The following is a 69,855-nucleotide window of genomic DNA, read 5'->3' on the forward strand; positions in this document are numbered from 1 at the left end:
TGAGATAATAAAATCATGTGACTAACAAGTGAAAAAATTATTAATGGATAAAGATCTTGGATGTTGACATAAAATGTTTGATTAGAATGAGAACAAACCAAAATCTTAATGTTTTATTAGGGTCACCATTATTACTTTGTCATAGTTGAACCGTAAAAAATTGGATTAAAAAGAGTTTGTCTTGGGTCAACTATTCAAAAGTTGAAATCAAAAGATGAAAGGCTAGAACAACAATAAGCATTGCCAAACCAGCGATAAAAAGTTACAAAAGAATTTAAGTTTCTCAGATAAAAATGACATACTAGTTTACTTGTCGCATTTTAGTTATTTATTTCTTTGTTTAATAGGAGAACAATGATCCCCACATTGCATTTATGTTGGGCATGTTATCATAGATGTTAAACCTATACTTAAAACAATGTCTTTAAAGTGGCTAATGAAGCAGAAAATATTTAAACAAAAATTACGCTGTTTATGCATGATTGAAATATTTGATTTTTTTTTTCTATTATTGGTGCTTGGTAGTAAAAACTTAGGGAAATTTTCAGTTGCATACTTGAAAGGCTTCAAAAAATAATAATCGAAAAGGGGATCATGCCATGTTAAGATAAAATGTTCTATGATCAGTTTGATAGACAATTGATACATCAAACACTAGATTGTGAATTAAGCCAATTTGCATCATAAATTATATGAAAACTATTTAGATATGCGTTAATCATTTTTCATGCATAAAAAATTTGGTAAAATATGTGTAATGACATGTGATTTTGAATGATACATGATTGTAGGTTTGTTGCCTACTACTTTTCTAGATTCTTAGGCATGCTTATGTATTTATTTTCTATCTTATGTATATTTAAGTGATATTACTAATGGGAGATTCACAAGCTAAATATAATGTATGGAGAATTGAAGAGAGCAACAAATTGTTAAAACTCATGTTTGAGGCTGCCACGCATGGATGACGTGATAGAAATTGAGTCTTTAGCAAAAAAATCTTAGAAACAAAAGTACAGTCAGTTCTAAATAAAAAAACTTGCAATCAAAAGACTTTCACAAAATATTAAAGTCATTTAAAGTGGTTCAAACAGAGGTACAACAACTATTATTAGCATATGCGTTATAACTCTGATTTTAGATGGTATCCCTAGACAAAGAAATTCACAGCTCTTCAAGAAATTTGGAAGGATTATTTTAAGGTTAGTATTTTCTATTTAAAATAATAAAATTTACATTTATGATTGGAATTATAACTAGTTTTAACACTTGATATTTTTCATTCTTTGCAGTCTCACCCGAAACATGAACATTATCGAACATATACTTTTGAGGATTATGAAGATCTGAGAATTACAGTTGGAAATGGAACTACTACATGAAAATACTCAATGGGACAAGGAGATGACATTGATGCAAGAACATTAGAGGTGGAAGGAAATCGAAGTACTAATTTGTTAGATGCTTACATGTTCGATCACAATACTGGTGATTTCGTACAAAGTGATAGACAAGAATCTTCATATGAGTCTTCATTTTCCGAGGAGTCTGCTCCACCATTACCATCTCAACCCATAAGTTCAGAAGTTTCTCCAACTACTAGAAAATGAGATATGACCAAGTTTGAAAGAAAAACAAGTATATTTAAGAATACTGATACAGATGTTATGTATATATTCTCTCACACTCTTGAGAAGGTGGCTTTTAAAATAGAATCAATAGGGAATGCAAGTGAAGGTTGTTGGAATGCTATCAAGGAAGTTCCAAACTTGGATCATCGTACTCGATACAAAGTACTTGATTTGCTTAATACCTAATCAAAGAAGATCAATTTCTTAAAAATGACCATTGAAGAGCGTTCATGATGGATAGACTATAAATTGAATGAATGCGTGAATTTTTAGGGCAAGATTAATAATGCTTTTTATTATGTTAAAATTCTATCATATTATTTTGAATTATTTTCTGGTGATTGAACTAGCAACGATTACTTGGTTCAGATTATTTATAAATTTATAAGTTTCAAGTTGATTATCAATTATATCTTGTTTTGGTTATAAGTGGAATGATTTTCATAAATTATTAGAGTTTTTTTTATTTTAATTTCTTGTTTGATATCAGGCGATTCATTTAAATGTCAAACATGAACATGCATGAAGTAGAAGAATAAATGGAAGAAACAATATTGGAAGAAGAATATAACTTTAGGTGTTTGTTGGTGAAATTTTATAGGATCCTATGTGTGTTGAGTGAGCATATAAATTATATGCATAGTGAACATGCCCATCCTCCCTTAAGTAGGCAACCAATAACTTTCAAAGGATACGATTATATTAATAGAATATTAAAAGACGATCCAATACACTTTTAAGAAATTTATTGAATGCACCCTAATGTATTTTTAAAATTATGCAACATCCTTAGAGAAAAAAATACCATTGCAAGATACAATATACATTTGTATTGAAGAAATGGTTGTAATGTTTTTACTCGTTGTTAGCCACAATGCTTGATACTCTTTGATTCGTAAAACATTTGATCGATGTTACTACAATACTAGCTAAAACTTCAATAAGGTATTGAAAGCATTAAATAGTATTGTAGCAAATATGATGGTCAAACTTGGATCTATAGTGCCTAAGAGAATAAGGGAGAGTACAAGATTTTTCCTTACTTTAAAGTAAGTAATGAAATTCTTCTATTATTTTTATTACTATTATTATTATTGTTATTATTTTGTCATTGTTATAGGATTGCATTGGAACTATTGAGGTCAGTCATTTTCCAGCAATGGTGTCTGGACATGATACTAATAACTATCGTAATCATCATGGAATGATTTCTCAAAATATTTTGACAGCTTGTAACTTTGATTTAGAATTCATATATGTGCTTAGTGGGTAGGAGGGATCTGTCCATGATTCAAATATTTTGACAGATGCTTTATCAAGAAATAATGAGCTTAAAGTTCCACGAGGTATATATATTTTGTTCTATATGTTACTTGCTTATTTTATTTTATTTTTTTTAAATTGCAGATGTTATTTATATTTGGTCATTTGATTCCATGAACATGGTTTGATAGGTAAATATTTTTTTGTAGATGGTGGATATCTGAATCGGTGTCAATTTTTGACTTCATTTCAAGGTGTGTGTTATCATCTTCAGGAATTCATTGGCCAAGGTCATCACCAAAAAAATGAAAAGAAGTTGTACAATCTTCATCATGCCTCCTTGAGGAACGTCATTGAGAGGGTGTTTGGAATATTTAAATTTTATCAGTTACTTATAGTTTGATTAATGGTTAAATTTGTTTGGATGTTTTGAATATATATTTATCTCAATGTTAATTGAATGGTACTTTTTAATTAGAAATTAACTATTTTATTTTTTTAATTTATTTGAAATGTGTGATTATTTATTGTAAAATATTATGTAGAAGAGAAATATAAAAATAGCATATAATAAAAATTTAGTGATAAATTTAAAGACTAAATTATATACGAATTTATAAATAGAAATGTATACGGATTTATAAACCTATTAAAATTATATTTGAATATTTAAAATTAATTTAATTTGGTCAATTTAATATCAGATATATAAATGGATATTAAATCTGTTTATAAAATTAGAGACGGAATATTTCTGTCTCAAAATTAGCCACGGGGCTTTCACTAAGAGATTTTTGAGACAAAATATTTCGTCTCAAATTTTCTTTAGAGACGGAAAAATGACTTTTAGAGACGGATTTTTTTTGTTTCTGAAGCCATGTTTTCTTATAGTGATTTTTAGAGAAAAAATATCATTGCAAGATACAAGATACATTGAAGAAATGGTTGTCATGTTTTTACTCGTTGTTGGTCACAATGCTTTATACTCTTTGATTCGTAAAACATTTGATCGATCACACTACAATACTAGTCAAAACTTCAATAAGGTATTGAAAGCATTAAATAGTATTGTAGCAAATATGATAGTCAAACTTGGATCTATAGTGCCTAAGAGAATACTACAAGATTTTTTCCTTACTTTAAAGTAAGTAATGAAATTCTTCTATTATTTTTATTACTACTCTTATTATTGTTATTATTTTGTCATTGTTATAGGATTGCATTGGAACTATTGAGGTCAGTCATTTTCCAGCAATGGTGTCTGGACATGATATTAATAACTATCGTAATCCTCATGGAATAATTTCTCAAAATGTTTTGACATCTTGTAACTTTGATTTAGAATTCATATATGTATTTAGTGGGTAGGAGAGATCTATCCATGATTCAAATATTTTGACAAATGCTTTATCAAGAAATAATGACCTTAAGTTCCACGAGGTATATATATTTTGTTCTATATGTTACTTTCTTATTTTATTTTATTTTTTTTAAATTGCAGATGTTATTTATATTTGGTCATTTGATTCCACGAACATGGTTTGATAGGTAAATATTTTTTTGTAGATGGTGGATATCTGAATCGGTGTCAATTTTTGGCTTCATTTCAAGGTGTGTTATCATCTTCAGGAATTCATTGGCCAAGGTCATCACCAAACAAATGAAAAGAAGTTATACAATCTTCATCATGCCTCCTTGAGGAACGTCATTGAGAGGGTATTTGGAATATTTAAATTGTGGCTTAAAATATTCAAAGCAACTCCTCCATTTTCATAAACAACACAAGTCGAGCTTATTTTAGCTTGTGCCAGATTGTATAATTTTCTTCACAAGGAATGTTATTATGATAAATTTCAAGTTGAACTAGATAATGAAGTTTCATCATCCTTTCCCAAATAAATTCATGATGTTGATTACTTTGATCAATTATTTGATACTTAAGAACAAGAGACACAATAATAAATCGAATATGGAGCGATTTTTATCATATTGACAATAACAAACCTTAGATTTTTTCTTTCCTATAAATCTATAAGTTTCCATGAAAAAATAATTTTTTTCACAACCATGTGAGATTTTATAAAAGTTAATAAAAATTTATCAACTCCATGAAAATTTATCATTTAAAAAAAATCAATAAAAATCATTAAATCTCTTAATTAAATATAATTCATCAGGTATTTTAGATTGATAAACTATTATATACAATTAATCAAGGCAATTTTATGGTGTAGCTACTTTATCCCATATGATATTTAAGTACATACTTCTGATTATAAAAAAATTGTCAGGTATTTTCAATAAACATAAATTGAGTTGGGAAGTACTCCACTAGATTGGTATAACTTCTAAAACTTTATAATAGATCAATTTAAAATCTATGGATATTTATTTAAAATAATTATTATTTAAACCTTTTATCAACTGACAACTTCAACGAAAAATAAATAAGTCTAAAACAAAAAGACAAGAAGGTCGGAGCTAAGTTATGAATCAATTCAAACTCATTAACATGTTCTTTTAATAATCAAACAATTTTTAGCTCAATTGACTGAACGAAGTGCTAAAGATAGGAATTTGTAAGAAACAAATCTATGTTGTATTTCCCTTTCCCTCCAATGTATGAGCTAAAATAGAAGGAGACCCGCACCAAATTAAAGGCGGAGGCGGGAGACCGCCTCCACGTGGGACGAACCGCCGCCGTCGAGCTTCCGACTATTGCTCGATCCAGGGAGGTGTTCAAGGTTGCGTAATGTGCCAGAAACCTATAAAAAGCTCGCATTGCCCCGGTGCTCGATCGCTCTTCTTGTTGTCCTCGATCCTCATCCCGCCACTTCGCCGTGAGACGAATAAGAGAAAGAGGGCAGGACATCGATGGGATGCCTGCTCTTCTTACTCATGTCCTCGATTTTTATTGGGTAGACAATCGTTGGTTGTAGTTTTCTGCACCGCCCGATGCCTTGCTAATTTCTTGCCTGGATCATTAGACGCCTTCTCCTCCGGCCCAAGTTAATTACGCCTTCAAGGTATGCTCCCAAACAACGCTGTGTTAGATCAAAAGTTCGTCTTTTTTGTTCCCCCATTGTATAACTATAACTTCTGGTTCTTTTCTGATAGTGTATTATTCTTCCTTGTATCCTGGGACAATGCTTTGGTGCTTTTTGAGTTTTTCTTCCTTATATTCCTATTCAACAACTTTCTGAACTACTCTTTTCAATATAATTATCTGGACTTTGATTCTATCTTGTCCCTCTTGTGAATTCGTGGCACGTTGCCATGTCGATGCACCGTGGCAATGATATTTATTAGTAGGAGGAAGGTGGAATTGAGAAGAAAGAGAGGAGGAGGAGGAGGCTAATCTCATCAAATTGAGTTTCATCTATATAAAACTATGAACATGGTTTGTATTTATCAATGTGATGCCAATTTTTGGACTTGAGCTTCATCGATATTCTTCTCTATTTGTTTACAATGCAAATTAGTTAATAATAAACTTGTTCACTATCTATTTATCTTCATTCATGCACAGTAATACAAATACTAATTGTGTTTAAGTTCATAACTCTGGTTAAGTGTTCATCCTTTTTGTGGCTTTTTAAGAAATATCAAAATGGGCGCGTGCACATCAAGGCCAAACAGCAGACCCCGGTCTCACAAGTATTCTCGCCGTTCGAGGAAACACCATGGAAAGCCTGTATGTCCGCTACCTGAATTTTCCATGAGCAAGTTTGTTCAGGTTGAATCTGCTGGGAAAACAAGGCGAAAAACAGACATTTCGAATATGAAATTCCATCTAACTCAGTTGCAGTGGCACCACACTCAAGTGGATGTTCATGGTACTAGTATTTCAACTATCATCTCTTCGTATATTTATCAATTAATTTGCTTGGGATTTGATCGTGTTTCATTGTTATTCCTTCTCTCTGTTCATAAGTGTAATTTCAACTCTCATCTCTCTGCATTTTGCGCAATCATTTGCTTCTCCTAGTTGCTTCACACTTTTACCTTTACTTTCTAACTACATCTTTTCCCTGGTTATTCATTCTCTTTTATAGTTTTTTATACAAGAAATTTATGTGCTGATTGAATTTGTTTCTGGCCCAATTAACCCAATTGGGAGAAATTCCGGACTTTGAGTATCTGCAGATTCTTTTGCTCTTCTAAAATTTACAAATATTTTCCCCCAATATATGAATTTGCCTTTTTTTTCTTGATACAAAACTAATATGATATGTTTTAGGAATATGTCAAGACACATGGTTTGATTCTGTCAGCATAGCTGAGTCTGATACTGATGATGATTTTATCAGTGTAGATGGAGGTAAACATTTTATGCTGAATGAATGAAAGCATCACATGACATTTCAAAAGAGTACTGACAATGGCTTCTTTTGTTACTTTAGATAGTACGCCATCGGAAAAAGAGGAGACTCAAATGTTGGATTATGAAAATGCTTCACGTGTTGTTGATGCACTGTGTAAGTTGGATGATTGTGGTAGTACTCCAGTGGCATTGGCTGTTGAACAATATCTGAAAAGAGAAGGTAAATTGGAGAAGTTCTCCAGCAAGGATGAAGAGGAAGATGCAGAATTTTATGCTGGAAGGGCCAACAAGACCCAAGGCACAGAAAAAGTTTCTAGAAAGAAGAAACAACTTGAAAAAACATATGGTAGCTTTAAGGATTTGAAAGAAAGACATGATACAGAAGAACAATCCCTTGTGAACAAGATGCAGTGTCGTTTAAGTAGATTAGTTTCTTCTTTGAGTTTCAATGATAAGATCTATGGAATGAGCACTCTTAGTCCATCAGGTCAAAAGAAAAAGTCAGCTGTTGTCAGGCTTTCTTACAAAAGGCAGTCCTGTGATGGTGAAGAAACTACTGATTTTTGTAAGTTTATAATTTGGCATCTGATTTCTTAAATACATACACTTGCGCACACACATATATGCCATTGCTGTATTTGTTACTAAAACTGGGTTTCACCTTTGCCACTTGTATTTGTTACTAAAACTGTTACTGGTGCTATGAACAGATTGAATCTATTATGATAATATAACTTAATCTTATAGAAAACCTGGATCATTGGGGATGGGGATATCAATTTTTCATGTTGCTCATCTATAATATGTCCTGGTTAATTCATTTGTGGGAAATCCCGGGAGCATCATATGTTAGTAAGTTTTATGAATAGAAAGAGAGAATAAAACAATAATTTGTAGCTGGACTGTTTTAATGTTCCCATTGTCAGACGAAACAAAGTCAGGAGGCATTTTTACTTGTCTGTAATGTTGTCATGAGGATCACAAAGAAACTTTTACTATCTGAATGTTTTCTACACTAAATATGTATTTCAAATAATGCAGTATGGTGGATGGTTGATACATTGCTTCACTTTGTTATGTGCAGGTTATTCAGAGGCCTGAATTTTTTGTTTTATCGAACTTTTACATGTTTTGTCAAGTTCGGGATTTATATTACATGGAGGATTATACCAAAAAGTCATTAAGGTTGTTACTAGCTAGTTTAGAGTACTTACAATAAAAGTTTCTAAGTATGTATAGATACCAAATTGGGTTGTTTGTTGGAGTGATTATGATACTAGTATTCCAGGCAGTATAATGGTTTGTGCATTTTGGTTTGAACATAACTAAAATATGACTGTTATTTAAGCCTTTACTACATGGATTCATAAGAATCCTTGGTGTATATAGCAGTCAGTATATGCTTGGTCCAGGTTTTGTAGCTTGTTTTGTCATAGTTCTCACTGCATTGAGTTTGGATACTAGATTTACCATATAGGCAATATAACTACAAAAAGTTCATAGAGTGAGTAATAGTTGTTTTCTTTACGAATGATTTTGATGTCTAAATGACAAAATTGGTCAATTTTATCTTGCATATCCTTGAAGCTGATTTTTGTATCCTTCTTAACATATAGGTGAAACAAAAAAATTCTTACTTCGCCCAAAAGGAGGGTTAGTAATCCCAAAATCCCCAGGGGAAAAGCCAACTGCAGGATGCTGGTCCTTTCTTGATCCATCAACTTTTGAACTTCGCGGAGAAAGCTATTTCAAGTATGATTTTTTTTTTCAGATCCGAAAACCTATACTTTGTTTGCATGTTAATAAAAAAGTTTGTGCTTGCATAATCTCTCGTATGTATTTGCTGTGAAGGGATAAGAAGAAATATCCTGCTCCAAACTATGCACCATATTACCCAATTGGTGTGGACCTGTTCATATGCCCATGCAAAGTAAATCATATTGCTCAACACCTTGAACTTCCTCAAGTAAAGACATATGGGAAACTTCCTTCACTTCTTGTTGTTAATATCCAGGCATGGAATGTTTCATAACTTTTTATGGTTGGAGTAGTCAATTATATGTAAAAATTAATTTCACATTTTCTTACAGATGCCTACTTATCCTGCCGCAATGTTTCTTGGTGATACTGATGGGGAAGGAATGAGCTTAGTCTTATATTTTAAATTATCTGAATGTTATGACAAAGAGGTTTCTGATAATTTCCAACACTTAATAACGGTATGTTTCTTTCCCTCCTAATTGTTGTTTGTTGAACTACTTTTGGTTGAAAATATTACAGGGAATTATGATGCACAATTGGATATTTTGCAGAAATTTATTGATGATGAAATGGAAAGGAATAAAGGATTCGCAATGGAAACGATCACCCCCTTTAGAGAGAGGTTGAAAATCCTTGGTGGGTTGGTTAACCCAGAGGATCTTAATTTGAGTTCTGCAGAAAGAAAGCTAATACAAGGATACAACTTTAAGCCTGTTCTTTCACGTCCTCAACACAGTTTTTATGAGGTATTTAAACTAGAAGTAGTTAAGAACTAACTATTTTTCAAGTTAAGATTTGAGGGGATACTAATATTCTGAAAAACTAGTTCAGTGAGGAAAAGGTTCAAATTATACATTCCTGTTCTCTCAAATCAGAACTACATTCAAACATTCTCGAGTCAATGAACAAGAGAGCTAATTTTCAAAAGATGACCTTTTCAACATTAGTATAATGTTAGGTGTTTGGCATTACGTAGTTGATCTATATTTTGTGTATCTACAGGGAATTATGAGTTGGATGGATCGACAACACTAGTATTTTGATTTCTAATGTCGACTGACTGCATATGCTTCTGTACTGCATTTGTGATATGCAGTGTGTCATGTCATCACCTGCCGTCTGAAAAATTCCTCTTGCCTCTTGCTAACATTTGTGCTTCTTGACATATATTAGAAGTGTAAACTGAAACTTTTCGTTGGTTACATAATGAATTGCGAGTAGATCTCATAAGTTGTTTCACTACAGGGTGAAAATTACTTTGAGATTGATCTTGATATACATCGCTTCAGCTACATATCAAGAAAGGGTCTAGAAGCATTTAGAGAACGTTTGAAAGATGGGATCCTTGATTTGGGTTTAACAATTCAGGTAAGTCTAATTCATATTCTACACATATTTCCTTTCAATTTGAGTAGCACAATCGTATTCTCTTGTCTTTACTTCTTTGCTACCTACTTAGATTGGAAACCCTTACAAATTGTATATTTATTGTATTATGTCTGAATTTGCATTTTTCTAATGCTTATTTTTGTAATCTTTCCAAAATTGAATCAGCCCCAGAAGGCAGAGGAACTCCCAGAGCAAGTCCTATGCTGCGTGAGGCTGAATAAGATCGACTTTATTAATCGTGGGCAAATTCCGAGCATTGTCGCTCTATAATTGATATGTTAAAAAGACAGAGCAAAGTAGCAATGTCTAATGTGATTACCTCAAATCTCAATAATCTTTTTTTTTCCAGTAATGTATATCCTGTGTGTGTACTCTTGATGTATTCAGTCGTCGTAATTAATGTCTTTAATATGTGTATATATAAATACAATATAAATTCTTTTGAGATTTGGATTGATTTTAATATTCTTTTAGAGAGTAAAACTTGAGTATAGAATATAATTCGATAATTTAATATGATAATTTGCTGATTTCATTAATACTTCTCTGGCGGGTTCATCGTCCATGCATGATGACTTGTGCCTTAGGAAGGACACGAGAGAAGAAAGGGCTCACAGGAGAGTAGTGTGGGCAGGAGGAGTTTAGATGCCCTGATCAAGACCAGAAGCAGCAGCAGTAGCTCTAGCTAGGATCAGTTGTTATGTTAGCACAAAGAGAAGTGCAGAAGGCTACTGCAGGAACAAGCCGAGTGAGAATTTGCAGAAACCTGCTTCTGATCATCAAGGACAAGTAGTAACTCGCGGGGTTAAATATGATGCAAAAGAAGCATCGTCTTTAATGTGTACCAGAGAGTCGATGGCGAGAAGAGATCATAAAGAAGAGTGCTTGGTGATGGTGAAGGAGTTAGAGGAAGATGGTGAAGGGAGTGAGTCTAGCTTCGATTTGTTTGAACTAGAGAGTTGTCATTTGCGAGGTGATTTTTCATTTGATCTTCCTGTTTATGGGAGCCCAAACTTGCATGCATGGTGTTTACAGAGTTGATGCTTCTAATATTACTAATTAATTTGCATATTAGTTGACAAAAAACGGTATGGATATTGATACGGTGCATAAGGGTAGGGTCCGATAAAGTCGGGCAGTCAGAAGTCAAGGGGATATGATAGTCAGAAGTCAAGGGGACGTGATAGTTAGAAGTCAAGAGGACGTGGCAGTCATAAGTCAAGGGGACGTGACAATCAGAAGTCAAGGGGAGGTGACAGTCAGAAGTCAAGAAAACATGGTAGTCAGAAGTCAAAGGTGACATGACAGTTAACAAACATGGAAGATGGTAGGACCGCCTGGTATCGTTAGATGTATAATGCTAGGTCGGGTGCTTACAGATCAGGAGCCCAGGTCTAAATCGTGGTACGCAATCGAGGTAATGTTTGACCTGCTCTCACTGGTCGGGTTCTCACATACTAGGACCCTAGATCTGAGACACCCGGGTCTGAGACATGGTGGGCAGTCGAGGTGATGCCTAATCTGCTCCGACTAGTTGGGTTTCCACAGCTCGGCTATATCTAGGCCTGATCCTCCCAGTATGCCAACTACATACCGACCATCTCGAGCTTCTCCTATTCATACTCGGTCAGAACAGAGGATGCTACACGACAACAAAGTCAGGGAATCGTAACCGCTTGTTAGAAAATAATTGTTGTATGTCAGGGAATATTCCAATGGTCCACAGTCATCTACGAATAGAACTTTCTTCCAGTCCACAAAAGGGTGGCATACGTCCTCCATCACCAGACAGGTCCTGACACCCGACATTCCCTGACATTAGTCAGACTCCAGAGATACGCACTGCCATATAAGAAGGGAGGTCCTCTCCCTTGCGCAGGTATGCTCTCTCGCACATTTGAACTTGTCTTCTATTTTTCTTTGTCCTTCGTACACTGTTTTTATGGGGAAAAAGTACCTAACTTGAGCGTCGGAGGGCCTACTCCGGGGACTTTTTCCCTTGTTTCTGGCCTCTAACGTTCCGTGTGCTTGTCTAAGTGTGTGCAGAGCTCAAGTACCGCCGGCTCAATCATCGTCGTCCGTCAGCGCCACGTGTGGGTCCGTTCTTGTGGGCGCATACAAGAAGGGTGTCCCAGTCGCCTCTCTGTCAACACTAGCAACAGTTCATCCTTCCTTCGTCTGACTCAGATTCTGGATAGGATCAATTTGGCGCCGTCTGTGGGAATCTCCTTCACCTATTCTGGAGCGTGAAGATGGAGGGCACCGGACGAATCAACATGACCATGACGACATGGGAATACGAACCGTTCAAGGAGGCCAAGAGGCAAGCAGCTTCCAAAAAACAGACCACTGCTTCATGACCATACAAGATGCTTGCAGTTTCCAAGGACCCGACTCACGTTTCTGATAGAGGATCTAAGAGGAAACAGCCCGAGGAGTTTCCCCCGGCCTTCTATCGGGAACCGGGCCCGAACTATTACTATAAGGGCTCGGACTGCTATAATAAGAAAGAGCAACCACATATCTCTATGGCGGAAAGCTCCGCACCCAGGGACTCAAAGAAAGGGAAAGGTATAGTCCTCAGGGACGAGTCCCGGGGGGAGCCTAATGAGCAAGTGTCATTCTCTCTAAAGGTACTTGAGGAAAAGCTACCGAAGGGGTACAAGCCCCCAGCTATCGGGGAATATGATGGTAGCAAAGATCCGGAGGATCATCTCTGTAAGTTTAGGAATGCTGCGCTGTTGCACCAATACAACAATGCCATCAAGTGTCGAGTGTTCTTGAACACTCTGTCCGGTTCAACACAAAAATGGTTTGATGGACAGTCGAGCGGGTCCATCACCTGTTTCCATGACTTCAAGACTGTTTTCCTGCGTCATTTCGCCAGCAGCAGGAAGTATTAGAAGACAGACCACTATCTCTTTGTCCTCAAGCAAGGGTTTGCCGAGCCCTTGAGGATCTATATCAAATGCTTCAACCAAGTGGCGCAGGACACCCCATCCGCTACCTATGAAATATTGATGAGCGCCTTCTCTCATGGATTGGTAGAAAGGGAGTTCTTCCGAGATCTCATTTGAGAGTCTGTGAAGAACTTTGATGAGATGCTAGGGAAGGCTGCCGGTTATATCAACGTAGAAGAAGCTCAGGCGGCTCGGTGGGAAGCGGACAAGACACCTGCTCCCGCCAACAAACCAGAGAAGAGGCCACCCCAATTGCCAGCTCAGCCTCTTCCACGCGCTCGGGATGCTTGACTGCAATTCCCTCTTGGTCAGGATTCGAGGCCGGCCCAACGTGTAGTAACTGTCCAAGCCCCAAGTCCCGGTCAGTGGGGGTCACGTTATTGCACTTACCATAGGTCCCACACCCATGCCACAAGTGATTGCTTCCAGTTCGTCCGTGACTCCTGGCGCGTAATTGAGCTGGGCCTGCCCCCACCTGAGATCGCGCCTAAGATTTAGAGGTTGTTGGCTAGCTAACAGCTCATGGCAGGCTAGTCTAGTAGACTCATGCTCGACAATGCAGGACAAGGAAGTGAGTAGCCCGGTCGTAACTAGGAGCCAGGAGAAGCCCGGGAAGAGGAGAATAGGGGAAACACGGTCATCCGCGAGATTGGTATGATCTCCGGAGGACCCACAGATGGAGATTCCGCTAGGGCTCAGAAATCTCATGAGCGCCGCCTAGAGATACATGCTGTAGGATGCAGTCGGGAGCAAGCTGTAGGGTCCATCATCAGCTTTGGGTTGCAAGACCTGGAGGGGCTGGAGCTTTCTCACGATAATGCCCTAATAATCAAAGCAGTCATCGCCAACAGTTGCGTGGCTAGAGTTTTTGTTGATAACGGAAGCTCTTTCAATGTGCTGTTCAAGAGTGCATTCGAGGGCATGCAAATCGATACCAGTGAACTCCAGCCCGTGGCTACTTCATATACGGTTTCACTGGCAATGAAGTACGACCCATGGGCCAGATCAAGCTAGCCATATCTTTGGGTAGCGAGCCCCTGGTGAGGACGAGGAGAAGCACCTTCATAGTGGTGGATTCGTTGTCCTTGTACAACGTCATCTTTGGGAGACCGACACTGCATGAGTTTTGAACGGTAGTATCCACTTTTTATCAGAAGATCAAATTCCCTCTGGGAGACCAAATCGGGGAAGTTCTGGGTGGCAATATCCACTCTAGGGCGCCTTCCAAGCGCTCAGAGGCGCCTCCGCGCAGCTCTAAGGCACCTCCAACGCACTCCAAGATGCCTCCTCGTCGCGAGAACTTTATCCTTAAAGTTCATCCACATGAGAGCGCCTCCTCTAGATCCAGGGTGCCTCTGCACAGCTCCAAGGTGCTTTCTTGACCCTCCGAGGCACCTGAGACACTGTTCATCCGAGGCTTTACTTTGTTTTTGCTCCAGCAAAAACTTATTAGTTTAATAGAAAAATATTTAACCTATAAAACAAAGTTATCACAATTTAATAAGATTATTAATTAGATCTTGTCTTCTTGAGACTAAGGTCTAGTCATGGTTTAAACTTAGAATTTCAAAATGGATCTAAGCTGGACCAGCGCCTAAAGTCCCTAACTGGGACTCGTCTTCACTTGATCACTTTCCTCCAGTGACTTTACCTCACTTACCATGCAGAATCGCTTGACTCTCCTTTAACCGACTAGGTATTTCTACCAGTTGTTAGGTCTGCAGACCCAACTACACAACGACCAACTGTTAGGTCTCGCAGACTCAGTTGAACTTCTTGCCAGATATCTAGTCCTCCAGATCTATTTGGGCTTCCCATCAGTTATCAGGTCCAACAGATCTAGCGGGATTTCAGCCTGATATCAGGTCCTCCAGACCCATCAAGTCATGCACACTTGGTAAGAACATTAAATCACATAGAACCTAACTTTAACCATTTGTTATTCATCAAAACTTAAGTTTGATCATTGATGTTTACTGCACTAACAAAAATGACATTTATGATGGACAAGACAACCAAATTATTTCGTCGATACGCTCTCACACGCATCATCGTCGCCTTACCTTGAATATCAAATGCTTGCCAAACATTTTTTTGAGAAAGATAAATGATGACATCGAGGGATGATGAGTAGAGTCAATAGCCATTCAGATGATCGAACGATAATAGGACTCAGGTCTAGTCAGTCGATCATGAACCTCCTTCGACTAGACTTGAAGTGGAGGTTTGTGATACAACGTATTGTGAGTGACCCCCAAAGTAATGTGAGGTCAATAATCAAGATGATATGACAGTCAAAATCAAGGTGAGATGACAATCAAAGTTAAGGAGACATTCAGGGTGTACGTAGTGGAACAGACCACTCACCTTTGGGGCTCAGCCACCTACTCCTCCCAAGCATGACTCTAGCATATAGTCGGTCGGTGCTAAAGCCGATCAGACCTTGGGAGCTTAGCTCTCCACTTCTCATGTGCAAGTCTCTCAGCATATAGCTGGTCAGTCCTAGCATCGGTTGAACCTTCAGGGCTCAATTCTCCACTTCATGGGCTTAGCTCCCTGAACACAGTTAGTTAGCCCCAGAGCCGGTCGAACCTTTGGAACCCAACTCCTCACTTCTTATGTGCAAGTCTCGTAGTATATAGCCGATCGACCACATAGCCAGTTGGATCTTCGGAGCTCAGTTGCCCACTTCATGGGCTTAGATCCCAATACACAGCCGATCGACCTCAGAGTTGGTCGGACCTTCAGGGCCTAGCTCCCTGCTTCTCATGTGCACCTCAGCATATAGCTGGTTGGCCTTAGCACTGGTCGAACCTTCGGGGATCAGTTCTCTACTTCATGGACTCAGCTCCCAGTACACAATCGGTCGGTCTAGAGTCTGTTGGGCTTCCAGGACTTAGCTCTCCACTCTTAAAGGGTAAGGCTCCCAGCATATAGTCGGTCGACACAGAGCCAATCAAACTTACTGGGCTCATGCCCCCACTTTCCATTTACAAGTCTCCCAGCATATGGCCAGTTGGTCCTAGAGTCGGTTGGATTTTCTCTAAGAGATAACAGTGTCAAAGAATCATAACAACTTATCAGAGAATAACGATTACTCATCAAGAAATATTTCGCTACCTAAGTATATACACGCAATGGAACTTTCCTCTGAGGGTGGTCATACCCTTTCCTTTATTTGACATATTCTGACACTAGACATTTATTGACGTCTCATTATTGCGGAGGTTATGAGGGTTAGTATAAAAAGGGGTCCTCTCGGTTGTCTAGGTATATTATATTACGCGTGCACACACATATCCACATTTACTGTTATATTGTCCATCTTTTTCTCCATTTTGGACACGGTTCTAACTTGAGCTTCGAAGTGCTTGCGTCAGGGACCTCCTCCCTAGTTCTCGCTCTAACATTTTCGTTCGCTCTCTCTGTGGTGTGCGCAAAAAGGATCGTTCAACGTCATCTTCTCCAGCTCAGAATCTTTTCATGGTCAGCAATAGAACCACATATCTAACGTGTCATCTTCTACTATTTCAAACAGGATTAAGTGGGATTTGTTAATGAATAATTATAAACAAAGGATATGAAATTGTTGTCGAGTACATCCCTTGTGTGGATGTACTATAGTTTTCAAGTCTCTCTTTTTTAATGTATTCCTAGATAACATTTTTTTTGTTGTCTGTGGTAGTGCATGGCAAGTACTTGAGGCGCCTAGAATTGATCCAAGCACTTTGAGCATTTTTTTTCTTATTGACGCAATATTTTTTTTTAAATCAATATTTCCTTAAATCTTAAATCTCAAATATATATAATATACCTGTGTGCATTTAAAATTTTTTAATGTTAAATTTTTTTAGCAACCCCAAAATCCTAGACGTAAATTAAATTGGCTTAACCCCGAAGCTAAAAAAAAAAATACCATTAGGTGCCAAATATATATACCCCGTGAACATCTAAAATTTTTTAGTGTTATAAAAATGATGATACTTGGGTTACAAAATTGTTTCATTGGATAAAGGTCAATTCCCACATGGTTCATTCCCCTTAGAATTAACACTACTAAAAAAATATATTTTTAGAAGCGGTTTTAACACCGCTTTAGAAAATCTAACAACGTATTCTATTTGAACAAAATTATTTCTATTGCCTTACTTTTTCAAAATGATTTTGTAACTACTCTGGTTAAATAGCTTTAACAACGATTTAATACACTATTGCTATAAACCGCTCTAATGAAACAATTATTAGAAGCAATCATGAAGCTGTTGATATTGGATTTTTTTAGTAGCAGTTCTATATTAAATGCTCCTACTTGCTCTAATTTCTAAGAACAGTTACCAAATCATTAATATGGAATACTTTTAACATCATTTTATTTAAAGTATTGTCGTACACTGTTTCTATTACTCTAATGTTGTATAATTGACTTTCAAACTGTACCTATTGCATAATTTAACGTCGATTTGAATACATTGCTATTGTAAAACACTCTTAAGGATACAACTATTAAAAGTAATCTTAAAACTGATAATACTGGATACTTTTAGCAATGGTTCTATGTCAAATAATGTTACTAACTGTTTCTATTACATTGTTATAACTTTTAGAAGCAGTTTTCAAATGGCTCATATTAAATACTTTCATCAATGTATTATCGAAATTGCCGCTATAAATTATTTCTATTGCTCTATTGTTTTAGGATTGATTTTGAAATTGCATCTATTACATAGTTTTAATGTCGATTTGTATACACGCTCCTATTAATATAATTATTAGGAACAATTTGAAACTACTCATATTAGATAATTTTAGCAATGTTTTTATGTAAAATGCTACTATAAAATATTTTTATTGCTCTAACTTCTAGAGCAGTTTTTATACAAATCACTATAAAATATTTTTAATAGTGATTTGTATAAATTGATGCCATAAACATATTCTATTACTCTATTTTTTTAAGATTGGTTTTGAAACTACATATATGTAGTTTTAATGCCGATTTGTATAAATCAGGGCTATTAGTTGTTCCTCTTAATATAACTATTAAGATTAATCCTGAGACTACTCATATTGAATATTTGTAGTAGAGACTTTGTGTAAAATGTTACTATAAACCAGTTTTATATATATACTCCCATGCCCATCCAATTTTTTTCTGATTTAATTTTTTTTTGTACTTAATAGTATAACACAACCTCTAAATCCTAAAAGTAAAATCTTATTAACACAACTGAGCAATTAAAAAAATAAACAAAAAAAAATATCGAAGCACCTCGGATCATCCGAACCTCTGATGATGTGAGGCGCCTTAACTTGTGTGTATATATATAGGATATATGAAAATGACTCATCTCGGGCTATGGTACTATGGTAAGATATCCAAGTTTTCACTCAGGTATCCATGATTCGATTCCTAATTATGGTATATTTGTAGAAATTTTTCCTCCAAATAGGGGAGCGCAATTAAATGATGCTAGGCTTCTGGACTGACTAACGCGTGCGCTTCTCGATTTACCCTGATGATCGATAGAAAATTTCTATGGGATTAAATTGATCCTCCAAAAATAATCAATGAGACTAGTTAGGATTATTAATTTTTTTTGAAAAATTAAAATGACTCATTCTCCTTTACTTAGCTTCGCCTTAATTGACTTGTCAAATTCTCAGATCATAATTAGTAACATAAAAGAGCAGTTTCATAAAATATCCTTTACTTAGCTTCACCTTAATTGACTTGTCAAATTCTCAGATCATAATTAGTAGCATAAAAGAGAAGTTTCATAAAGTTATTTTATGTAATCATTCTTCTTTGAATCCTAGCATCCCATGCCTTTTTAGGCCAACCTTTATACTTTATTTTCTCGGTCCTTAACAATTGTCTGAGATTTAAGAAAATATATGTATAAAAAGATAGTCAAAATATGTTTACAAGAGTGATATTTGGATAAGTATTAATAAAAATTGAAGAATTCTCTTAGAAGCAGCGAAATTAAAAAAATGAATAAAGATCGTTAAAAGTTATTTAAAGGTTAAAGATTTAAGTGAGCAGCTAAAGGATATCTTAAAAATTTGAGCATGTATAGGGTTTTTTATGAAATTTTGAATCATTAGATTTGAAAATTTTGATGTTTTAGAGAATGTTTAAATTTGGTTTGGTGGAAAAATTTGGAGTCGATTTCAATTTATGGAATAGTTGGAAATTTAAATTAAAGTCCTTTAAACTTAGGTAGGCATATGTTTACTATTTTATTTTATTTTCAAACAGACATTTAAAAAGCAGACATGTTGTGGGGTCGTACGAGAAAAGGGCAAAAAAACGCAGGAAATTTAAAAAATCAGACGTCTTGGGGGTCGTACAGGAAGAAAAGGGCAAAAAAAAAAAAACGAATTAATTTGATATGCGCGCGCCAGGTAGGGGTCGAACCTACGACTTTCTGCTTAGGAAACAGACGCTCTATCCACTGAGCTACAGGCGCTGTTGTGTTTAAAGTAAAATTGTTTAAATTAGTGTCTTAATTAATAAGAGTTTGTTTATAAATAAATTTAATAACTTATTAGACGAAATAATAAACTTCAAAATATACGAGTTCAGTTATAGTTAATGCTGCCCCGAGTTGGCCTAGTTAATACCTACATGGATAGTTATTTTAATAAATTTAGTATTAATTATCAGCGAGTATAATATTTGGTTAGGTACTTGATCTCCTTCTCTATGTAAGGGGCCATTACGTTAGAGCAAGTATTATTTTTGGTGTTTTACCTTTTTTATAGAGTGTGGGGTGCCCTAAAAGGGCCACTAAGGTGACGGCATCCGATTTTATTCTAATAAATAATATTTATAATCCAAATGGATTAGCATAGTTATTATCTGCATAAGTATTTGCTCCCATAGATTTTATTGATCAACAGATACAAAGGATTATTGTATTAGGACAAAATGCTCCTTGTGATTACCTATATGTATCTTATTTTGGGACTGACAATATTAGGTTGGGATGAGCGATATCATATTTTGCTCTAATAATAAATAATATCTATAATACTATAAGCTGACACAGTTGATCCTTATATGTGATATTATTATAATAAGTCATGAGATTAATTTAGCGGGTCATCTGACCCATATAAAGGGTCACTTTATTGGATGAACCTTTTTATAATTTACCTCCCTTTTGAATCATGTGAGACAATCTTATAGGACCCCGAAGAAGACGAGGATTATTAAGTTTTATGGAATAAACAATATCCATAAATACAACTTATAAATAAATTTCTTATCAAATTTATAAGTAAATAATAAAAATATTATTATGACAACCTCACTAATCAATCAAATAAGATTTAAAATATAAAATTTTAAATAATCAAGTAAGTTTAAATAAACCAACCTTTAGTTATTACCAAATAAAACTTGAATAACCATGACTTATTCATTTTTAGGTTTGTCTAACTTGGTTATCTTAGCCCTTGATAAAATTAAACAATATAAAGCTTAAATGAATTTATTTATATAAAATATTCCGACACAAAAGACAACATCAAGGTCCCATGGTCTAGTGGTGAGGACATTGGACTCTGAATCCAGTAACCCGAGTTCAAATCTCGGTGGGACCTTAAAATTTTTAAATTAGAATCCTACCTATCTTTTTTCTGTCGATTGGCTTTTGAAGACTTGACCTGATTGGGATTTTTAAGAGAAAATTACATATATTTTTTTACATTTCATTTCGTTTTCAACTGTTCACAGACTTAAGTATTTTAGTTTATTTAAAATCATTTCATAAAATTGTATTCCGATTATCCTCAACTACCACATGAAGAAATTTAAATTAAAGACGATTTCATAAAATTGTATTCTGTTTATTTAAAATTGTATTTCGTTTTTTTTTTTTTTTTACTTTGGAGTCGATTTCGATTTATGGAATAGTTGGAAATTTAAATTAAAGTCCTTTAAACTTAGATAGGCATATGTTTACTATTTTATTTTCAAACCTTAGCCACTTGGAGGAAGAAATTAAAAAATAAGACATGTTGTGGGGTCGTACAGGAAGAAAAAGGCAAAAAAAACGCATGAAGAAATTTAAAAAATCAGACGTCTTGGGGGTCGTACAGGAAGAAAAGGGCAAAAAAAAAAAAAAAAAACACAAATTGATATGCGCGCCAGGTAGGGGTCGAACCTACGACTTTCTGCTTAGGAAACAGACGCTCTATCCACTGAGCTACAGGCGCTGTTGGGTTTAAAGTAAAATTGTTTAAATTAGTGTCTTAATTAATAAGAGTTTGTTTACAAATAAAATTTAATAACTTATTAGACGAAATAATAAACTTGAAAATATACGAGTTCAGCTATAGTTAATGTTGCCCCGAGTTGACATAGTTAATGGCTATATGGATTGTTATTTTAATAGATTTTTGGATTAATTATTAGTGAGTGTAATATTTGATTAGGTGCTTGGCTTTTTTCCTTTGTATAAAGGGTCATTATTCTAGAGCAAATATCATTTTCGGTCTTTTATCTCCTTCTATAGAGCGAGGGTGCCCTAAAAGAGCCATTATGATGATGACTTTAGATTTTATTCTAATAAACAATATCTATAGTCTAAATGGGTTAACATAGTAATTACCTGTACAAGTATTGACCAGCAGATACAAAGGATCATTATGCTACAACAAAATACTCCTCGTGATTTATCTACATGTATCTTATCTTGGAACTAACAATACTAGATTGGGATGACCGATGTCACATTTTGCTATAATAAACAATATATATAACACTATGAGTTAAAATAGTTGTATGCGGTGTTGTTATATAGGTCATGAGATCGATTTAGCGGGTCATCTGATCCTTTCATAATTTACCCCTCTTCCAAATTACATAAGACAATCTTATAGGACCCCAAAGATGAGGATTACTAAGTTTTCTAGAATAAACAATATCCATAAATACAACTGATAAATAAATTTCTTATCAAATTTATAAATAAAAAAAATATTATTATGACAACCTCACTAATCAATCAAATAAGATTTAAAATGTACAATTTTAAATAATCAAGTAAGTTTAAATTAACCATCCTTTAGTTATTACCAAATAAAACTGGAATAACCATGACTTATTCATTTTTCGGTTTGTCTAACTTGGTTATCTTAGCCCTTGATAAGATTGAATAATATAAAACTAAATTAATTTATTTATATAAAATATTCTAACTCCGAAATCTACATCAAGGCCTCATGGTCTAGTGGTGAGGACATTGGACTCTGAATCCAGTAACCCGAGTTCAAATCTCGGTGGGACCTTATATTTGTTAAAATAGAATCCTATCTTTTTGCTGTCGATTGGCTTTTGAAGACTTGACCTGATTAGGATTTTTAAGAGAAAATTACATATATTTTTTAGTTTATTTAAAATCATTTCATAAAATTGTATTCCGTTCATCCTCAACTCTAACAGCGTTTCGGCATCCAGGAATGAAATTACGAAACGGGCTTTTAAAATAATAGACCTGTTATAATAAATACTAATTTTGTTTAGGTGAACATAAATACAAAATTTCGTCGAACATTGAATATCCAAATATTATCATAAAAACGTGGGTTTATCCGTAAAAGATAAATAAATTTAAAGCACGGCAGATAGGCATCCGAGACGAGAGCACAAGAGCGTGGAGGACCAACCCTCTTTTCACAACAAAGACATGCTCTTCTTCGTAGGTTGCCACATCCTCCTCCTCTCCCTCCTCTTCCCGCCGTCCAAGGTGGTCGCCGGAGGCGACTACGGGAAGGACCATAGCGTTCTACTTTCCATCAAAATCGACCTCGCCGATTCCGGAGCAGTCGCGCTCGCTGCTTGGGACAACGCCACCGATCACTGCTCCTGGCCTGCCGTCACCTGCGATAGCAGAGGCGCCGTCGTCGCTCTCGACCTCTCCGGGAGAAACCTCTCCGGTCTGCTCCCCTCTTCCGTCAGCGGCCTCCGCTTCCTCTTCCACCTTTCCGTCGCCGCCAACTCCCTCTCCGGTCCCATCCCCCCGGAGCTCTCCCTCCTTGCCTCCCTTCGCTACCTCAACCTCTCCAACAACATTTTCAATGGATCCTTCGCCTCGTCCCTCGGCCGCCTTGGGCGGCTCCGCGTCCTCGACCTCTACAACAACAACCTCACCGGGCCACTTCCCAACGCGGTGGCGGCAATGTCCCAGCTCCGCCACCTCCATCTTGGGGGCAACTATTTCTCGGGTTCGATTCCGCAGGAGTACGGCAACTGGAAGTCCCTCGAGTACCTTGCGCTCTCCGGCAACGAGCTCACTGGCCCTATTCCCCCGGAGATCGGCAACCTTTCTGCGCTACGCGAGCTCTACATCGGCTACTACAATAGCTACGAGGGCAGCCTCCCGGCGGAGATCGGCAACCTCTCTTCACTCGTTCGCCTCGATGCCGCAAACTGCGCCCTCTCCGGCCGCATCCCGCCCGAGATTGGCAACCTCCGGAGCCTGGATAGCCTCTTTCTCCAAGTGAATGGCCTTTCCGGCGAGATACCACCGACGTTTGGTCGACTCAAGAGCCTCAAGTCCTTGGACCTCTCTAACAATGCCCTCACGGGAGAGATTCCTCCGAGCTTCGCCGAACTCAGCAACCTCACCCTCCTTAACCTCTTCCGGAACAAGCTCTTCGGTGCCATCCCGGAGTTTGTTGGCGACCTCCCCCAACTTCAGGTGCTCCAGGTGTGGGAAAACAACTTTACTGGGAGCATCCCTCGACGTCTCGGTACGAACGGACGCCTTCAGCTTCTCGACTTTTCCTCGAACAAGCTTACTGGTTCGCTACCCCAGGACCTCTGCTACGGCAACAAGCTCGAAACGTTGATTGCCCTCAGCAATTTCCTCTTTGGCCCGATTCCAGACTCCCTTGGCCGCTGCGAATCCTTGAGCCGCATCAGAATGGGGGAGAACTACCTCAATGGAACCATTCCACAGGGCCTACTTAGCTTGCCGAAACTGTCCCAGGTGGAGCTCCAGGACAATCTCCTCACTGGCGGGTTTCCCAGTACCGGCAATTCTTCGATCTCTCCTAGTCTTGGACAAATTTGCCTCTCGAACAACCGTCTGACTGATCCTTTGCCTCCGTCCATCGGGAACTTCTCCGGCCTTCAGAAGTTGCTACTGAACCAGAACTCGTTCATCGGTAGCATCCCTCCAGAGATCGGGAGGCTGCAGCAGCTCTCGAAACTGGATCTCAGCGGGAACCGGTTCTCCGGCTCGATTGCTCCTCAAATTACCAAGTGTAAGCTTCTGACATTTGTGGATCTCAGTAGAAACGAACTCTCCGGCAATGTTCCGGCCGAGATTGCTGCGATGCGGATATTGAACTATCTCAACCTGTCGAGAAATCATCTTGATGGCCAAATTCCAGCCTCCATCTCAACAATGCAGAGCCTGACGGCGGTGGATTTCTCCTACAACAACCTCTCCGGTGACGTCCCGAGCACTGGCCAGTTTAGCTACTTCAATGCCACTTCCTTCGTTGGTAATCCAGACCTATGTGGCCCTTATCTTAGCCCATGCCAGCCAGGGACATTGCACCCGGTTCGTACCAAAGGCGCACTCTCGGCGTCCTTCAAGCTTTTGCTCGTCATCGGTCTCCTCATTTGTTCTATTCTCTTCGCCATTGCGGCCATTGTAAAGGCCCGATCTTTGAAGAAAGCTAGCGAGGCTCGTGCATGGAAGCTCACTGCATTCCAGCGGCTCGATTTTTCAATCGACGATGTGTTGAACTGCTTGAAGGAGGAAAACATCATAGGCAAAGGAGGGGCTGGTATAGTTTACAAGGGTGTCATGCCTGATGGCGAACAAGTGGCGGTCAAGAGGCTTCCGGTGATGAGCCGGGGATCATCACATGACCATGGGTTCAATGCAGAGATTCAGACACTTGGAAGGATTCGCCACCGACATATTGTCAGGTTGTTGGGATTTTGCTCCAACCATGAGACCAATCTTTTGGTATATGAGTACATGCCTAATGGCAGCCTTGGGGAGGTTCTCCATGGGACGAAGGGTGGACATTTGCACTGGGATACAAGGTATAAGGTTGCCTTGGAGGCAGCAAAGGGTCTCTGCTATCTCCACCATGATTGCTCCCCATTGATCCTCCATCGAGATGTCAAGTCCAACAACATCCTCTTGGATTCCAATTTCGAAGCTCATGTGGCTGATTTTGGACTTGCCAAGTTCTTGCAGGACACGGGCACCTCAGAGTGCATGTCTGCCATTGCTGGCTCTTATGGTTACATTGCTCCAGGTTTTCTTCCTTACTCTGAGATTCAATCCATGTTTTGTTCCCATGGCTATGACGTTGACCGATAAACTTCATGCTTACTTTATTGTCTAGTTTCATGATGGTTCAAATTCTTTGCATCATTAGTCTCTTTGTGTACCTATGATTGTTGAATTAGCTGAAACCAACTAAAAGGCTTATTGTTCCTACTCATAGTTAGTTTTAATTATATATTTTGCACTACAATTATTCCCATATGAATTACCTTGGAGGCTAGAGAAAAGTTAACTTTACTAGACATGAATAATTTGCCTGAGATATTTGTGATTCATCTCTACTTGATTGATGAAGAATCCAAAACCAACTCAAAAAACTTTAGATCCCGTCTTTTAATTTTTTGCATTATGCCTTTTGATTTGTTTTTATGTTAATTGGAGTACTGTTTTAAAATAGGCAAAGATTTTTGCTGTTATTGTTTAATTTGTGTCTTATTGCCTTTTAATAGAACAAAGTTAATGTGGCATTCCCACAGTCGTTTGATCAACATATTTATGATTAATCTCCGTAGGAGATTTTCAATATTGTTCTCATCATGGGAATTTGCTGCACAGAGTATGCCTACACCCTTAAGGTGGACGAGAAGAGCGATGTTTATAGCTTTGGAGTGGTTCTTTTGGAACTGGTTACTGGAAGAAAGCCTGTTGGTGAATTTGGGGATGGAGTGGACATTGTGCAATGGGTTAAGAAGATCACAGGCTCTAACAAGGAAGAAGTGGTCAAAATCTTGGATCCAAGGCTTCCGTCTGTTCCCATCCATGAGGTGATGCACATGTTCTACGTAGCAATGCTTTGCGTGGAGGAGCAGAGTATCCAGCGACCCACGATGAGGGAAGTTGTCCAGATTATCAACGAGCTCCCAAAACCTCCACTGAAGCAGGGAGAAGACTCATCTAGCGGCAATGTTCCTGCATCACCACCAGTTGCAGCCTCCTTGCAGTCGTCGCTGACCAATGAAACTAAAGAGCAGCAGCAACAACTACCAGCTTCAACCTCACCGCCATCAGATCTTCTTAGCATCTAGTGCTCCAAAATTAAATGTTTCCTTCAGTAGTATTTTACTTTCCTGGCTTCTAGTTGCATGATCCAGAGCCTTTAAATTAGATGTTATTATTGCTACAACTGGTGTACAGTTGGAATGCCCTGTTACTATGCCTGTGTGCCATATTGGTGGGGTTTTCTTCCCCTCTGCTGCCATTACTACACTGCTTCTTCTGCTCACTTGCCAGTTTGATGCCACTAGCGTAAACACTGAGAAACGACAGGCACAGCCTTTAGGTTTCTGTAAATGTTAGCAGATATAACTGGTTTGGTATTGTATTACTGCAAAGTGGTGGGAGAATGCAATGCCCGCTCTGTTCCATGGATTTTAGCTCAGTCACTAGATGATAGGGATTCCAGGGTTCCACTACCACATGAAAATTTGAATTAAATGTCCTCTATCATGACCTTGCTCATAAAAGCACAGTTGACTGACATCTTCAGCTCTGGATACTTGTGCTTAGCTTTGTTTTTGTAGGTTGCCCTCTAATATCAAAATAGGAATCCTCGCATTTGAGAACTCAATATTATGAGATGGTTATCCACTTATCTTGTTTATGATTTATGAATAGACTCAACCTGCAGCATTAAATCATTGGAAGACTAAATTAGCATCCTCACAATGATTGGATGATAGACACTGCTATATCTACCCAATTATCAATCATACTGAAGACTAAACTTGACACATAATCTAGATCGGTTCCTTCCAAATAATCATTGATGCTGAATATTTTTACTGGATCATTAAAACTGATTTTTTTTTTCTTTTTTTGTTTTTTTGTTGGAGCAGATGGTCCCAAAAGGTTGGCTCGAGGTTGACGCCGTGCTACATGGCTAACAATCGCAGGACACTACAACGGTGCATCGTCTCTATAGATGGTCAATTTGGCAGCATCCTCTTCGAATGCGTGGTCCCGGTGCCTGCTCTGCTCTCTGCTTCCCCTCTCTACGACGACTACGAGACACTATTAAACGTTTCTGTCAATAATAAAAGGAAAACAACATCTTGAGTTCGCTGCACGCCTACGGACCATGATATGATGCACCTTCAGTGGCTTACAGCGCACTCTTCTGCATGCCCTGCTCTTGGCTCCAGACGCAGCAGCAGACTGCAGACTGCAGACTCGATCGATAAATGTGTCTAATTACTGATCGAATTCGAGTTTAAAATATTGATCGACAATAAAGTTAAAAGTTGAATTGTGAAGGGGAGGCACGTGACTGGGCTCGTTTCTCATGTCACAAATCTTGATCGAGTCGCGTCGGTGCTGGTCCAACTTCTCTGCCATTTGCATCTCGAAGCAAGGAGTGGATATTTTAGATTCGCCCCTCTGAAGTTTGAGATATTTTAATCTCTCACTTGTGTTAAATACGTTTCAATATTCATTAAATGTATTTGGAGTGAATTCAAGAGACTGATACTAAGATAATTATATAAAAAAAATATTTTTCTAATTTTATCTCACAATAAACAAATATATATTTTTTATAGAAGAGGAGAGAGATAAAAATAAAATAATATATAAAAAAAGAACGTCTATGAACAGAGGAAATAATCATAAGAGTCATATTTGGATTTAATAATTTAAGTAGTAAATTTCTACATAAATTTAATTAATCTTTTACTCAATAATATATGGACATTTTTAAACATATTATTTTCTTACTTTTATCCATCTTAAAATCCAGTAAAACTTTAACAGTTACCATTTATTTAAAAATATGTATCTTTCAATGAACTGAATATAACAAAATTGAGACTTCTAGATAGTATATAAGCATGGCAGTAAATAAGTAGAACATTTATGAATAAATTTAATATTCAATTTGATAAGAAATTATTTTTATTCCTTCACTATATATAAGATTAAATAAATAAATAAATTTAAATAATTCATTAAATTAAATAAACAAACTTAAATATATGTGTCTAGCTTGTTAATGTTCGTAAATAGCATTCATAAACAATACTCATGAATAATGTTAATAAATAACGTTCATGAATCGTATTCATTAATAAATTGTTATCAACATACTAAATAAATAAAGAAACTATTAAAATGAACATACTACATTGAACTATCAAACTTAATATCTAAATAAACAATTAAAAAAACTTGAACTGAAAACTTAATACATCTAAATAAATCAAGCTCGAAACTCACAAAAAATAAACCAAGTTAAACTTAAACAAACATTTCAATGATTTAATTTATTTTAAGCTCAATATAATTTGACTTGATTATCTTATCAAATAACCATCTCTCCAAAACTTAGTTCTAGTTGTTTACAACCTTATATATAAGTAATCCTATGAAAAAATATAACATAGTTAAAGAAAAGGTTAAATCTAAATAATGATTAAAATTTTAATAAAATATGAGTTCTAAGTAGGGATGATAATTTCATCCGAACTCCATGGAGGATTCAACATCCGATCCGAATGAAGGAGAGTATGGAGGGACTATCAATACTCGATACCCGCCCCGAATATTCGATTAAATAATATATATACATATAATAAAGAAAATTTTATTTTTTCAAAATCAATTTACTATTTTTGTTGATATTAGGAGGAGACTATATAGATGTTTAATTTATTTTTTTTAATTATATATATATTTTTAAGAGGTTGTTAATTTTAATATATTTTTATGGAATGATAATAGTTGGATAGAAAGAAAAAGAATTATAACTATAGAAGATATCCGATCATTTAATAGGTATGAATATACCCATTGGAGATCCTATATCCGATGGATATGAAGATGGAGGATATAAAATCTGATCTAAATCCGAACCATTATCATCCCTAGTTTTAAGGTGTTTTTTTTTTCTTTTTGGTTGTTAATATTCTGAAAATTTCTTCGAACAAACCTTTTTAATTTTGAAAAACTTTAACAGAGAATAGTGAACATGAACTTTCATTATAACAATTGCTTCTGAATCTCGTCACGTTGCCAGTTGCCATCAACGAAAGTAAATTGGTACAAAGTTGTTGCACCTTTTTTTAATTTTTTTTTTGTACCTTTCTCATCTCTCAAAAGCTTAAATATAAACTCAAACACAAAGCATGATTATGTACCTGTAAGCAAACACTATGATGCCCGGATTGCTAAATTCATGTTTGAATGAAACATCAATATTCCTCCCGTGTTCACAACAGTTCTTCATGCCTTAAAACCTTTTTATTCAGCACTTCCAGCATCGTAAACATCATAAATGATTATGTTTACAAGACTAAACTAGGTGGGGTAAGTAAACAACCACATTCTTTATATGCAAAAAAGAACCCTTGTCTGGAGTTATCAAACCAAGGTTTAAAGCAACATTGAAAAACATTTTCTAGGTACAGAGAACTGTTAACTCGGATACTTGATTTGCCTTGTCATACAGCAATATAGTTCAGAGGTGCCTTGCAGCATTTCTTAAAACATTTATCCAGGTCTTGAAACACATATAAAACCATGCAGGCAGGGTCATTTGACTAAGAGAGACAGTGTGCGTTGTCTACTTAAATTAAATGACAGTCCAGTAGAATTGAATATGAACTACCATGAAACTGCCCTGAAGACTGGACCACAAGTTTGGACCGCAAGTTCTCATCAGATTTCAATATGGAGTGTTATCAACGACAACAGCAAAAGGCCATGTGAATGTCAACTTCTCTGTCCCACTAACAGGCAACATTTGTATGAATTACTATTGGTACTATCAAAGTTATATTTCCTGCCTAGTTATGCCCTCTAAAGCAGGGGAGAGTAGGATTGAGAAAGCTATCGAGATCTACTCTAACTCCGTAGTGCATTCTTGGTTCTAGGTCAGCCTGGATTTACAGCACTGAACTACTGTAAATAATTTGATCAACCCGTCAAGTATAATTACATCATAATGGTGATCTGAAGGGGTATATATACAAGATTCTCACTGTGGGCACATCACCAATAATAGAAGAGCTAAATCGGCATTAATGCTTACGAAACAAGGTGGTAATAACCAAGCAAAAAAAAAAAAAAAAAAAAAAAAAGAAGAAGGCATGTGAAAAGACTAATCATTTCTGCAACAAAGGTGGTCCTTGATGGATTCTCAGCCTCAGTCATTTTTATGCCAACTCATAGGAAAGTTATGTCAATTTGAAACAGACTGCTAAAGTGCACGAGTCTTCCAGATCAATAAAATGTAAAAGGCGGCCATAATTTTGAGATATGATAATGCAGTCCCCCTAGATAATCTCTGGGACAAAGGTGTAAAATAAAATTATAGGAAATGAAAGAACATTGGTAGACTGAAGTATTTATGAACAGCATAATCCCAACCACAAGTTCCATTTGATGTGAGAAAACCCACAAAATACTACTACTGAGCAAAAGATACCATTTGAGATTTATCCAGAATTATGATTCTTTTCCAAGCCATTTCTGAACCTACTGGTACCGTAGTGCTAGACCAAACTTAAAAACTTGAGAATGCAAGCCACTTAGTATGAACTAAATCCCTTGGTCTGTTCGTGCAAAATAAGCTTAAAAAATGGAATCTAGTTGACAATGCAAGGTTAGATTAGTGCGCTTCCATATTGAATCTTGATGTGAATGAGCACAGGTGCAATGTTCTTTTGGGTTCATAGTATCTACAGTCATTTAGAAACTTCCATCAAATATATTGCATGTAGAATTTCAAAATCTTAAAGTAAAAAGTGTATAAAAAACAAGAACTTGAGAAAATTCCCTTAGAAAAGCAGACAACTTCACTGTTTTGTAACTTAACAAAGTTGGCTTATTCTTTCCATAGTCCATTTCCACAATATCAGATGATTTCATGAGAAATCCGTATTGTAAACCTTTCTCTGACCATGAACCCTGTAACAAGTTTACCAATATTAAGGTTGTTATGAGCTCAATTGTGGAGCAGCTCAAAAGTCCAGTCCCATCACTTGTTAATGAATGAGACTCCCTTCTGAATGCTTATTGCCAACTCTTTCTTAGCCTTCTCCAAGCCAGCCCTGTGACAACAAGGATCCCTAATCAATGTTTGATATGGTTTAAAGTGCATAATCTATGTATATATCCTCTTCACGAAACCTATGCATATATCAACATCAAATAGTTCCACGAGATCCACATTATATCTGCAAGTGGACTAATTCATCAAGCATAACCTCTCAGAAAAACATGATTCAGCAAGTGATGTGTTTTTTTATCTCTGCTTCATCAGTGGATCAATCTCTTATACTTATCAACAAACAAAGCAGCAAAATCTATTAACATCACCTAACAAACAAAGAAATAATTGATAGATTGATCTCTAAAGAACTAATTGTGACTGTGAGCGCAATGTGAATAATCATAAAGTAAATGCTGTTGCACAACAGCCAAATGAAGATTCTGGAACAAAGATACAAACCTTTCAAATTCATTCAACGGTCCAAGAGGAAGAACCTCCTCCACTCCACTACGACCTAATCGAACCTTTGATGCAAAGAAAGGTAGTTCTGTAACCTATACATAGGAAATTAACACACAAAATTCAGATCCTCAAAGACATTGAAAATGTATGGAGTGTAGAATAGAATCAGAAGGGAGAGACCTGACAAGCCACAAATGAACATTCCAATATGTTCGCATCACCTCGTAACCCCCTCAAACAAGCATCGGCAAATTTAGCAGCTGCGTATGCCTGCAAAGTGTGTTTTTGTCTATCCACTCTAATATACAAGCAAGGAACTTAACAAAAACACATTTTAATGAAAGGCATGGAGTCCAACCATTGACAATGTAGCAGAGCCTGCGCCAGCTTTTGCCTGCATTACAGGTAGAATGCACAAATTAGAGTGCATTAAAACAATTGACAAATCTGAGTCAGATTAAATACTCTAACATCCAAGCCATCTTTTTTATGCCCCGAAAACATATTCATCTCCTAAACGAGACGAATGAAATCTGTATATGAATTGTTCAATTTACTGCCCAATTTTAAGCTTCTAGAGACAAGAAATCCAACAGTTTAACACAATTAAGTAGGCATGGCTCCAGTAGGATTTCTAGAGCCAGATCTCCTTGGGAAGTTATTCCTTGTGAAGATTTAATTTATTCAAGTAAAAAAGGGTGACAGAGGCATCATTATGCATAAAGTTTCAGATTTAGTGATCAATTAAATCACTGATGTGAACCAAAGGCCATTAATCATTTTCATCCCTAACACATACTTCATGTTCCTCCTTTCCCAACAGGCCGGTATCCTCTAGTTATCATTTATTAATCAACAGAAATATATCAAACTTGCAGAAAACTTAATAAATGTAAACTATAACTTTGCAGCAGCTCATTGTAGTATTGAGACTACAGTTTCAAACTTTGAATAAACCTTTATTGGCAAAAAAACAAGAGCAGAAACTATTGTATATTACTACATTATATTATTTTACCTCAACAACTTCTGTTCCTCCATTCTGTATGCGATCAGTCAGATAACTAATTTCCTCTTGTGTAAAAGAATATGAAGGATTGACCTATACAAGGAAATAGCAAAGGAAAAATCACTGAGAAAAAGTTGTGGAAGGCATAAAAGAAACTTAAGATCAAAATTAACCAGCCCACCTGCGATAAAAGAGGCAATATGGTAATTCCAGCATGACCACCAATCACAGGAACATTAACATCCCTGGGATCAACCCCTAAGACTTCAGCCTGTAAGCATGCTATAAGCAATAAGAGACTAAGTGCATAAAGCTAACTAGTACAGTGGATATCCTGGGTAGAATGTTAAAACTATAATCAAATAGAAATTCCAGCCCTTATCAACATGAAACTGAAAGGGAGGAAGATACCCATATGTGCCAACAACATGAAGAGTGTGGCACATCTGGAACTCATATATAATGTTGATGTAAGATATCAAATGAGAAAATTAACATAATAAAGTTTGATACGTACCACAAAAGTATTGGCTCTCACAACGTCAAGTGTTGTCACCCCCAAAAGACGCTTGGGATTGTAAGTACCAGCTTTCTTAAACACCTCAGCTGCGATAGGAACAGTGGAGTTTACTGGATTGCTTATCAAGTTAACTATAGCCATGGGGCAGAATTTAGACACTCCCTCACACAGGGTCTTGACAATCCCAGCATTGATATTAAACAAATCATCCCTAGTCATTCCTGGCTTCCTAGGAACTCCAGCAGGAATTATTACAAGATCTATTCCTGTAAGTGCATTCTCTAATTGAGATTGACCAAGAAAACCCCGGATCTGGAGACGTCCAAATCAGAATTATAATAGTATCCAGTTCCTTAAAAAATAATAGCATTGTGTCACTGCACTACCGTTTAATTTAAGAGAAACAAGACATAAAAAAGTTGATCAATAGCATAAAAAAAATTATATGTATTCGTCTATTTTAATGAGCTAGTGCGCCATAAGAAAAATATGAGACAAGGCAAGAGAAGTGACAATTACCACAGCGCCGGTGTTCATGTGGCTGATATCTGCAGTGACACCGGGAGAATTGACAACATCGTAAAGGTGCAGAACCGAGACCAAAGGATTCATTTTCATCAGCATAGCAAGCGGCTGCCCAATACCTCCAGCAGCTCCCAGTATCGCCACCTTGAATCCATGGGCTCCTCCCTTGGACCGGCAATTCGCACGCCTCAGCAAGGACGCCTCCTCCATCTTCAAGCACACAAACGATGACTTATTAGATCAACACCCTCCTTGTCATAGCAAAACCATCGCCTTCCAATCAAATCAATTGATATTATAAAACCCTAAATTGAAGCTGACGAAGATAAGTCTACAAAATTTTCCCAGGGAGGAACGAAGAGGAGTGGTTCTCATTTCCAAGATTCCATTTTTCCAAGTAAGAGCACCATGTTGCCGTCAAGTGGAATTAGTGCAAAAAAAAAAAAAAAAAAGGTTCGTTGTGAATTCAAAATCAATGTTCGTAGAAGGACAAAAAAAACAGGTTTCCAAGTTTGAATTAAGAGCGATGACGAAGAGGGACCTGAGAAGCGGGAGGGCGGAGATGAGAACTGATCCTAGCAATGCGTCGGAAAGCATCATCGGAGCTAGGCTGCATCCTTACTCTTCGATTGCGTAAATCGGGCTATAAAATTACTCCACCGGTTGAGGTTGTCCGATAAATAATGAGCCAATAAATAACAAATAAAAGAAAATAATAAATAATAAAATACGGAAAGATGGACAGAAACAGAAAAGGCTGCAAGAGACGTGTACGAAAGACGTTTGCAAACTAATGAGCTGTCTATCGTGAATAAATATTCGACATAAATAACGAAAAATATATTGGGCAAAAATTAAAACATGCTCTAACATGAATATCAGATTAGCTTTCTTTTTTTTTTAAACGACAATTTACTACAGAGTCTGTAGAAATTTAAATTAAAACATGCTCTAACATGAATGTCCTCCATTATTATTTTTAGTATTTCTATAGTGAACTAGAGGTTTTAAAAAATCTATTTTTTTTCTTTTTTTTTTATTATTGTGCCTGATACGAAGAGATATAAGACTCAATGTGGACCTGATATCTCTCTATATCAGGTTAAATGTGGGTTTGATATGGGGAGATATCAAGCCTAACAAAAAAAAAAAAAGAAAGAAAGAAAGAAAGAAAGAGAGATTTAGATTTTTAAAAACATCTGGTCCACCATTAAGAATGCCAAAAATAACAATGGAGAGCATATTTGGACTCCTTGTAATTTTAGAAATCCACAGGACCTGAAATGACTGCAATCTGAGGTCCCTAGGTCGATCAGTGAGTTTCGGTCAAAACCCACTGATGGACTTAGAGAGCTCTGATTGCGCACATTTCAGTTTCTGTGGATTTCTGATATTTCAAGGAGTTCAAATATGCTATCTATTATTTATTTCAATTTCTAAAAGATGTTAAAATATAATAAAAAAGAATCAACAAAACAATCCCCATACGTTTTAGGTTTTTCAAAACCTCTGGTCCACCACTAGGAATGTCGAAAATAACAATGAAGAGTATATTTGGACTCCTAACAATTTTAGAAATCCACAGGACCTGAAATAGTTACAATCTGAGGTCTCTAGGCCAATCAATAGGTTTCGGTCAAAACCCACTGATGGACCTAGAGAGCTCTGATTGCATCCATTTCAGTTCCTGTGGATTTCTAAAATTGCAAGGAGTTCAAATATGCTCTCCATTGTTATTTTCGACATTCCTAGTGGTGGACCAGAAGTTTTGAAAAACCTAAATCCTCTTTTTTTTTTTTGTTATTGGGCCTGATATGGGGAGATATCAGACCTAACAATAAAAAAAAAAAAGAAAAAAAGAAAGCGAGAGAGATTTAAGTTTTTCAAAATCTCTGGTCTACTACTAGAAATGTCGAAAATAACAATGGAGAGCATATTTGAACTTCTTGTAATTTTAGAAATCCACAAAACCTTAAATGGTTGCAATCTGAGGTCTTTAGGTCAATCAGTGGGTTTCGATCAAAATCCACTGATGGACCTAGAGAGTTCCGATTGCACTCATTTTAGTTTTTGTAGATTTTTGATGTTGCAAGGAGTTTAAATATGATATCTATTATTTATTTTAACTTCTAAAAGATGTTAAAATATAATAAGAAAGAATTAGCAAAATAAACCCCATACATTTTAGGTTTTTCAAAACCTCTAATCCACCACTAAGAATGTCGAAAATAACAATGGAGAGCATATTTGGACTCCTTTAAATTTTAACAATCCACAAGACCTGAAATGAGTGCAATTGGAGCTCTCTAGGTCCACAAGTGGATTTTGACCAAAATCCACTGATCGACCTAGAGACCTCAGATTGTAGTTATTTCAGGTCCTGTGGATTTCTAAAATTGTAAGGAGTCCAAATATGCTCCCCATTGTTATTTTCGACATTCCTAGTGGTAGACCAGAGGTTTTAAAAAACCTAAGTCTTTTTTTTTTCCTTTTTCCTTTGTTTTTGTTATTGGGTCTGATATGAAGAGATATCAGGCCCAATCCCCATATCAGGCCTAACAACAGAAAAAAAAGAAAAAAAGAAAAAAAAATAAAAAGAAAGAAAGAAAGAAAGAGAGATTTAAGTTTTTCAAAATCTCTGATCCACCACTACGAATGTCAAAAATAATAATGGAGAGCATATTTGGACTCCTTGCAATTTTAGAAATCCACAGGACCTGAAATGACTGTAATCTGAGGTCTCTAGGTCGATCAGTGGGTTTCGGTCAAAACCCACTGATGGACCTAGAGAGCTCCGATTGCACCCATTTCAGTTCTTGTGGATTTCTGATGTTACAAGGAGTTCAAATATACTATCTATTATTTATTTCAACTTCTAAAAGATGTTAAAATATAATAAAAAAAAAGAATCATCAAAATAATCACCATACGTTGGGCCTGATATGGAATCATATCAGGCCCAACGTGGGTCTGATATGATTCATATTAGGCCCACACATGAGGATTTTTGTCAATTCATCATTATTACAATTTTATACCTTCGTAAAAACTGCAATAAATAATGAATCTGTTGATTTATGGGGTTGCAAAGAATTCAAATATGTCATCTATCGATTATTTCGACTTCTCCAAATGTATTCTAATGTTATCAAAAAATCAACTAAACTTTAAACGTTATGAGCCTGATATGATTTATATATTAGGCCTATGTTATGCATGCACGCATGGAAAAAAAGAGAGGAAAGAGAAGAGCAGAGAGGAAAAATTAGATTGGTTGCATGCATAGGAGAAAGTAAATAGAAGAGAGAGTGAGAAATGAGAGTGAAAAGAAAAAAGTCAGATTTGTTAGAAGGATAAAATAGGAAATGCACTTAAAAATGTGCGTTCTTTGGTAAATACTAAAGTAGCATACGCCTTTTGGTAAATTTATATCTCTACATGCGTCCTTTGATAAATTGTTATTTTTTAAAATTAAAAATAAAATTAAGGAAGAAGACCATAGTGACAAAAAATCAATTTGGGTTCATGCCTAGAAGGTCGACAATAGAAGCTATACATCTTTTTAGACAATTAATTGAAAAATATCGGGAGCAAAAACAAGATCTACACATGGTATTCATTGACTTAGAAAAAGCTTATGATAGAGTCTCAAGAGAAATTATATAGAGAATTTTAGAAAAAAGAGGTGTTAGCGTAACATATATTGAACTAATTAAGGATATGTATGAGGATGTAACGACCAGAGTAAAGACTTCAGGCGGAGTAACTGAAGCATTTCAAATAAAGATAGGGTTACATCAAGGATCAGCTCTAAGTTCCTATTTTTTTACACTAATTATGGACGAACTCACTGCGCACATTCAAGACACAGTACCGTGGTGCTTGTTGTTTGCATATGATATTATTTTGGTAGATGAGACAAGTGAAGGAGTAAATGCAAAGCTAGAATCTTGGAGGGAAACACTAGAAGGGAAAGATTTTAAGCTTAGTAGATTAAAGACAGAATATATGGAATTTAAGTTTAGCAATATTAGAATTAATGAGACAATTGTTAAGATAGGAGATGATGAATTGCCTGCAATCGAAAGATTTAAATATTTAGGATCATTTTTGTAAAATGATGGAGGGATTGAAAGAGATGTCTTACATAGAATACAATCAGGATGGGTGAAATAGAGGGGAGCATCAAGTATTTTATGTGACCGTAAAGTACCTCTTAAACTTAAAGGTAAGTTCTATAAAATCGCAGTTAGACCTGCTATGTTATATGGAGCTGAATGTTGGGCTATGACTCGAACACATGAGCAGAAGATGAGAGTTGTAGAGATGAGGATGTTAAGGTGGATGTGTGGACATATGAAGATGGACAAAATAAGAAATGAGAGCATTAGAGAGAAAGTCGGAGTTGCATCTATTGAGGAAAAACTCCGAGAGACACGTTTAAGATGGTACAGACATGTACTTAGATGACCAATAAATGCTCCAGTTAGGCGATGTGAAACTATGATAAACATACATATCAAACGAGGAAGAGCAAGACCAAAAAAGACTTGGTTAGCAACAATAAAACAAGATAAAATTTATTTAAATATATATAATGATATAATAGGAGATAGAGCTCAATTGTGTAAAAGGATTCATATAGCCGACCCCACCTAGTGGGAAAATGTTTGGTTGTTGTTATTGTTGTAAAAATAAAATTGAGCAGCTTTCCCATAATTTTATCCCAAAAATAGCGTATAACTTCTATATTGTATAACAATTATCAATTAACTTCTAAATATATAAAAGTTATTAGTTAATTTTTACATGTAAAGCCTAACCCGCACGGAAAAGTTATATGGTAGCTTCTATACACTCGATGATGATTAACTTATATTTATTTAAAATATAATAAATGTCATCAAATCCCCATAGTTTAATTTACCCATTGAAATGTTATTTTAATTAAGTTCTTACTCAGAAAAGTAAAATAAAAAATGATATAAAATTATCATTGCATAAGCTAACAATTAGCTTCTATACATTAGCAACTAGTTTCTACACATTATATAAGTTACATATTAGTTTCTACACAGTTGATCATGATTAAATAATATTCATTTGAAATGTAATAAATATCACGGAGTCACAATCATTTACTTTACTCGTTAAAATATTATTTTAACCAAGCTATTACTCAAATAAGTAAAATTAAAATAATATAAGTCACTATTGTAGAAGCTAGTTGCTAACTTCTATATGGACGAATAATCAGATAATGTATTGTAGAAACTATTTATTAACTTTTACATATTATAGAAGCCAGATGTTAACTTCTATAATTGTAGAAGCTAATTGTTATTTTTCTACGTGACCGAATGATTAGATAATATAAGTATATTTTGGGTAAATCATCTTAATGGATACTCATTTGACTTTAATCATAAATGAGATGTCCATTTGATGAAAATGTAAATGATTAGCCCCATTTAATTTTTGCCCAAATATATTATAGCTACTTGTTTGTGTCAAAATATCCAACTAATTTAACACATTAAATTGAAAAAATAGTATTATATAATCAATTCAGTCTTATTCAATTATCTCATAGAAAAACAACTAAGCAATGAATCAGCCTATTGTAGCAAAAAAAATGATTATACTCACTCTAACTACCCCTCACTAGGGGTGGGCCTAAACCGACCGAACCGAAAAAATGACCAAATTGAAAAAACCAAACCGGCCAAATAAACCGAAGAAACTTTCTTTTCGATTTTTTTCGATCAGGTTTTCCAACAACATTTTCACTCTTTCTGAAATATTAAACATATATTTGGATTTTTAATAATTTACTTATATTTTATAAGCTATAAACCATACATTTGAACCTTTAATGTTTTTTTTGATATTTTTTATTTCTAGTAGTAACAAGTTATTTTATTTAATTATTAAAATTATTTCTTTGATATTGGAACAATTTATGTTTTATTGTCGTTGAGTGACTTGAGTGTATATTTTGTATTGCATTAATCAAATCATATATTATATTAATATTAGTTTGTAATAAAATTTTAATATTAATTTTTTTATATTTTGGTTTTCATTTTAAATGTAAACTCATAATTTTAATCTAGTGTTATTTTTATGCCTTTAAAACTAATATTTGCAATCACACATAATTAGTTCAATTAAGTATTAAAATTGTATATGGTTAAGCTTGCTGTATTATAAAAAAATGAACTAAACTATAATAAAAAATAGTTTAGTTTCGAATCGAATATTTTTAAATTGAAAATCGAAAAATCGAACCATGGTAGAGCAAACCAAACCGAACCGACCGACGCCCATCCCTACCCCTCACAGTCCGAGGGAGGTAAATCATTGGCAATGGGTCTACCTAGAAGCATGTGATAGAGATAATTACCCCATGGTGTAGCAGAATTAGTCACCACATAAAAAATTTATAGAAATGAACAAGAATCGATTCCAAGCAAAATCGGTGGAAATATCCTCTCATGTAGTAGCCTGTTCAATTTCCTAATTTATCTCTCTATAGATGACTGTGGAGTTGGCCATGTAGGGCAACAGGGGTCAGCATATGTCATATTAATTCGATATAATATTTTTATTTCTAATATTGTCTTGTGTTGGATCATGAATGACAAGAGGGGGGTGGGGTGGGGGGGGGGGGGGGGGGGGGGAATCGCGATCAATTAAAATCTTTTCTTTTCGTATCGAACAATCAAACAGAGATAAGTGGCAGAATAAAATATAAGACTCGCTCAGTTTTACTTGGTTCGTAGCCCAGCTGACTACTACTCCAAGGGTCGGTATCCTTGATCGCTTTCGTTGGACAATCCACTAAATGATTAAATCGTACAAGTATGAATACAATATTTAAGTATAATAAAGATACTGACAACAACGTATATGAGATGAAGAGTAAGTTGTGAGAAGCCTCTCGGTAGCATAGTAATTGTAGCTTGCACGAGTAGTAGCAGAAATGTGAATGAGCGCAATATGAATAATGAAATTCTTGATCAACTCGGACCCTGAAGCCTTTTTTTATAGGCACCGTTCGGTCGACTGAAAACACATTCAATCGATTGGACCTATCGGTAGAATCGACTGATCCTCCATATCTTTCCTTCTTTGCTCTGATATGATCTGTCCGATCTCATAAATCATGGCATTCGGTCAACTGATCCAGCTGATCCGTCGACTGATCTAGCTAATCCATCGGCTGAACCTGAATTTTCCTTTTCTGCGATGATTCAATCTGACCAATGATGTTACCAAAATTGGATCGATCAACTAATCAAAGCTTTCGGTCTACCGATAACATTGTGTTTCCAAGTTTGCAGAGCGCGATCGTATTTGTCCCATGCTGGCCGGATTGGTCGACTGAACTGCCTATTCGGTCGATTGAACTCTTAGTCAACTCAAACTTTGTTTAAGCTGTAAAACAATGTTAGCACAATAATAATATAGTAATAATCTTGCAAAACAAAGTTAGATAGATGTATAAATGTATATATAAGACAGTTAAGATGTGAGATGCGACAATTAAATAATAAGTACTATTTGAGAAATAATCTTATAGGTTTTCTAGAATTTTTTCGGGATTTAAATAGAATTCATATGACATGTTTAAGGAGATAAATTTATTAGATTTAAGGAAAGCCTGTTTGGAAGATCAATTAAACTGGGAGTTGATTGTTCTAATTAACCTAAGATTAAAATTAATCAACCTAACTATAAATATTAAAATCTAAGCTTAATTCCTTACCCAAACCTTATTTCTCTCGATCTCACTACCACCATCCCTTCCTCACGACCTCGCCGCGCTGCCTCGCCCTATCGCCAACGCCACTATCATCGCCCATTCACACAAGATCAACTGGCGACACAGCAGCCATTACTGTCATGGGAGGTGACGTTGTCGGCACTTGAGAGCCTCGAAGCCTCACCACCGACCCCCCTCCCATTTTTCTTCCTCTCACCTGATCGCCACTCACTCCGCCACCTACTACCTGGCACCATTGTCGCCAAAAGGGAGGAGTCAATGCAAGGGGACCAAGGCCACCCCTCCTTTCACTTGTAGACCCGAGCAGAGCAGCGCCCTTTTTCGTTAGAGAGGTCATCGCCTCGATCTCCTTCTTCCTCTACATAGCCGCGCCGCTCCCTTCACCGGTGTTGTACCGCAGCCGCCTCTGTCGGCAAGCAGTCACAACTAGTGTTATAGTCGGCCAGCCATCTCCTTTGCTCACCTGATCGCCCTCAAGCCTTGCTACCATTTTCCAGTGCCACCTAGCTACCAAATTTGGGTAATTAATCCAAATAGATTATTGAGTGATTAATCTATACTCAGTTGATAATTTTGGATTGATTAGGATTATGTGAGTTAGTTTCGGTTAAATTTTGGTTAATAGGAAGAGTAAGGGGAAGAGGATAACGCTATGTGGACTTGGGGTTAATTAATTGGATTTTAGCAGCTTTCTTCTAGTAACGGTCATCCTTCTGGCCATGAGTCACTCTCCGATCATGAGCCATCCTTTCGCTATGTGGACTTGGGGTTAATTAAGAGGATGACGTTATGTTGGATTCATGATGAGTAGACTTATTAGTAAATGGATTGTTACATGAATTCATTAAGGAGTTGATAATGTTGGGTTAAACCTAGTTCAATCAATGGATTTGGGTGAATCGTAGTTAATCATTTCAATTAGGATTTTTTCTAATTAGTTTATGATTTAGTTTAGCTAAATGCTACATATGTGATTAGTTAAATTGTACATAATGTGATTGCAGGATGTTAATTTGGAATGAACGTCTCGACGTGGGAAATCATTTGGCACAAACTACATTCGAGGCAGATATTTCTTCCTTGATCTCAGTAGTTTATTAACCTTAGTGCATGGGTTTTAATTGATTAATTAGGTTACTTTACCTTATATCTGTTGGAACCCCAAAGTTAGTTTGGTGTGATCAATAAGTTAAGTTAGATCCCGTATGTTTTTAACCTTGTGGCTAAGTGTGCATGAGCTTAGGAGCATAGATAGTCGAGTGGAAGACGCAGCTAGCGAGAAGGACGACACACGGTGCGTTCGAGGGATGAGGCGCTGCGGAAGAGTACACCGACGGACGAGAAGGAATCATGCGGTGGTTCCGAGGGATGAAAAGCTGGAGTGGAAGTGTCATGCCCCAAGGGAGTCCTGCCAAACAAAAATCTAGCAGCATCTCCCTTGTACGGGTGACAATCTGAAGCATTACTACATACAAAATATACATCAGCCACATACGGCTGGAATATATATACACAACCACACAGTTTATATCATCAGCCCACTCGGCTGGAACAAAATAAAGTAAACACAATCATGCAGTTAAATAACAGCCCACACGACTGGAAATAAGCATAGCGGAAAAACGAAGAGAAAACCCACAATCCACGACTAAAGTTTACTAGCCAATCAGGCTTATACAACCACAAGATCACAAAAACAAAACACTATGAATCAAACCCCAAACACATACCAATATACTAAAAATACAAGTAAAGCGGAAGTAAAACCGATATAACGCAGGACCCACACTACAACAAAAACATTAAAAGACAACGGTTAAAAACCGTTGTCATAGGCCCTTTAAACCCGTTGTAACTGACACTGTTGTTAAATGTGCGGTAAAAGACAACGGTTTAAAACCGTTGTCTTTGACGACATTAGACAATAGTCATGCAACGGATTTAAAGTGTTGTCTTTTAATACCAAAGACAACAGTTCTGCAATAGTATAAAACCGTTGTAATTGCCAGTTTTGCAAAAATTTGATCGCAGATATGCTTTTGACAACAAATACACTGTTGTCTTTCTTCAAAATTTAGTTTAAAATCATTGTCTTTGAATACTTTTCACAACGGTTAAAAAATCGTTGTCTATGTTGATTAGAAAATGCATCGCGAATAGATAAAACATTATAATTCTTTTGCACACAAACTGGTACAACATATATACATTCACAAAAACCATTTTCAACATATATACATTCAGTTGTCTTTTATACATCTTGTCTCAATCAAAAACTGGTACAACATATATGTACATTCACTTAAATTTATAAACTTCTACAATTACTACAAGCTATCCAAACATGACCACAAGTAGTTTATCAGACCATAACCACAAAAGATAAGACCATAAAATTAAGTTTATCAGACCACAACAATCTTCACGTACTGGTCCGTTTTCTGCATACAGAATTTCATAGACTTAGCTTGCAAACCCAACTTTCTCCCTTTTCTGAAAATAAAATATAGTTAAAGCCATAAAAAAAAGTAGAAACATGCATGTATAAACTAATAATCATTGCAAACTGATAATTGAAACGGATAAATCTAATAAACCACTACAAACTAAATTGATAATTGAAACAAACAAGCTCCAAAAGTAGAAAACTTATCAACATGTATAAATAATTATAAACTTCTTGCAGCTTTGCATCTTTTGTACAGTAGAAACCAAATTGTGAAGTACATACATAAATCTGGACCTTCTGAAATGTTTAAGTAAAAGAATGGCCAAATAAGCACGAGAAACGTTGCCGCTTCACATTTTCATGAGTAGTCAAGCAAGTGAGCATGAAAAAAGTTGATGAATATATAAACTTGACATTATATCTTAAACCATGTATTATGTGAAAGCAGCTAGATCGAATAGCTAACAGCAGCAACAGAAAGAAGGAATCATAGAGAAAGTCATGTACCTTATGTCTCAACATTACAGCAGCAACACTCTAGTAAGATCTCAAAGCTTGAGGATGTGCAGTTTGCATAAAAACCACAAAGCAGTATACTGAGCAACTACCTTTTTCATCAGTATCTAAGTCGCATGCACCCTTTCTGAACATTGCTTCAAGTTTCTGTATGCGTTCATCTTGATTTGATATGTGTGAATTTTGTTCGACGATGCGTGCATTTTGTTCTGAGATTAATATCTTTGCCTCCATCAACTCCTTTTGCTGAATGATAAACTGCTCATCAACAAGATGTTTCTTCACTATGCTGCCAACATTAAAATAGAATATTGGAGCGACATGGCCTCCAACACCCCTCGCACGCCCAAAATGCTCCTCAGATAAAAGTGCTCCTCATGGCCTCCAAATGCTCCATCAACATTAAATTTTGATGCAGAAGCAGATGCAGAGTTTGATGCTATTCTGGGTGTGAAATGATTCTGTAATAAAAAGCAAATTGTATCCAAACTATTGCTGAAAATAAGCAGATGCAGATTCATGTTTAAAGATCCAAATTTTGTTGTACAACAATTGATTTTTTTCTGCAATGATGTAGTGTACATAAATGTAACAATAAATTATTGTTACGATAATAAAGGACAGAGGCATAATAAAAATCATAAAGGCATAATAGATTTAGTAGGAAAGACGCGTAATGAACTTGCTTACAATCTTTTCTATTGCCATTTTCAAATCATCGCCTTCAAATTGCCCCTTCTTATTCATCGTCTACAATCAAAATGTATAATATAAACAACTTTATAAATCACATTAATAGATTTAGTAGGAATAAAATATAGGCAGATTCTAGATCATATTTACTGAATTAAGTAAAAATACTTACTATTTCATCAGCAAAACGTGCATAACCTTTACGGGCAAGCCGGTGTGGGTATACATTCTGCTTTCTTCTCTTCTTTTACTCATCACTTACTTTCTAGTTAATTGAACATTCCTCATATATACCAGCTTTAAAACTAAAATAGTGGCTTGTGATCAACTTAATTGAAAATAGCAAATTAAAATTCTTACCTTGAAGTCGTCAGACATGCGACTGATTACAAACGCCCTCCAATCATCTCGTGTAATACCATAACTACTTGGTGGTTCTTTCAACTCCTCCGGTTTAGCAAGCTTGCTAAAAATAAACTTATGAACAATAGTCAAAAGACTATTTAATGTATTGCAGGCATTGAGCCATGTATTGTATTGTTGATATCATCCTATATCTAACTACATAAACAAGAATGTCAAGTATTCTTCTATAACCATGAATTGATCTTAACATACATTTGTAATGTATCTCTTGTATCGCTTGATATGGCATGAGATTTAAATCCACCATTTATAGAGCATCAAATGAAAGATGTAATTGACCTTCTGCGGCAATCAACAAAAGAAGATTTCTCTAACCTAACCAATATTTTAATTCCCATCTTTATAGAAAACAAAAGAATGAGTAATTCAATGGCGAAGTCATTTTGATATATATTTTCATCTTAAATAAGACATGTTTCTATATATCAATGTTTTGAACTCTTTAGGTAGACTACGTGATTTATTTATTAATCAGTTTTTGAAAAAAAAATCTAATCGTCGATATATGTATCATTATATACCTGCATGCCATATATATATGCTATACAGTGACTTCTCTTTAATTATTTACATATACTATTTAAAACTTTGCCAAACTGACTAACATTATTAGAAATTTGAGACAATACAATTTCAGTAACCACTTTACAAGTCAGTTACCATGTTATAACAAAAATGCTTTTTTAATCCCAACTAAATTTACTTCAATCGTTCTACATATATACTATTATCTATGAGGTCTGTATTTAATAAATATGGACAATTAAGTCTATCTTATTGGATATAAATATCTTTTCTTTTAGTTAATAATAGTCTTTTATAGCCTCCCCTATCAATATGACACACTGTAGATTATTGATTCATTCAAGTCATTAAATAGATACACTTATATAGGTTGGTTAAGGCATTTAAGAATGAAAAATCTACAATTATATATCAAAATTTCAATCCTAAATTTCAACAAAATACATACATATACACACACAAACATATATTATTTTATAAAATTAACTAAGAAAAGAAAACTGGAAAAAAAAACAGGGTAACAATTAGGTGTAACTTCAATAAAGATAAAACAAAGATAAAATAGTGTGGACATGTTCGAGGATGATATAGACTTGCATTGAGTTTAATGGAGAGCCATTCATTCATTCAAGTCATTGTACTGTTGAATTTCTATGACAAATTAACCTTATTGTCATTAATTTTATCCTTTATTAGGCTACACTTATCACTTATAGCACTCTCAACATTGGGCTACACATAGTTGTTCCCAAATGGTAATGATGTTACTTTATCTAGTCAACCCACAGGTCCACCAATGTTATAATCCAATAACTATCCACCAGACACTCTCCATATCAACCTTCTAGGCAGGATTTGTTAACTATCCACTAGATCAAATCTATACAGAAAGTTTGACACAGGTTGCATAGGTTGGATAAGGCATTTAAGAATGAAAATCTACAATTATATACCAAAGTAGTAACATTCATTCATGACTCCAAACCTAACTTTCAACAAAATACAGGCACATATACATACTCTAGTAAAGATAAAATGTGATTAAAATGGTATAGATATGTTCAAGAATAATATATGCTTGCATGGAGTAATGGAGAGCCAATATCCAAATAGTTGAACCTAAAACTTGATGATATTTCCTAAGAAAAGAAAAAAGGTACAACAACATAGTGTATCTACAAATTCCATTTTTGGTCATGCTCTAGTAAACCAAATTAACATAGTCGATACTTCATACCCCCATTATGTTATTGGCTGAAACCAGGGTCAAAAGTCACAACGTGATTATACTAAACAAAAGGCTATGTTTTCCTTTTACAAATGTAATATTGCTAAGCAATAAATGGAGAGCACTTACATCTACTGATTCTCTAGGCCCAATATGATGTGAACATACACTTTCAACCTCGGCAAGAATGCACATAAACTGACCTTAGAAAGAATAACAATAGTCAAAAGACTAACCTGCTAGTTCATGTCATGTAGGATTGTACTTATTTATTGTCAACCCAAGTCTCATCACCTCATTCAAATTAGTTTATTTTCGCCTGTAAATATCAGAGCCACCGATAAGTTTAGTTTGTTTTTCGCCTATTTTCCTTGGAGTGAAGACTGCCCGCTGGCCGCACAACTCATACCTTGCTGTAAGCTTTGTGACTGAATTAGCTAGCAGAATGATATCAAGCACTGAACCAAATCTCCGTCTGTTAAAAGACATGGTTTTGTTGAGGCTAAAAAGATAACTAATGGCATGTTTGAGTATGAGCAGTATTGCAGAATACAAAGCTCAACCATTTGAGAATCATACTATCAATATCAAAACTATGAACTCCACTTAAGTAGTTGAAGCTTAACGATGATTCTTAAATGCCATTCTCTAAAGAAAGAAGCTGATTTACCTAAGGTAGTCACCATCCAAGCCGGCAACAATAACTGTTTTCTGATCACGATCAGCAGCATTGCAGCAAAAATCATAAAGATCCACAAAGAATTGGGCTTCATCAATCCCTATCACATCAAGCTGCCAGTGCATTTAAACATGTGAGCCTTCTATGTGAAATAGAGCAAAATGCAAAACAATTTATTGGAAAGTTTAATTAGTTCACCAATCTATCATTCCTTCAAGAAAAAGAAATTTATCACCTTACAAAAGGCCACCTAGTACTAATTTTAAGTATTACCGACAACAAATTCATGTGTTTGATCATTGGATAACATAAATATACCCCTAATAAGCAATCTTATTTCTTATATACTAAATAAATATAATTGATTGGAATGAGAAACAATATGAAGGGCACACAAATTAGACAACAAGATTATAAAGAATAATACTTGTTAATCCGAAATGAATCAACATACAAGTGTCAATCATGAAGTTATCACATTCATATTACTAAACAGAAGCTCCTCTTAGATGGGTATTGTTTGTGTGAAGCGTACAACACATCTGAGCATCATTTGAATGAGGTGATACTTAAAGGAGGAAGAATCAGAAAATAAACTAATGAACAAATTAGTTTGAGCAGTGGCAGGAAAGGAAAGCTTCTCCCATTAACGATCGAAATGCTCTGCTCCGTTGCCACTTCCACGGCCGCCGCCTCCAATTCCAAGTCCACCTCCAATTGGCTCCAACGCCTCCACAGTTCTCACAGCCTCTCCGTCCCTGTCCATCACCACCTCGATCACTTCCTCTCCTCTGATCCCAGCCCCGATCCTACCACCCTGCCCGACCCTAGCCTTAACCTTCCTCTTACAGCCCTCTGCTCGGAGGCCCCCGATCTCCCTTCGCTTGTCACCGCACTCGATGAGAAGCAGAAGATCTTCGATATCGTCGGCGGCGGTCTCGCGGAGCTCTTCGTCATGGAAGGGCCAACAGGGATCAAGGCCAAGAAGAGCGCCTGGAAGCAGCCCAACCCTAGGGCTTGTATTCCATTCGTCTCCGACAGCATCGACGGGTGCCGCGAACCCCCCACGACCTCCCCTCCCTCCAGCGCGGACAACAGCGTGGCCGAGGCCAAGAAGAGCCGAACCAAAATGTGTCGAAAGAGGGGCACGGCTAGGGGTTCGACGGACTCGGACTTGTCGGCGTGCTCGAGGACCGATGTGACTGTCATTGATACCAGCCACACTGGTTGGAAGTCGGAGAAGGTCATCTTTAGGAATGGAAATATGTGGAAGGTGCGGGATAAGAAAGTTTGGAATTTGAACAGGAAGAAGAGAAGGTTGGGCGTCGTAGGGCAAAAACGTGAGGAGTGGAGAAGATTGTGTGTGGAGATCGGGAAGAGGAGATTGTGTGAGGAGAGGGAACGTGAAGAGATGTGTGATGAAGAGAGGAGAAAGACACAGTTATGCCTAGGGTTCCTGAAGACTAAGGGGAGGGAAAACACGCGCCAAAGAATTTTTCGGAGAGGGAAAGCATTAAACCTCTAAAAATACGCTTAAAAACAACGGTTTTAGAAAATCGTTGTAAATTGCGTTGTTGATTAGAAAACAATTCGCTCAACGACAACAGTTTTTACAAAACTGTTGTCTTTTGTTTTTTTTTAAAGCTCAAAGACAACGGTTTTGTTAAAAACCGTTGTCTTTTATCAAATTAACAACAGTTTCTTCAAAAACCGTTGTCTTTATAGTGTTGTCTTTTAACATATTTGTTGTAGTGCTAGGACTGGTAGCCGACATCTCTCCAAGCATCATGATTCATCTACCTGCTACCTGGCGAAGAAAATCATTTTACGAGGTGATGAGTATTGGAACTCAGCGGGTAAGGAAAGATAGTGCATGGACATAATATACAAATAGAGAATAAGCCAACAGTATACAGTCTCATAAAGGGAATAGCATATACTAAAATAACTATAATATATTCTCATACCTGAATCCATACCCTAGGCTAGGTAATAGAAGATCAGAAGTAGTACTAACCTGCTATAATACTGCTCATAACTACAGAGGTAATATGTAAGGTATATATAAACTTCCAATAGGTAAACCAAGGACTAAACACTTACAACGAGGACATGTCTCAACATAAGCAAGCATAGCGACATAAGTGAGCAACAACCACATAAACTAATACCAGCAGCAGAAGCAAGCAACAACAGCATAAGCTAGTAACAACAACAAAAGTAGCAACAACAGCATCAGCAGAAATAATGATAACAGCGTATGCACGAATGGTCACTCCGCTCACCTCTCTGCACCACGACCCCTGTATGGTCGAGAGGCCGGATCGATGACAACTGTACCACCCAAAGACCGCCACTCCCCTCGAGTGACCGGATGGACAGGTGCTAAGTAGCTATCTAGCTACCAAGCGAAGGGGATCCATGCTGCTCACAACTCCAGCTACCACTACCCATGAGTGGCCGAGTCCGGCACGACAGGACAAATGACATCTCCTCCAGCTACCACTACCCATCAGTGGCCGAGTGTGCGGCGCGGCCCGACGGCTCACTCCCCCACAAGGAAGAAGTGGTCACCTGCATGCATGCAATGACATGACGCATACAATGCAGCAGTCATCATATAAACATAAGTGATCCTGTCCGAGCGCTGAGTCGATGGACACTGGGGATGTGACGCTCTCCACTATCTTCTGATGATGGTGTAGACCTCCGGCGAACCTGCAAAGAAGCCGAGCTGGGAGGGGTTTCCCAGCAACGACCCTCCGACGCTCAAGTCAGGCAATGAAGCAGAAGGGAAGCAATGCTATTGTGGCTACAGTGATGAGAATCGCATACCTCCGTCGAAGTCTGGGGGTCCTTATATAGGACCCCGGGGAGGCATGGGCACACTTCTCAATGCGTGCACGTTTCCCCAAACATACCTCAGTAGGGTTGTGTCAGAAAAACATGCTTGGCGTCATTCTGCAATCGTCCGAGCATATCCCTGATATGACGGTGGAAGCTTCCACCGTACGATACTCCGTCCGCTCCGGCCGCTAGCCATACTATTTGTCGGCGGCAGGCGTCTCGAGGATGATGTTATCAGCTGTCCCTTTTGTCTCCTAGCGCTCTTACCTGCTCCCGGGCTGAGCGAACCAACCGCTCGGCGCTCATGGCCTCCGGGAATGAGCATACCTCGGCCCGGGCGGGGAAGCCCTGCTCATGTGCTCGGATGGAATTGTGCCTTATTGCCCTGTGGCCGACCGAGCGGCCTGTCCGCCCGGCCCATAGACTCTTTCTCCTTGAGCATCGGAAACCCGACCCCTGGTCGGGCTGTCTTTCGTCCGGTCCGGGAGACCCTTGTCCGGATGTCCGGTCGGCCGAATGCTCGGTTAGCCTGCCACTCCGCTCGGCACGACCTTGGGGTTGACCCTCTTGACCATTGACCTCCACGTGTCGTTGACCTCCCGTCAACGAGGGTCCCCCGTCCTTACCACCGGATCAATAAGCAAAAGTCAGGTATAAAGTATACTACATGAAGTCAACATGCTTAATACGATACATAAGCAAATAACAAGCAAAACATACAAGGTGGGTATCTCGTATCTGCTAAATATCATTGATAGTAACAAGAGACTGTATGGATATAGAAACAAATATCTCAAAGGTTTTGAGTGGAAGTATCAAGCATAGGAAAAATTACGAGTGTAGTCAAGGTAAAGCAGTCATTATCAAAAAAATAACTCATGCACTAAGTTCAAAGAACTAAAGAATCAAAGTAAAAAGTACCCACCTTTATTGCGAAGATTGTGTCAAATGTTTCCAATAGGTCCAAAAGTTAACGTCCAACTCGAACCCTACAAATACAAGACACGAGGCACAACTAAGGATCCTAATCCTGGTATCAACTACTAATCAAGCTAAATTGATCCATACTCTTCCTCCACATGTTTCACTTTAATCCAAGAAAGACATAAACTAACAATATAGGATCAGGGCACTTTAACCATTCCACAACAAACACTCCATATATGAAATTAAACCTAATTTACTGATCAATAACCCTTTTAAACCAGAGATATTACCCTCAATTGATCCATAACTTCCAGTCGGATCAATAATACATGCTAAATCTTATCGGAACAGTGCTCCTTGGAGGTTCTGGCCGAAAGCTTCTCATGGGACCAAAAAGGGCTTAAGAATAGAAGGATAACTGGTGCTTGATAGAGCCATGCAGATAGCTCACAGTGGCAGTGGCCGGTGATGACGCGATCTGTGTCAATGAATTGCACAAGGGCGACATTAGAAACTAGGGCACATTGCAGCATGGTAAAATCGAGAGGAAGAAGAAACCTCGGCATCAGATGCTCGCGTGGACGAACGGCAACACCGGCGGCCAACACACGGTGGCGACAATGCTTAGGGGAACCACTGGTTTCCTACTCGTGACTGAAGAAGGGTCGACGGCCGCTCCCACAACGACCGGCAGAATCAGTGCCCGATGGCTTGACGGGGACGACGCGATTAGGGCATCGCGAGAGGGAAGGGCAGCGGCGATCGGCGCGCAGCGTCGCAAGTAGATGCGGCAGTTGCACGGGCTCGGCGGTCGCGAGGAGGCGGCGGTCGCGCGGAGGCGGCGGTCGCGCGGAGGCGGCGGTCGCGCGGAGGCGCGGTCGCGCGGGCATAGCGTGATCGCGGACACGCGTGAGGAGGGAGACGACGCATACTTAGGGGTTAATAATAAAAAACCTAACTTCATCTCAAGCAATCCCTCTTTAAATAGGGTATTTTAAAATAGGCTTTAAATCCTACCCGTTGATCCCTAAAAATCTAAAACATCTCATTTAAAATCTAGAAAAAAATTCCATAAATTTTCTAAAATTCACTCGAACTTATTTTTGGATAAATTATCTGACCAATATATTTATTTTCCTTATTTACATTTTTTTTCGTATATTACAAGAAGATTGCTCGAGGAGTAAGAGACGCAGCTACCGAGAAGGTCGGCACGGGGTGCGACCGAGGGACGAAGACTGCGGATGAGTAAGCTGGCGGACGAGAAGGAAGCACGCGATGATTCTGAGGGACGAGAAGCCAGAGCGGAAGCCTGCTCGAGAAGACTGGAAGTTGGGTTCGGGTGAGCCCTATTTCGGATGGCAGAGATCACCCAAGTGAGTGGAAGACTCGGACTGAGGCGAACGGAGTCGGAGCAGAAGACCCGGACTGAAAAAAGTCAACGGGGTTGACTTTCCCACCCGGGGCGCCCAGACCGAAAATATATCCAGATCTCGGTCAAACCAAGATCTATGCATTGGGGATAAAGTTTTATCCCTCTAGGGCGTCTGGAACCCTTCGGGGCACCCCGACCAAGGCTATAAATACAGCCTTGGTCCAGAAGCTTTTCATCAACTCAAGCAATTCATTTCTAACACTTGTAAGCTTTCATTTAGAGTTTAGCTTCTTTCTTTGTGCGCTTCATTGCTGTAAGAGGCTTCTCCGCTTGAAGGAGATAGTTAGTGCGACATCTTCCTTGGATTAACAACCTCCCCGGTTATAACCAAGTAAATCCTTGTGTGCCTCTTCTTTTCTGTTTTAATTTACTATTGTTATATTTTGCAAGTGTTAGTTTAAGAAAAGTCGAGAAGGGTCTTGTTTTTATTTCTTTTGCAGACTATTCAACCTCCCTTCTAGCCGGTCGCTGCGATCCAACAATATCTACTCATATTTATCCATGCTTGGTACTTACCAGATTGACCTTAGAGATGATCTAGTTATTGCTTATATAGTCTTAGCTTTGGTTATCTATATTCTGTAGAGTATACACATATATGGTATGTACTATAGGAATTATCATGTTTATTACTCATATGTTATAACGTCCATACGTGTATGGTGTGCACTATAGGAGTTAATCTTTTGACTGCCTATATATTGTAGGGTACACTTGTAGTGGGTGTGTACTATATGTGTTATTATTTACTATGCATGATCTTTAGTAGACACTTGCTCAACTTTTTCACATATATAGATATATGTGATTGATAGATCATGTACTGAATGTACATATGTTGATTGAGTTATTGCAGTGATGATGATTGGGTCCATATCATGATTATTTACATCATACTTATCATTGCACTACATGCATGCTAACAATTAAGTCTCCCTTATGGGGTGAGAGAGTTATCAGTCATATTTGCTACCCATTCGACCACTCAGAGGTAGTGTTAGCTGGAGTTGGGTGTAGCTTTTCCTGTCATGCCCACTTGGCCATATTGATGTAGTGGTAGCTAGAGTTGTGCAGATAGTGACTCACTTGATATGTAGCTAGATAGTTACTCTGCATCCAACCCGTCTCGGCCACATTAATGTAGTGGTAGTTGGAGACGCAAGCAGTTGTTGTTGGATTGAGACGCGCTAGAGGGGGGGGGGGTGGTGAATAGCGCTTGTGGCTTTCACTTTTCAATTTAAAACTTATCGAATAACATAGCAGAATAATAAAGAAACAATGCACATAAGAACACCAACAAACACAGGGATTTATTTGGTTCGGAGCTTGTGGCGACTTCTACTCCAAGTCCCACGCTCGTTGAGAGTTTACTTTGGGCAATAACTATAATTGCGCAAAAGGTTACAAGAGATTATTACAAAATTGTACTGAAAAAGCTATATCGACAAGAAGGAATTGAAACTTCGCAGCTTCGGGTCATCGGGGTTTTGTTGTAGCTCAACTGGATCGTCTCGTTAGCAGTGCGCTGAAGAAGGATTGCCAAAATTGTGTTGTTCTAAGCCTCTGCTCGAGACAGGCTTATATAAGTCGTTGAGGGCACCCCCATTACCGGTGAATTCGCAGCGTGGATGTGCTTTGACTCCTTCGCAGCCTATCCACCTTAGGGCGCCTCCGATGCCCTTGAAGGCGCCTCCAAGGCCGTCCGAGGTGCCTCAGCACTCCATGAGGGCGCCTCCAGCTCTGCTGCACGCACTCCCCAGCTCTTGCACCCGAGGCGCCTCCAAGCTCCATGGAGGGTGCCTCGGGTACTATTCATCCGAGGTAAATCATGCTATTTTGTCCCTGCAAGATATGTTATTCCCCAAAATACCAAACATAGCTGCAACACAAAGTTAGCACATAATAATAACATAAATATGAATATCTGATAGTCACCGGATTGTCCGGTTCTGACTTTAGATTTCTGACCGAAAACCCTAGGTCGAATCGACACCTACTGTTCCCTCAGCGAGGAACGCATCCTCACCTATTCCACTCAGGAGAGAATACCTGTTCTCAGTTTGATCCTCTAGATCGACTGGGCTTTTGCTCAATGCCCGAGTCTTTAGGTATTTTCACTGGACGCCCGCTCCATGACCTGTCCAAACTATCGACCTGATCTGTGACACCGGGATTTTCACCTAGAGTTTCTGACTTTAGGACTTTTGCCTGAAGACCTCGACCCGCCAAGGCTTTCCGCTTAGGGTTACCACCCCCTAAGACCTAGGGTTACCACCTCCTAGGGTTTTCTGTCTGCCTAACCGTAGCTAGGACATTTGCCTAAGATACCTTAGGACTTTTCCTGCAAGCTCATTCAACTACATTAGATCACAAATAACCTTAACTTTGAATCATTTGTCATTATCAAAACTCAGGTTCGATCTTCGGATGCTTCCCGCATCAACAATCTCCCCCTTTTTTATTATGACAACAAAAATTTAAAGTTAAGTAAAAAGACATAAAGAAGAAAGAATAATGCTATAAAGAATTTAAGAATAGTGCATGCATAAATAAATTTAAGTGAAAGGCTCCCCCTTAATAAAAGCTCCCCTTTTTAGATTTTTCTTTATACTAGACATTTAGATTTGAATTTTCTTATACTCTCCCCCTTTGCCATATATCAAAAACTTTGTGAGGGAAGTGTTGGATCGAAAAGAATTTAGATATCTCCACAATTGCATGATATTGTCCACTTTGGGCCTAAACCCTCATGGTTGCTCTTGGGCTCTATCCAAAAGGCCTCATGTCAATGGAAATATCTTTTCTCTTATAAACCCATGATCCTTTCCACGTGTTTTCAATGTGGGACTATGTTTGCAACCTTGCAACTGATAGATCGATAAAGTGCGATAGAGGGGGGGGGGTGAATATCGCGCTCTTTTAAAAACTTTTCTTTTCATATTTCAAAACAATTCGAGTAAGCAGCGGAAAATATAAAGAGACAAGTTCGTTTACTTCGTTCGGAGCCTAGCTCGACTCCTACTCGAAGGCTCGCAGTCCTTGACTGCACCAATGAGCAATCCACTAAGATTCTTCTTCCCAAAAATCTCGGAAAGAAGTAATGCGTATAAAATACAATAATATAAGATAGTAACAAGCCTACTATCTTATATGAGTTTAAGTGCAATACAAAAGTAAAGTATACCGGCAGTATGTGAAAGTTGAAGCTCGATCGACACTTGCTTGTGTGTAGAAGAGTTGTAGAGCAGTAGCATGAACAATAGCAGCTAGCACAGAGATTGACTTCGAACCCGAACAGTCTACCTAAGCCCTGGACCTCGAGCTCTCTTTTATAAGAACCTTCGACGTTCGGTCGACCGATCCCGCTCCATTCCTTTTGTGCTGAGATTCGCTGAGATCTCATCTTCGAACATTAACTGATCTTTAATGGTTCGATCGACCGATAACCTTGTTCGGTCGACCGAACGGTGAATTTCCCTTCTCGCCGAGATTCACACTTAATGCTCCATTAATGCTTTTATTGGTTCGGTCGATCGAACCTCATTTTAGGTCGACCGATCATGCTGTGATACCATGTTTGCGAGCCTGAACTATTTTGCCAAATTTTCCTGTTCGACCGACCGAACCTTTTTTTGGTCAACTGATAAAATGCCTTGATTGGTCAACTGAACCTCCTGTTCAGTCGACTGAACCCTTGGTAAATTGAATTTTTCTGAGTGCTGGTTGCGTGGCCGCTGACAGAGCCTAATTCTGAGTTTTGAGTCAAAAGTTATGACCATTTGAAGTCTAAGGGGTCATATGATTCTGCAACACAAAGTTAGTTCGATATAATAATAATAATATTCCTACAAAACAAAGTTAGCACAGTTATAATACATGAATAGTAATATGCATGAGTATAACAGTTAGGACTGTCTTGATCTCAACTTGAAAACCTTCCCGGTTTCTTCAGTTGGATCAGCGACCTTAGGTTGTTCCCTTCAGGAACCCGACCTCACTGTCGCTCCTCCAGTTATTTACCTCAACCTACCTGCCAAACGTTAGGTCCTCCAGACCTATTTGGACTTTACTGTCTGGCCATGACTAGGGCTTTCCTGATTGAGTAAATAGTCTGCACACTTAGCCAAATCATCAGATCATAACAAGACTTAACTTGAACCTTTGACAACATCAAAACTCAGGTTTGATTCTGGTGCACCTTGCACCAACAATTTCTCCCTTTTTGATGTTTGACAACCAAGGTTCACAGTTAAGTTTAAAATATGCAGAGTTAAGTAAACAAACATTTAACTCTTCCCCTGAGTTCAATAACTCCCCTAAATTTACTATCTCTCCTCCTTTGACACACATGAAAAATAGGGGTAATACCAAACAACATGTTTGAAATAGTTTAAGAGAAAAACTAAGTTTGAGTTAGAAAACTCATTTGAAAATTTTTGAAATCAAGGTTCTCTAAGTATAAGTTAGAAGTTATTCGATTGAAAATAATAGTAAAAAAAGTTTTTTTTTAATAAAAATCCATAAAATATCTAAGATTTGAATTATTAAGTTAAAACTATTTGAAAATGTATTTTTGAAAAATTATCTAAGAAAAACTTTGGAAGTTAGAAAATTTTTTAAGAGAAAATAGTGAACTAAGTTTTTAAATTAGTCTTTAGATATTTTTTTTAAAATCTAAGTCAAATTTTGAAGAAGAAACTTTGAAGCAAAAAAATATTTTTAATCAAGAACATTTATACTTTTTTAGGAAAATAAGTATATAATTTTTGAAATATTTTGGAAAGAAAATTTTGAAATATATTTTAAAATCCATAAGTCTAAAAGAAATAAGTTTTAAAAATATGAATTTTGAAAAATTATAGGAAATATTGGTTTTGAAATGATGTTGATGCTCCCCCTTAATTAAATAATCTAAAGTCCAAGCGAGATCTGAAAAATATATGTTAGACCAACGTTTTGGAGTAATTTAGTTAATTATTTAAGTTAAACTTAATTAAGGTTAGTTTTGAATTGATTAAGATTAATTAATTTAGGATTAAATTTAAATTAATGAAATACGGTGATTAGTTTAAGTTGTTAATCAATTTTAGATTAATTAAAGCAACTTAATAATTAATTGATTAAAATTAATTAATGTTGATTTTTAATTAGATTAGATTAAGATTATTTAAACGTGAATTAATTTACGTATTAAATTAGAGAATTTATAAATTAATTGATTAAGTTGAGAATTAAATTTCAATTATTTTGAATTTTGTGTTAATTAGATTTGTAAAGTTAATTTAATTAACTTCAAATTAATTAATGATTTAATTATTGTTTTAATTAAATTAAAATAAATAAGGTTTGAGATTAAAAATTTATTGATTTATTTAATTTATAATTTATTGTATAAATTAAAGTTATTTAAAATTAAGTTAAGTTTTAATTATTTTAAGTTTATTATTATTATTATTAATAAATTTATTTATTAATTTATGTTTTAGTTTAGAAATTTGAAGATTAATTGTTAAAGAAAATTAATTAATTAATTTGTGATTTCAAGTTTAATTAATTGATTTAGTTATGAATTTAAAGTTGATTTAGTTTTCCTTTAAGTTTATGATTTTAAGTTTTAATTATAATTTCAAAAATTAAGTTTGAGTTTAATTGAGTGTTAATTTAATTTTAGTTTTAATTAAGTTTTGATAAAGTTTTATTTTAAAAAAAATTAATTCAATTTTAATAAAGTTTTAAAAGAAATTTAATTAAAATTTTAAGAAATTAAATTAAGTTTTAAAATAATTTTAATTAAGTTTTAAAATAATTTTAATTAAGTTTTAAAATAATTTAATTAAGTTTTCAATTAAGTTTTAATTAAGATTTTAAAAAATTTTAATTAAATTTTTAATTAAGTTTATTAAGTTTAAAATAACTTTAAATAATTTGAAAATAACTTTTAATTAAGTTTAAAAATAATTTTAATTAAGTTGAAAAATAATTTTAAATTAAGTTTTAAAATAATTTTAATTAAGTTGAAAATAATTTTAGTTAAGTTTAAAATAATTTTAATTAAGTTTAAAATAATTTTAATTAAGTTTTAAAATTATTTTAATTAAGTTTTAAAATAATTTTAATTAAGTTTTAAAATAATTTTAATAAGTTTTAAAATCATTTTAATTAAGTTTTAAAATAATTTTAATTAATTTTAATATGTTTTAAAATAATAAGTTTTTAAAAAGTTTTAAAAAGTTTAAAATAATTTTAATTAAGATTTAAAATAATTTTAAATAAGTTTAAAATAATTTTAATTAAGTTTAAAATAATTTTAATTAAGTTTAAAATAATTTTAATTAAGTTTAAAATACTTTTAATTAAGTTTAAAATCATTTTAATTAAGTTTTAAAATACTTTTAATTAAGTTTAAAATAATTTTAATTTAGTTTAAAATAATTTTAATTAGTTTTAAAATAATTTTAATTAAGTTTAAAAATAATTTTATTTAAGTATAATAAACATTTTAATTAAGTTTTAAAATAATTTTAATTAAGTTTTAAAATAATTTTAATTAAGTTTTTAATAAAGTTTTAATTCTGTTTTACAATAATTTTAATTAAGTTTTTTAATAATTTTAAATAAATTTTAAAATCATTTTAATTAAATTTTAAAATAATATTTTTATGTTTTAAAATAATTATAATTAAGTTTAAAATAGTTTTAATTAATAATAAAATAAATTAAAATTAAAATTTTAAAATAATTTTAATTTAGTTTTTAGTAAAGTTTTAATTAAGTTTTACAATAATTTTAATTAAGTTTTTTAATAATTTTAAATAAGTTTTAAAATAATTTTACTGAAGTTTTAAAATAATTTTAAATAAGTTTTAAAATCATTTTAATTAAGTTTTAAAATAATTTTAAATAGGTTTTAAAATAATTTTAATTAAGTTTTAAAATAATTTTAATTAACTTTAATAAGTTTTAAAATAATTTTGATAAGTTTTTAAAATTTTTAAAATGTTTAAACTAATTTTTTTAATAAGATTTAAAATAAGGTTTGATAATTAATTTTGAATTTAAGTTTGAATTAAAGTTTGATAATTAATTATGAATTTTAGTTTGAATTATGTTTGAAAATTAATTTTGAATTTAAGTTTGAGTTAAAGTTTGATAATTAATTATGAATTTAAATTTGAATTTGCTTTGATAATTAAATTTGAATTTAAGTTTGAATTAAAATTTGTTAATTAATTATTCGAGAAAGGTTATTGAACCCATGTTAGATTCAAACTTAGCTTTGGGTTAATCAAGCAGGCGTGCTAAGGATAAGCTTTCAGTTCAGTGGCGAGGCATACGACCTACTTGGATATCATTAGACCACTTGCTGAAGGCTTTCCAAACTGTTCCCGCCCAAAAAACTTAATACTAAATTTTGGTCTAACTAGCCCATGTTTGACTGGGGTAGCTTCGGTCAGACCATTAAGTCTAGTGCACCAAGTAGAATTCCATATTCAGCCTAGACATGCCTTCGACAAAGCTTCCTTGACGTACTATCATCCCAATCCATTCCGATGCTATGTTATAGGGTTTGGTAAACCTTTTTCATCTAACCGTTCTAAGCAGAAATAAACCTAGTCCTAAGTATTGAGTTTGGTTAATCAAGTTGGTTGTATTATTTTTCTACTTGCTCCCCCTGAGTCATAGCTTAGATAAGGTCTATCTAAGTAATGGATTTGACTCTTAGGGACTAAGTATAGATTTGGTTCAATTTGTTTGATTAAAAATTTTGTTTGGACCCATGCTTGGACTTGACTTCTAACTTTTTGACTAATTAAAGACAAATATGATTTGTTTGTTTTTTTAGGGTTGTAGCCAAGTCCTGATTTGTTGTACACGGCTCGTTGCGACCCAAGTACCATATTTAGACACTTGGATCGCAGTTCGAACTTTTCCAACATTTTCTTGAGTTGCTCGACTTGTCTTTTCAAGTTGGAATTTTCTTCCTCAAGTTTTGTAACTTGAGTCGAAGTTCTAACTTGAACTTGATTAGTCGAGTTACTCAAGTTAACTTGTTCCTTAAGGTGGTCTATTTCCTTAAGTAGCAAGTTATTTTGTTTTTCAGATTTTGTTAATTTTTTAAACAAGCATTTAATTACTTTCAACATTTCAGACTTCAAATTAAAAGTTACCTTATCGTGTCCTTTTGAAACTGATGCAAATCCATGGCTTATCTCAGACTCGTCGTCAGACTCTGACTCATACTGATCTTCAGACTCGGATTCGGACTCTTCAGTCTTTGCCATAAATGCTATATGACTAAGTGCTTTGGTTCTGGTTTTGTTCGGGGCTTAGCTTCCTTGTTTAGCCCTGCATACAAAGCTAACCCTTTCTTGGCTTGACTCAAGTTAGTCTACTCATGTAATGTTAATTCACAAAATAGTTCGTCTAATTTAATAATGGAAAGATCCTTCGCAACTTTATAGGCATCTATAATAGATGCCCATAAGGAGTTTCGAGGGAATGAGTTAAGTGTATACCTGATGATATCACAATTCTCAAGTTGATGGCCAATGATATGCAGTCCATTTAGGATGTCTTTAATCCTCATGTGTAGTTGGCTTGCTGACTCACCATCTTGCATTTTAATATTTAGTAATGAATTTAATAAAAGATCACGCTTTATTACGTTTGTATCATTTGTCCCTTCATGTAGTTTACTTAACTTATCCCACAAATCTTTTGCATTGTCGAAGGGGCTGACTCGTTTGAATTCTTCTTTTGATAATCCACATTGTAGAGTGTTGATGCCCTTGAATCAATTTGTACTTTCTTCTTTATTTCTTCCGTCCATTCCTCTGGATTGTTGACTGGTGATGTGTAGCTGCATCGGATAATAAGCCATTGATCAATGTCTGCTTTGAGAAAAACTTCCATCCTCTTTTTCCAGTATGAGAAATCGCTTCCATCGAATAGCGGAGGACGCACGGTCGAATATCCCTCGGATTGCGCCATTTGTTCTTGCACCAAAAATTGAGAAACAAAAAGAATTTCCAAGACTTTTGTATTGGGATTAGCAGTGCGAGATAAAGAAAGAAAAAAAACTTAAGAATTAAATAAAACACTTTTAAAGCAAAAGAAAAAGTTTTTAAAGTTGCTTGGAAAACGGTTAAGTAATTTCAGAGCTACCAGGATCTGATACCAATTGATAGATCGATAAAGTGCGATAGAGGGGGAGGGGGTGAATATCGCGCTCTTTTAAAAACTTTTCTTTTCGTATTTGAAAACAATTCGAGTAAGCAGCGGAAAATATAGAGACAAGTTCGTTTACTTCGTTCAGAGCCTAGCTCGACTCCTACTCGAAGGCTCGCAGTCCTTGACTGCACCGATGAGCAATCCACTAAGATTATTCTTCCCGAAAACCTCGGAAAAAAGTAATGCGTACAAAATACAATAATATAAGATAGTAACAAGCCTACTATCTTATATGAGTTTAAGTGCAATACAAAAGTAAAGTATATCGATAATATGTGAAAGTTGAAGCTCGGTCGGCACTTTCTTGTGTGTAGAAGAGTTGTAGAGCAGTAGCACGAACAATAGCAGCTAGCACAGAGATTGACTTCGAACCCGAACAGTCTACCTAAGCCCTGGACCTCGAGCTCTCTTTTATAAGAACCTTCGACGTTCGGTCGATCGATCCCTGGGTTCGGTCGACCGAACCCTCTCAATTCCTTCTGTGCTGAGATTCGCTGAGATCGGATCTTCGAGCATTAACTGATCTTTAATGGTTCGGTCGACCGATAACCTTGTTCGGTCGACCGAACGGTGAATTTCCCTTCTCGTCGAGATTCACACTTAATGCTCCATTAATGCTTTTATTGGTTCAGTCGATCGAATCTCATTTTCGGTCGACCGATCATGCTGTGATACCATGTTTGCGAGCCTGAACTATTTTACCAAATTTGCCTGTTCGGTCGACCGAACCTTTTTTCGGTCAACTGATAAAATGCCTTGATCGTTCGACTGAACCTCCTGTTCAGTCGACTGAACCCTTGGTAAATTGAAGGTTTCTGAGTACTGGTCACGTGGCCGCTGCCAGAGCCTGATTTTGAGTTCTGAGTCAAAAGGTATGACCATTTGAAGTCCAAGGGGTCATATAATTCTACAACACAAAGTTAGTTCGATATAACAATAATATTCCTGCAAAACAAAGTTAACACAGTTATAATACATGAATAGTAATATGCATGAGTATAACAGTTAGGACTGTCTTGATCTCAACTTGGAAACCTTCCCGGTTTCTTCAGTTGGATCAGCGACCTTAGGTTGTTCCCTTCAGGAACCCGACCTCACTGTCGCTCCTCCAGTTATTTACCTCGACCTACCTGCCAAACGTTAGGTCCTCCAGACCTGTTTGGACTTTACTGTCTGGCCATGACTAGGGCTTTCCTGATTAAGTAAATAGCCTGCACAGTTAGCCAAATCATCAGATTATAACAAGACTTAACTTGAACTTTTGACAACATCAAAACTCAGGTTTGATTCTGGTGCTCCTTGCACCAACAGCAACCCCAACAATCCCCCCTCAAACAAAGGACCACAGACTTCCCACGTCCGATCCTCGACCCACCAGGCCGTCCTGCCCCTCGGTCCACCTGACCTACTAGGACTTCCTTACCTAGCCGCAATTAGGACTTCCTACCTGGTGTCTGGTCCTCTTGATCTGAACATAGGAGCCCCCCTTTCTTTGTTCGAGGTTAATATTGTACCCACATGGCTCAATCAGATCATAGCTCTTGTGCACAGTACATGGCTCAATCAGATCATAGCTTTTGTGCACAGTCGGCGGTTAAACCTTTTGGCAGTCCAGGCTCTGATACCAATTGTTGGATCGAAAAGAATTTAGATATCTCCACAATTGCATGATATTGTCCACTTTGGGCCTAAACCCTCATGGTTTTGCTCTTGGGCTCTATCCAAAAGGCCTCATGTCAATGGAGATATCTTTTCTCTTATAAACCCATGATCCTTTCCATGTGTTTTCAATGTGGGACTATGTTTACAACCTTGCAACCCCAACAGGAAGGAGTAAGAAAATGTTATTTGACAACATTTTTGAAAATTTTTTTGATAAAGACTAAGTTTTAAGAGTGATAAAAGCTTATAAGAACTTTGATTTTTAAAAATATGAGAAAAGAAACTTTAGCTATGTGAATTTTTAGCTAACTTAGTTTAATAGGAGGTTGAATAAATACTTAAAATATTTTGATAAACACTTAGTTTTTAGAACAAATTTTCTTGTAAGAATTTTTAGCTAAGTGAATGAATAGATTAAAGAAAACCTTTATCAAAATACTTAGCTTTAGATTAAAAAAATCTTTTTCTTAAAAAAATGTTTTGCTCAAAAACTAAGTTTGGAAAGTAGTTTATCTAAGGGAAAGTTTATTGACTTCGAAAAGTAACTTAGCTAAGTTTGAGTTAAAAAAATATTTGATAAAACTTTAAGAATATTAGCTAAATTTTTCAAAAAGTAATTTTACTTAGTTAAAATTTGAAAAGTACTTAGCTTAAATAGTATCAATTTGTATAACTTTAGCTAAGTCCACTTTCACTTAGAACCAAAAAGAGTAAGACAATTTTGTTAAAGAAAAACTTAGTTTTCTTCTCCAAAGTCCTAAAGTCCAAGCATGAGTAACTAAAAATTCAAACTAAATACTTAGTGTCCTTAGCCAAATGTCTAACCATTTGCTACTAGCTGCTTGCCTAAAAGGCAATAACTTTCAGTTGGTTAGTCAAGTTAAGTCAGTGATCTAGTTAGATTTGACTAGGATAGGATAACTTAACTTGATTAATGTAAATTTGATATTTATTGCCCAGACTTACTGTGATGCACAGATATAAGCATTCTGAAGTCTAGGCAGTACCCTATGCATCTCACACTATTCTAAGTGTTGTCATACACAAGCAAGATAATCCTAGTGTGCTTGTGAGATGCTCTGGCTAAAAACTAGGGGTACATGCTTTCTAGGGGGTAAATTCCTAAGCTAAGTCCAAATTTTGAAAACTAATAAAAATTAGAATTTTGAAAAATATTTTTCCTAGAATTTGAAAAACTAAGCAAAACAACATAACCCATTGCTTATTTTAAAAATAGAATAAGTGAGGTATAAAAGAAGTCCTAGTCAATAATGCATAAAGATGAAATGTACCAAATACAGAATATCTATAATATGTCACTTATATAGTGCATAGACTAATCAATCATCCTTAGGTGGCGGTGGAGATTGCTCAGGAGCCCGTGAAGTCTGGAAGAGCTGCTCAAGCCTGGTGGTCAAGCTATCTCTGAAAGCCGTGAAGTCACTCCGGAAAGCAGTCAACTTTCCTCGGGGGGAGCTAAAGCCATCTGTGACAGTCTGCTGTATCTGCACAAAAGACTCCTCAAGTCGAGTAGTCGATCTTCGACAGATAGTGAGCTCGAGGGCTGGGCTGACATCGTGGGCTATGCTGGAGAGAGAGGATCCCCTAACATCTTAGTAAGCGTGAATCCTAACACCTCCTCTCCCTTAGCTGGATAAAAATACTCCAGCTAGGACGAACCCCTCGGCTGGAGCAGCGCCCTCGGTTGGAGCAACAACCTCATCCTCGGCTGGATCAGCTAGCGGCAACCCAACTCTCCATACGAGGACCCCCTGAGCGGTGATGTCTATATGAGCTAACCTAAGATGACACTGGTGTTAACGTTCCACAAGTGTACGGATACGTCGTCAGTAATAAAGAAAGGTATCGTATCCACGGGGACTGGTTATAACCACTAAAGATATCTCAACATGAATTAACTAAACAACTAATCAATTGATTTATAAAAGCTATGTGCAACTATAGAAAGTAAAACCTAGAAGTAAAAGCATAAAAACAGGGATAAGGGCTATGATAAAGGATGTTCTAGGAGTTTTGGTTTCTTTGTAATGTTATTCAATGTAAATGATCTACCAAATCTTATTCCTCAATTGCCCATCATTTGTAGAAGGTTGCCGATTCTCTCTTGCAATAGACAATCGGCTTAGGACTAAAATCTATATCTAAATATGATCAATTAGGAATGATTCCTATGATGTCCTTACACGGGCTTGCCTGTCACGTGCGTCTCTCGGATAATAAACATAGAAATGCATTACTTCTCAATCCATATTAAGATATAAAAGATTAATGCATACAATCTATCCTACCCCCTTGAATGTCCTTATTTCCCCTTCAAGATTTTCCCTCAATCGTCCTTACTTGGACTTGTTTGTCACGTACGCCCCTCGGATAATCGAATGAGGGATTACCTCTACAAGATCCACAAGACACTTAAACATTCAATCAAGTATGGTAATTAAGTTCAATCACATCAATCCATACAAGATCAAATAGATACAAACAAGATAACATCATAGAAACAGGAAATTGGCAAATCTACAAGAGTTCACATCAAATCACATTACAAATACTCCCTCCATCCTAGAACAAAGAGATCTAATCCATATAACAGGAAAAGAAACCCAAATACAAGAAGATTACAAGCATCTTGATCCCAAAATCCAAGAAGAGAAAGGGAAGAAAAGCTTATCTATGATGAAGAATGGTCTTCGGATCCAATCCTCATTCTCGGAGTCGATTCGTTGAAGATCTGCCCTTAGATCGCCAAAAAATCCCTCCAAGAAGGTGAGGAATCGCCCAAATCTCGTCCTCTCCCAAGAGGGAGAACTCCCCTTTCAAATGGTGGAAGAAACCCTTATATAGAGCAGAGATTTTGGGCGCCACACGACCTCGAGACCAGGCCGTGTGTGAGACACGACCTAGGTCATTCTCTTCATTGCCCATCTCACATGACCGTGTGATGTATACGGTCGTGACATGCTCTGCCACTGCCACCCTTACACGACCGTGTAGATCTACACGGCCTGTGCTACCTCCAACTCTGGAACTCATGCACAGATGTGTCAGGGACACGACCAAGGCTAGTTTGGCTTCTGGAAAAATTGCACGACCGTGTATATCTACACGGTCGTGTACTGCTTTGGCTTTGGTATGATGGCACGACCATGTGGTCCACACGACCAAAGTCTTCTTCTTCTCTGGAAAATGTGACACGACCATGTCATGGCCGTGTGGTTCTCACACACCCCTTGCATGGCCCTTGCATACCCCTTGTCATGGCCCTTGTCATAGCTCTAAATGGCTATGTTTCATTGAAGCATCTTTTACACCATCAATATGGGGTTTTCTCTAGTTGAAGTCTTCATTAAAGTTGTAGATCTTAAAGTTATCTACAAATCGGTATAAAGAACAACCCAAAACTCCAACTGAGCACAAAGTTATGGCCATTTTACTTTTGGTCTATAGTGCTAAAAATTCCACACGGTCGTGTGACATTCACACGACCTCAACACGCCCCCCACATGACCTCCACATGGCCAAAACCTGCAAGGACTTAGTTTTTGCATGCCCATGACACTCTGGAAGCTCTAGACTTTATTTAAACTTCATTTTTACTCCAAATCACATCCTATCAATCAAAACAAGCAAAGAGCAGATCTCCGAACAAAATATAATGGAAGTATGACATTACAATGAAATAGGGTGCAATAAACATAGATTATGCTAATGAAATACAAGTATATGTGCGTCAAGACATGCGTAAAAGTGTATATAATCTACGCACATCACACCCCTAGACTTAAACCTTTGCTTGTCTTCAAGCAAAACCCGCAATCTAGATTCATGTGGTTAAATAGTGCATCATAATATCTAGCAAATTAATCTAATCCTATCAGATGATTTCATTGGTGAGCAAGATACAAAAGTAGTTTGAGTATGACCTAAGTAGTAGTCCTCCGTGCTTAGTGCAATAGTGGCATAAATTTTTCAAGTTTCAATCCCTAAGTCTAGCCAAGTCGTCATAAAATTGTGTTCCTTATGCTTCTGGTGATAAGCACTTACCTGCCACACGCAAGGTTTGTTCCCCACAAAAATACTATGCATCGTCTACACAAGGTCTCAAAGGAATACTCAGTATCAAGAGAAACATAACATTCATTTCCCTAGTAACCTAACTCGGTTTCAAAGGGGTGAATTACTAATTTCCACCTACGATAACTATTTTTTATCCTTTATTTTTTTTCTTTGAATGTTTTCAAAGTATCAAACTTGAACAAACTTTCATTTTTTTTCCTTGGGATTGATTTTTCCAAATGAGCTTACATGATCTGAGTTTATCCAGTAACCAAAATATAGTTGAGAGGTCACTATAGAAGCACAAGTACTAGTCCAATTCTATGAATCATGACTATTTTAGAGTTATCAACCATCAAAGATAGGCATAGTGTATAGAGATCCTAAAATAAGGCTAATACTTAAACTCTTATAGTAAAAACATTGCTCACTTCATGCTATCATAGATAGAAAAAGATAGATCACTAAACATAATAGCACCATAAGTAACCAATAAACCACATGGAATCTAGAATAAACATGCTAGTATTTTGCAATAAAGACAAACACACATGATATGATGAATGATGCAACTAGAAAATTTTATTAGGCAAAAAGAAATGAGCAAACTAAACCAAATGCATCCCCCCAGACTTAAACTTTTCATTGTCCCAATGAAAACTAAAAATGTAAAATAACGGAAAATAGGCGAATATGAATAAAGGAATTTTTCGGAATTTTTGGAAATTTTCCGAGAATTTTTCGGAATTCGTATGGACGAGTTAACGGGGATAAAAACGGAGCCCGGGAAAGCCTATTTAGGCTACCCATTTAAGTGAGGAAAAGTTGATTTTTATTTATTTACTTTTCCCTTCTTATTTCTTTTCTCCCTCATTTTTATTTTATTTCCCCGCGTGCCATTCTTCATCTCCTTCGCCGAATTCTCCCGAGCCCTAACCGGCGCCGAGCAGTTCCTTCTCCCTCTCTTCATTTCTTCTGCGACGTCGACGCCATTTTTTCCCTCTTCTATACTTCTCCCTCGTCGAGCCTTTCCTTCTTCCCCACCGAATCTGTGCCCTAGCCATCAGCCACCCGAGCCTAACACCGCCGGGAGCCACCCCTTCTATAGCCGTCACCTGTGCCCTAGCGCCGGCAGCCGACCTTTCCTTCTTCTCTTCTTCGAGCGCCGGCCACCAGGTCCACCGAGCTCTAGCCGCGTCGCCGTCACTCCGACCC

General features: G+C 36.5%; 4 protein-coding genes and 4 non-coding genes across 8 annotated transcripts; 5 read left to right on the forward strand and 3 right to left on the reverse strand.

Moving 5' to 3' along the window:
- Positions 1-6,504: 6,504 nt before the first annotated feature.
- LOC122003255 lies at positions 6,505-20,186 on the forward strand. The gene is made up of 10 exons (XM_042558537.1): positions 6,505-6,730; positions 7,135-7,215; positions 7,298-7,783; positions 8,835-8,970; positions 9,070-9,232; positions 9,309-9,437; positions 9,531-9,725; positions 10,225-10,347; positions 10,534-10,626; positions 20,127-20,186. Exons 1-10 carry the CDS (start codon positions 6,505-6,507, stop codon positions 20,184-20,186), a joined length of 1,692 nt encoding a protein of 563 aa, XP_042414471.1.
- On the reverse strand, positions 19,729-19,801 carry TRNAR-CCU. Its single transcript has one exon. It is a non-coding gene; the product is annotated as a tRNA-Arg (tRNA).
- Positions 20,187-20,867: 681 nt separating the features above from the next.
- TRNAQ-CUG lies at positions 20,868-20,939 on the forward strand. Its single transcript has one exon. It is a non-coding gene; the product is annotated as a tRNA-Gln (tRNA).
- A 542-nt stretch (positions 20,940-21,481) lies between these two features.
- On the reverse strand, positions 21,482-21,554 carry TRNAR-CCU. The gene has a single exon. It is a non-coding gene; the product is annotated as a tRNA-Arg (tRNA).
- A 1,002-nt stretch (positions 21,555-22,556) lies between these two features.
- On the forward strand, positions 22,557-22,628 carry TRNAQ-CUG. The gene has a single exon. It is a non-coding gene; the product is annotated as a tRNA-Gln (tRNA).
- A 342-nt stretch (positions 22,629-22,970) lies between these two features.
- Positions 22,971-26,855, forward strand: LOC122034111 (leucine-rich repeat receptor-like serine/threonine-protein kinase BAM1). Its single transcript, XM_042593241.1, has 2 exons — positions 22,971-25,622; positions 26,210-26,855. The coding sequence occupies exons 1-2, from the start codon at positions 23,027-23,029 to the stop codon at positions 26,677-26,679; spliced, it is 3,066 nt and encodes a 1,021-aa protein (XP_042449175.1). The 5' UTR covers positions 22,971-23,026; the 3' UTR covers positions 26,680-26,855.
- A 4,542-nt stretch (positions 26,856-31,397) lies between these two features.
- Positions 31,398-34,846, reverse strand: LOC122034122 (malate dehydrogenase, glyoxysomal-like). Its single transcript, XM_042593251.1, has 9 exons — positions 34,698-34,846; positions 34,151-34,366; positions 33,629-33,943; positions 33,293-33,382; positions 33,121-33,204; positions 32,461-32,496; positions 32,283-32,372; positions 32,100-32,194; positions 31,398-31,698 (listed from the first exon to the last, which is right to left on the reverse strand). Exons 1-9 carry the CDS (start codon positions 34,770-34,772, stop codon positions 31,626-31,628), a joined length of 1,074 nt encoding a protein of 357 aa, XP_042449185.1. The 5' UTR covers positions 34,773-34,846; the 3' UTR covers positions 31,398-31,625.
- A 14,273-nt stretch (positions 34,847-49,119) lies between these two features.
- LOC122003282 lies at positions 49,120-49,986 on the forward strand. The gene has a single exon (XM_042558539.1). It carries the CDS (start codon positions 49,120-49,122, stop codon positions 49,984-49,986), a length of 867 nt encoding a protein of 288 aa, XP_042414473.1.
- The last annotated feature ends 19,869 nt before the right edge of the window (positions 49,987-69,855 follow it).

Source organism: Zingiber officinale, chromosome 1A, assembly GCF_018446385.1.
Source record: "Zingiber officinale cultivar Zhangliang chromosome 1A, Zo_v1.1, whole genome shotgun sequence".
Taxonomy (NCBI): Eukaryota; Viridiplantae; Streptophyta; class Magnoliopsida; order Zingiberales; family Zingiberaceae; genus Zingiber; species Zingiber officinale.

Bases quoted from the DNA above. Each gene is read 5' to 3' on its own strand.
- LOC122003282 (XM_042558539.1), top strand. From the start codon at position 49,120: ATGCTCTGCTCCGTTGCCACTTCCACGGCCGCCGCCTCCAATTCCAAG.
- LOC122034122 (XM_042593251.1), bottom strand. From the start codon at position 34,772: ATGCAGCCTAGCTCCGATGATGCTTTCCGACGCATTGCTAGGATCAGT. The intron at 34,367-34,697 runs GTCCCTCTTCGT...GTGTGCTTGAAG, and splicing joins TCCGCCCTCCCGCTTCTCAG to ATGGAGGAGGCGTCCTTGCT. The intron at 33,383-33,628 runs GTACGTATCAAA...GCATGCTTACAG, and splicing joins TGAGAGCCAATACTTTTGTG to GCTGAAGTCTTAGGGGTTGA.
- LOC122003255 (XM_042558537.1), top strand. From the start codon at position 6,505: ATGGGCGCGTGCACATCAAGGCCAAACAGCAGACCCCGGTCTCACAAG. The intron at 7,216-7,297 runs GTAAACATTTTA...TTGTTACTTTAG, and splicing joins TTTTATCAGTGTAGATGGAG to ATAGTACGCCATCGGAAAAA. The intron at 8,971-9,069 runs GTATGATTTTTT...TTTGCTGTGAAG, and splicing joins CGCGGAGAAAGCTATTTCAA to GGATAAGAAGAAATATCCTG.
- LOC122034111 (XM_042593241.1), top strand. From the start codon at position 23,027: ATGCTCTTCTTCGTAGGTTGCCACATCCTCCTCCTCTCCCTCCTCTTC. The intron at 25,623-26,209 runs GTTTTCTTCCTT...TTTGCTGCACAG, and splicing joins TTATGGTTACATTGCTCCAG to AGTATGCCTACACCCTTAAG.